The sequence below is a fragment of the Mytilus californianus genome, unplaced genomic scaffold (genome assembly GCF_021869535.1).
Source record: "Mytilus californianus isolate M0D057914Y unplaced genomic scaffold, xbMytCali1.0.p SCAF_6, whole genome shotgun sequence".
Lineage (NCBI taxonomy): Eukaryota > Metazoa > Mollusca > Bivalvia > Mytilida > Mytilidae > Mytilus > Mytilus californianus.
Window position 1 is genome coordinate 58,156,029 of NW_026262712.1, and position 72,089 is coordinate 58,228,117.

At 32.6% G+C, this 72,089-nt stretch overlaps 1 protein-coding gene across 1 annotated transcript; it reads right to left on the reverse strand.

The window, feature by feature from the left end:
• Positions 1-28,202: 28,202 nt before the first annotated feature.
• Positions 28,203-58,519, reverse strand: LOC127706558 (uncharacterized). Its single transcript, XM_052211213.1, has 8 exons — positions 58,453-58,519; positions 50,823-51,250; positions 50,225-50,278; positions 49,602-49,740; positions 42,100-42,215; positions 41,425-41,503; positions 33,966-34,288; positions 28,203-29,092 (listed from the first exon to the last, which is right to left on the reverse strand). Exons 1-8 carry the CDS (start codon positions 58,517-58,519, stop codon positions 29,072-29,074), a joined length of 1,227 nt encoding a protein of 408 aa, XP_052067173.1. The 3' UTR covers positions 28,203-29,071.
• Between the last annotated feature and the right edge of the window lie 13,570 nt (positions 58,520-72,089).

The following is a 72,089-nucleotide window of genomic DNA, read 5'->3' on the forward strand; positions in this document are numbered from 1 at the left end:
ATATTGTTACATTTCTCAAAAGATTAAAAATAACACAAATCTTTTAAGGAGTGTTGTTTGTGGGGTTCCACTTTTCATGGATTTTGTAGTTTAAAAAAAGATTGGAATTATATTCCCAATAATTTTGCCTTTAAAAATACGATACTGAAAATTCAATAACATACGAATAAAAACGGTTAATGAACCACATAGTAGGAGTAAAAGTAGAAACGTACACTAAAAGGTGTATACTCTTAATGTTCAACAGTATTTTTTCTTTAACTAACTTCGTTAAATTTCCTCTTTTGGTGTGTTCGGTAATCAAAATTGCTAAATTTCATACACACCATGCAAATCGTTTGCCCTATAAGTCATATATTATTTGCTGCTAAGTTATCTTATATCTTGCATTATTAGTGATCAGCCCCGTGGTTGTCTAAATATTTGAATTGTTTGTATGTTACAAAACATATTTCTTTGCCCTTTATGGCACCGGGTATCCCAATCCGAAATTCGCAGAGGGACCCTTGCCCCAATGAGCAATTATACGAAACCACAACACGTGGGAATCGGATCAAGATTTCACTTACGAATTGCATTAAGGATGTACTTAGGTGAAATTAAAAAAATCTAGAATTTAAAATTGACACTATTAGCCAGGAGAGCATTAGTTAAGGAACAAAATAAGCTAAAAATATTGATAGGTTATGGAGCTCCTTTTCGAGATATTTGATTATCAAAAAATGGCGGGAAAAGGCTGACTCGGACTTCTACCTTATATTTGCATTGGTATTGTTTGGGTCTCAAATCGAAAGATAAGAAATCTAGAAACTGTTTTAATTTTGGTAAATGACCTTTTATGAGTTATTTAAGTCTTCTATGAAAAGAAAAATAGATGTTATGGGGCAAAATATTTTACCCTGTATTAAAGGAAAAAAACCAAGGAGTCCGAACATCTGACACAAATTCCTAAACCTCACCTAAGTACATACATCCTTAAACAAAGTGTTATTGCTACTCGGGATTCGGATCCCTCCACTGATTTCGAATCGGGATATCCGGTGTGTACATGAAGTCTTTCAGATATTTATATTGCACCAAAATCTGTTGCAATCTTCATATATGACATCTAATAAAGAATTTCGATCAAACAAGTGCTAAGAGCCATCTTGAAGCTGCACTAGGGTATGAGGCTTTTCCTCCTGTTGAAGGCCATACTGTTACTTTTCTTTATGAATAACAGCAACAAAACCGCTCTTTCATTGCTTAAGCTGTTGTTAAATTCATTATATCTCTTCGTTTCTGATATAACTGTAAACCAACTATTTGTTTCTATTATTATTGTCCATATTTCAATTTAAAGCCCCAATCATATCGATAGAAATGAATCATATAAGCACAATGTGGCATTTAACTCCATTAAAACAAACATAATCAAGCTCTTCAGAACATTATAAACTTATAAGCATGCAGGTGTAAAGACAGACATTGTTTAAAATCTACATGGTAAACATTGGCAATTTCCCCTCCCCTCATCCTCTCGTGCATAGAAGTTATACATTTTAGGCTTTTTATTGTGTTATATATATATATCATTATACGGTGAGTATCAATTTTACTGCACCAGATGCATATTTCGACAAATAATGTCTCTTCAGAGATTCTCCACGCCGACATATTTGCAAATTCAAAACCTAATTTAAACATTTGATTACAAGTTTACCTGATATTCCCAAAAGGACTAATGGCTTAATCTTACGTATTTTTGAAATTAATAATCACAAGTGCAGGATAAGAAATTGACGAAAATATAAGGTTGTAACTCACTAATGCAAATTTAACCCTAGGTGGTTGAGGCTATTTTAAGTTCATTTTAAAAGTAAATATATTCATAAGGTTTAGTAAGAACGCATCATTTATTCTGTTGACATTCCTTTAAATATGTATGTACTTTTATTGTGTACGAGAACATTTATTATGATGTTTATTTCTGATACATCCAGAGGTTAATGATAATGCAAAATATTTCTATAAACAAAAACAAACTTTAAGGTGTTTTTTATAGTTTCATGTTCACTTTTATCCAGGGCTACTTAATCTAATGGTCCGAATTTTTAACATGCAAGCTAATAAATTTGTAGCAAGGAGGCATTTCATCCAAAACGATCACATTGTGTCAACTCTAAACAAAATCATCTGTGCCCTTAAATGCCACAACGTTTAAACAGAAGTGGCAACACCTGTTTAAAGATCTTTGGTATGACTTGAATTGAGTTAAAACTCAAGACCAAATGATTTTGAGAAGAAAACACTGCCACAAGACTTTTGGGGATATTTTACCCATCATTTTTATATAGCATCATTGTGTAGAGTTATCATTTGAAGACTGTTTTAAATTCATAGATTTAATAAATAAACCAATCTTTTCTATATTAGAAAAACAAGAAATAAAAGACATTTCTGTGACAACAGTTTTTGTTTCATACGGTGAATAATATTATTACACAAAAGTTTTACGATCGCCATGACAGTTTTATCGTTATGAAGGGAGTGCATATTTACCCTATTTGTTCCACGTTCCTGGTATCTATGATGAGTCGATTTACTCCCCGATGGTACGTGTATCACCAGCCCAGTAGTCAGCACTTCTGCATTGACATGAATTATCATTGATATGGTCACAATTGTAAATATACTGTTTACAAAACTTTGAATTTTTCGAAATAAAAAGGAATTTCTACCCCAGGAATAGATTACCTAATTTGTATTTGGCAAAACTTTTCGGAATTTTGGGTTTTCAATGCTCTTCAACTTGGTAATTTATGTAGCATTTTTAAATTTTTTAATTCGAGCGTCACTGATGAGTCTTTTGCAGATGAGCACAAATTATTTTTTTTTAACGTAACAATATCTTTATTGCATATTTGCTGTAACAACTTACTAAGTTTACAGCTTATCACTTAGTATCCCTCATGTTAGTTTACCTAATAGTTTAGGGAAGCACTATTTGGTAAGATATAACTTATTCATAATATTAGTAGATATAGGAAGATGTGGTATGAGTGCCAATGAGACACCTCTCCATCCAAGTTACAATTTATAAAAGTAAACCATTATAGGTCAAGGTACGGCCTTCAACACGGAGCATTGGCTCACACCGAACAGCAAGCTATAAATGGCCCCAAAACATTACTAGTATAAAACCATTCAAACGGAAAAACCAACGATCTAATCTATATAAAAACGAGAAACGAGAAACACGTATGAACTACATAAACAGACGACAACTACTGTTATCAGATTCCTGTCTATAATATAATTAATTCCACAAATATATTTGATAAGTCATTGTGAATACACATACAGATCTTTGTTTTTTTTCTTTCCTTTTTTCATACATAACTTTTCCGGAATCCACTCCGTTATCGATATGATCATATGATCCGTGTTCCATTTAAATTTAGGACACAATGCTGCTTCAGCAAACATGTGCGCTATCGGATGATCTCGAATGTGTCTTCTAAATATTTAACAAATTTAATCTTGGTATCTATTATGAGTTTATTCCTGAAGTTATTTCCATATGTGCTCCATGTTCATGTACTAATATCTCCATGTGCTCCATGTTCATGTACAAATATCTCCATGTGCTCCATGTTCATGTACAAATATCTCTATGTGCTCCATGTTCATGTACAAATATCTCAATGTGCTCCATGTTCATGTACAAATATCTCTATGTGCTCCATGTTCATGTACAAATATCTCAATGTGCTCCATGTTCATGTACAAATATCTCTATGTGCTCCATGTTCATGAACAAATATCTCTATGTGTTCCATGTTCATGTACAAATATCTCTATGTACTCCATGTTCTGGTACATATTTCACTATTTGATCAGTGTTTGTGTACATATATATCTGAATCATTCAAATTTGACTTATAATAACTTACTTTCACCAAAGGAGAATACAGTGATATTTGCATGGCAAGCCTGGAATGTTAACAATATCAGAACGCCTTGTATCACTCCTAGTTTTGATAAGGATGGAACAGGTTTTGCTGATTATAGCTTATGCAATGAAATGCTTTCTTAACCAGCAAGGATTAATTTTGATTAAAAGTATATTTAAATCGGAACTTTAGGGCACTCTAGGAACAACAAAAAACGGTTGCATGCATGTTAAAATATAAGACTTTTTTTAAGAACATATTAAAGTACACACATTAAGCTCTCGGTCGATGTCTATTTGCGCCACACCTTATTTGCGACGATGCTACTTCTGCGCCACTTTATTTTGAAAACATGTTTTTTTTCATTTGCGCCAATTAAACAATCATACAATTACGCCCATTTTATAAATTTATTGATAAGACGGGTTGGGACCGTCACTTTACCGAATGGCAGATTTAAAGTCATTCTAAATATAAAAAAAAAAATACGCTAAAGTGAAAAGTTCACTCATATACATGTATACACAGTTAAAACTATAATATGTCTCTTTTCAACATTAAACCAAAAGCTGGTATTTGTAACTTAAGATAGAAACATATTCCTTTCTGCTTACTTCTCCTCTCACTAGTTTTTGGTACTTTTCTAGATCGAAGTTTTTTTTCCGAGTTGTGTCAATTTCTCGCACCTTCTGAGCCAGCACTTCGGATCTTGATAAGGTGGTGGCCTGAATCTTTGTGAGAGTATCTAAATCACAAACATTGACAGATGTGAAACACAAAATTGTTTGTTGTACTGAGAGTGGAATGCTTCAGGTCTGTTATTTTTTCGTCTAGAATTTGAAGGAATTTCAGCCAATACTGAAGAGAAAACAACGCAATATCCTCTATGTATGTTGATAATACGTAGTCAGTGAAGTTAAAAAATATACAGGTAAATGTGACGCAACTTGATTCGATTCATTTGCACAATTTAAACCATCAGAAAAATAGAGAGTGGCGTTGTCATTATGTTTTCGATCTATGAGTTTGACTGTCCCTCTGGTATCTTTCGTCCCTCTTTTATACCTTTTAATAACTGTAATTGGCGCATATTGATTCTGGCCAAGTTCTCAAGTTAAGTATTTCAGTAAGGTTTGGAAGATTGTTTGTGAAAATATACCTTATATGAAATAACTTCAGGGGGATTTGCCCTTTTAAAGTTAACTCTTTGCACTTTTCGTATTATGATTGCCTTCCTTCTGTCATGTGTCAAAATATGTGTTGCCCGTGTGAATCCAACCATGCATCTCAAAACAACAGATATCTGGCTTTGAGAATGTGGCATTTATTGTTAACTGATGTAGCTGAACTGTTGGTCATTTATACCGTAACAATGTTAGTTTTATTCGAGCATTTCATTTCTAGTCTTTTCACCTCCAAGACATATTATCGCATTTGTGAACTAGCATGTTATAAATCCGACTCAGCATGTCGGTTTAGTACACAGCAGGGTTAATATTCATATCATACTAACTTTTTCTCGTCTTTGATATCAATTTAATTTGCCACTGGACGTCAACAGCCAAACATCATCATCGTTGTTTCCCTTGACTTTCGAATTCATCGTAATGATAGTTCTCGTTTAACAATGACAAATTTTAGTTTAATAGACTCAGCGATTATAACCCACCCAAAAGTACGGATACAAGTAGTTCAGTTTGGAATTATTACAACCACTAAACATTACAGGTTAGTGACAGTTAAAATTTATAGGGAAATATTTCAAATTGGTCTTTGATTTTAGTAAGGAGAATTGGTTTTGCTCATTATTGAAAGCCGTACGGTGACATATATTTGCTTTCATCCACTTTAAACTCTGGTGGATAGTTGCTTCATTGGCAATCATACCACATCTATTTTTTTTATATTCAAGGCACATAATTATGTCTATCATGTTATGATAGGTAAAATGGCACAAATGTCCTTCGCCCGTTATAATAGTGGTATAGCTCGTTATAGTCGTTATATGTAAATTTCCAGGACACTGGTTTTTTCACAAAATATATACAAATAAGTGACCGAATGTATTAACTATCCAGTAAACACTTTTACTCCATTATTAATGTGTATATTAAAATAGCTGTTGATAAATAGTCCTTCATCTAGTCAAATTTGTCAAACTGGACCCCGTTTAACCAGTGACAGTATGCAGTTAATACGGTCAAGTTACGGGTCAGATCCAAACAAATTAAATATATTATCAAAAAGATAAATTTTATACGTGTTCTAACGCCAAACATGTAAAAGTATCTTACATTAGCTGTGCAAATAAGAAGATATTTATATCGACATATAAACAAGACTTCAATTTCAACCCCATTTACCCGTGTATTTTGCTTATTTCGTTAACAAGAGGGGGATGTCACATTGAAGGATTCATTTGTAAATCAATTTCATCTGAACAGCTCTTAAAAGAGCTTAAAGTTATTTAGAAACTAAGGCTTCGACTCCCTCAGGCAAAGTTGACCTTAGATGGATTGGCTATTTTTAGGGACATTTTGGTCGTATAGCTCTTCAACTGTTTTGGTTCTTATACATCTTTGGCTTTCAAATATTTTGCATTGAGAGTTCCTAATGTAGGTAAATCCAGAAAAGCGCTTCGGACGCATGAAATTTATAACGTGTTGTTTTCATTTTGTAGAGTCATCTAGATCTGTTAACTTTGTTTTAAGACTCTTCATTAGTTGTTATTTATCGGTACACACCAATAACATACTGAATTGTCCGAAAACCTACTAAACAGTACTGAATTGACTGTAAGCGAATTGTCTGAAAACAATAAATGGAAAACAATTATGACAAGCAAGCTTTGTTGGCGAACACAAATATGATATTCCATCTGATGTAGAACATTTTGACTCTTCAGACTCATTTGTTAACTTCAATTGGGAAATTCACTTACGACCTAAGCTTATTTTTCTTTAATTCAGTCTTAAATAATTTATTCACATTCATTTTGACAATTCGTAAAATACGCGGAAATTCATACTAAAGATATACCATTAGAAGTTTCTCATAATAATGAAAAGATTACAATATGTAGGCTCGTTAAAACACTCTTGGAAATAACATGCAAATTGTACAGTGCAGGAAATTTGAAGAAAAAGCATGCAATTATCATAACACAACAATCGCACATCTTTTTCACCTTAGGATTTGTTTTCATTAAAAGTTAAGTAAAGGTACACTGCCATACACGTACATATAGATTAGTGCTTATCTTAAATATATGACAGTACGTTTATTTGCAACAGAATACATTTCATATTGATATATGCTACTTATTTATCTTACAATAACTATATATATATATATAGCGATAGGGCAAATAGTTTTACAAATGACAATAAAAATATATTTATATCATGGATAGCTACTATAGCATACTTTGGATATAGTTTTATTATTTCATTTTTGAAATGTCGACTTTTATCTTGGGATTAAAAAAAACATTTTCGGAATAATCGACTTAACTTTCCTATAATCAACTGTAATTTTAAATTATAGACTTAAACCTTATAAATTCCGAATTTAATCTGATATAATCAACTTTAATCTTGGAATCGTCCAATAATACGAAAATTCCGGCTTTGTAAAAAAACTGCACTTTTTTAAACCCAAATATGTATACTGACATTGAAATTAAAACCGACTGATAATTCAAATAAATTGAAGTTAATTCCAATCCAAATCATATTTGCCGCCGAATTTTTGCTCCAATAATATTGTGTTACATGTTTCGGTGTTTCTGTATAGACCCTGTTATAGATTCGAGTTTACCTGTATTCAAGTTAACAGCCAGTTACAATATAGTCACACATTCATCTAAATAAATCTCGGACTTCAAGTTCATTGTACCATTGTATAAGAAACAATACAGGAACAGTCATTTTCTCTCAGTCACGATGCTTCTTTGTCAAAATTAACATTGATGAGATTTCTGATGTCTCGCCCAAGTACACTGATCAAGGTTAACGCAACTCATCTGGGGTGGTGTTCTCGAAAGTATCCTAAGATGTGTCTCGAGGCTATCTCAGACGCATCTTATGTTAAGACGTCCTAAAGATATCTTATGTGCGAAATTTTAAATTGTTAAAGTAATTTTTTGATAAAACAGTTATTAGTGACGAAACCAATTAATAAAATTGTTTACGAATTTTATAATTACATGTATATAATTAAATGCATGATTTCAAAAGTAACTTTAAAATAATATCAAAAAGGATTGTAATTTAAACTGGAAAACAATTTGTTTTGATATGAGAATTGAATTTTTAGTGTCATCGTATCGTGAAATACGAAGTTCAAAGTTTACAATCATACACAAAATTTCTTTATATACGTGTTTATAACCGACGGTGCGTTTCATTTCATGTTCATCTTCACGTAAAGTAATGAGCAAAAAGCGAAATTCAAACTTAACGGAGGCGGAATTAAAATTTCTTTTAGATCAAGCGGAGAGTCAGGAGGGTATTTTATTCAGCAAGCACAGCAATGTAGCCACAAATGCCGCTACAAAAGAAGCATAGGAGGCAATTTGCAGTAAGGTGAATGCTTGCAACTTGAACCATAAACGGACAGCCGAGGAAATCAAAAAGAAATGGTCAACCTACACAAGTACCGTGAAGAAGCAGGCAGCATTTGTTAGACGAGAGGCAAAAAAGACTGGCGGGGGCCCTCCTCCAGATGGATTGAGACACCACTTCAAAAAAAGGTTGTATGGATCATTGGAGATACACCGAATGACGGGAATGCTGGTGGAATCGCCACCTGCCAGGCAGCTGACAGCCCTATGGATCAGAGCAGAGAGGAGCTTGAATCCTTATTCGAAACAGGTCATTTTACATTACATATTCTATATTCACGTACATGTATTCATAACTTATAAGAGGAAGGAGCCACTGTTTGTTTTGTTCCTCTATTACAGTATAGATTTCTAATTCTAATTCTAATTCCTATATTACGGAATATATTTACTATTGTCCGTCTGTCCGACCATACGTCTGTCCCAGTCTTGGTTAAGTGTTTGCGTATAGGTTCATTTCTAATGTACCAGACATGCCGGTTGGTATGGCAACGATACTTATCAGTAAATATAATAGATTGGGTAGTGTAAATGGGTTCATTATCAACAAGTTCGTTTGAGCGACTTAGTTAAGTTCGATATGGTACGAGTATCAATATGTAACATTAAGTCTGTCTGCTATGGTGTTACGAGAATGACAGCAAAACCTTGAACGAGATGGAAGCGAGATACTAATCAAACTTGTTCCTCTTTGAAAAAAGAGAGGAATTTATGATGATTCCAACGAGGTGCAGGTATATTAATATATGGGGTTAAACATTATTTACAAACCATTCTCAAAACTGTAAACTGTCCATTGAAACCTATATTCAATCACATGTATTTTAACACGTGTTGAATGAATATATACATGTTTTATTTTTCAGCCTTACCTTCTGTTAATTGGTGGCACTAGTTCAGCCGGAGAGGATAAAAGTCTGTTCCCGCAAACACAATCATCACCGCACACAGAATCATCCGAAGAAACACTGGTAGAGATTGAAAGGGAAAGATTGGCCGTAGAAAAAGACCGGTTAACGTACATGTACAGTTGAAAAAGAAAGACTAGCAACCGAGAAGCAGAGGCTAGAGATAGAAAGAAAATCCCTTTTCACCAAAGAACAGAAATACCAACTGTATATGACAAAGCTGAACTTAAATTTGCAGCTAATGGGTATTTCCGTGAATAGCGTACATGTAACTCCATCTTTTGACACTTCGTCTATACAATAAAACGATTTTTTTCTGGAAATGTACATTCTGTTTTGGTATAAACATTTTCAAATGAAATTGGCAGTTAATATACAATACATGTAAATGTAAGTGATTGTAAAAAAGAAGATGTGGCATGATTGCCAATGAGACATATCTCCACAAGAGACCAATTGACACAGAAATTAACAGCTATAGGTCACCGTACGGTTTGTTTTCTCTTTGACTCATTCAATTTGGTATTAGGACGGGTTCTATTAGGGAAAAAGAGCAATGAACTGTTACCTTAAAGTGAACTAGGTACTATTTACATGTCACGTTGTACCAATTTTACTGTACGACAACAGTTCAATGTTTTATCCCTTAATGGGACCAGTCTTAATACCAATTTCCGGTGCCAGCTCTACATACTTAATGAATAATCAATCAATCAATCAATCAATCAATCAATCAATCAATCAATACAGAAAACTACATAGAATTCATTATTGCTATCATATGACTTTATTATTAATCAAGTCAAAACCTTCCATTAATCAGTCTTCCACAAGCAATTGCCCCGTCGTTCAAAGGTCCATTATAGGCTGGTCCGGCTATGTGTCCATGGTCAGGAAAATCATTTCTGTCTGGTGGTAAAGTTATTCTGTTATCTATACACAGATTGTGTAAGATAGCAACAGCAACAACAATGTGACAACACATTAAAGCGGAATACAACAAAGTTCCAGCACTAGTATCTATACAGCGGAAACGTGCTTTTAACACATCAAAACTTCGTTCGACAACATTTCTTGTTCTCATGTGTGCCCCGTTGTAACTTTGCTTTCTGGTAGTGAGGTTCAGAACGGGTGTTAATAACGCAATAACCAAGGTCTAACAGGGTACCCTCTATCTCCAAGTAGCCATCCGTCTGATATTGTTCGATACTCGAATAATTCACACACAGTCGAATTCGACCAAATGAAAGCATCGTGGGTTGCTCCTGGCCACTGTGAGACAATGTTCAAAAATTTCAAATTAGAGTCACAAACTTCCTGTACATTAATTGAATGGAAATTTTTGCGATTTACAAAAATATGCTCATCTTCTGATGGAGATTTGATTCGTACATGAGTTCCATCAACGGCGCCTACTACATTAGGAAAGTCTGCAATTTTATAGAACCCACGCTTTACAATTTCTAAACTAGCTGCATCCGTAGGCATAATAATGTGTTGATTGCATACATTGACCAAACACTGCGTTACATCTCGTACACATCTTGAAACACTCGATCGAGATATTCTATGAGCATCAGCATTTACAGCTTTGGTTTTCTATGTTGTGTCATCTGTACTATTATTTGTCTGTTTGTCTTTTTATTTTTGGCCATGGCGTTGTCAGTTTGTTTGATCTATGAGTTTGACTGTCCCTCTGGTATCTTTCGTCCCTCTTTTACAAGCTGAAAACTCCCTGTGGCAAAAAATCGAAGTGCTGGCAGCCATTATCTGCAAAGTAACAGGCAATGCATGGGACCTCATTGTTGGTCTGTGTAAATCATTGTCAAATCTTCTACACAAATCAAGAATCATTGGATGCGACAATCTGTACCTATGTTTGATATCGAAGTCATCTAAGTAGTCCAAATGGTTGTCGTAGTCTCTAATCAGTCTATTTCTACGAATATTCTAGTGCCTTCTTCTCATGTACACAAAAGCCACAGCCATATTTGTTTACAAATTATTGTCTGAGACGTGTCCTAAAGTTAGGATGAAGAAAGGATGATCTTAAGACACATAATTAGGTGTCCTAAAGTGCGATATATCCTAAGTTAAGAGAGCTTCGAGAACTCGACTTAGGACAAAGACGTGTCATAAGTTGGTCTTAGGACACGTCCTAATCCTAAGATAGCTTCTAGTACACCCTAATCTACTAAAAAGGTTCCTAGGAAGAATAAATCAGACATATCACCTTCTTAGACGTCTGTTTTCGTGTCGTTTTTGGTTGACCGAAATGAAACAATGATGTTAATCGAAAATGGAAAAAGGAAATGCAATGGACTTTGAAAATTCCCGTTTCAAGTCATAACAAAAAAAAACGGAACATAGTCAGACCGTTTCCGTATCACTTAAAGTTACAAAATATGATAAAATTTATGTTATACGTAAAAATACAACCAAAGTTTTGTGATGCGTAAAACATGTGCAACCGGAAAATGAATATCACACGGCTTTTTTTTTCTAATAGTTAAACTGGACACTGCAGACTACCTACTCTCTGGACGTATTCTCTCATAAGATCATTTCTATTGGTCAAACCCGGCCATAGAAAAACAATATAAATGATTGGACATCTTAATAAAACGTTCACACAAACATACATTAGCACCCTTTGATATATAGAACATATATATATACATTGTCTAAAAATGACATTTATTTGTACATGGCTTAGAAACTAGAAAATGCGAGACTCAGGTTTGCAGAGCATTTCTATCCCGAGTACAGGTACATTTTAAATTTTGTGATATTGTCACTTCAGACTGCAACTGTTACAATTGTTTTAACTTAAATATTTGTTTTTGGTAAAAACCATCAATTGTTTATTGAAGCGGGCGATGTAAAATTCCGCGAACTTGAATCTTTATTGACTTCATAAATAAAATCCTCTACGAAAACACAAACAAGGCGATATACGGTCTGTGGCTGTATATCAGAAGTGAATATACGGTCAATGTAACTAAAGGAAGTTCGGGGGTTTAAATTTTCGTACCGTCTGCGCAGGAGGTTGCGCAATGATATCGTAAGTCAATCCAAAAAGTCATGCTTATTATCGTAATATGCCATAACGATAAAATTTAATTATTAAAATTATCTATTTTATTTAAATACATCGAGGAAGAGTTGAATAATTGAAAACTGTAATTTTATAACTTTATAAAGTTATTGTTGCAATTTTCATTGTTACAAATGTACTTCAGATCTGGAAATATGGAGCATGTTCTTAACGTCGGTGAAGAGAGAAAAACAAGATAATTCATAATAATTGAACACGTGAACTGCTTTTCATTAATACTGTAATGCAGATCGAAAATTATTGATAACGATCTTTATTTTGGTAGCTTATGATGCAGTGTCACCCTTGTTTTACACTACTAGTCACTAGAAAAGGTCCTGCAAATATGCGGAAGATGGATGTAAACAAAACATGAAGGGGAAAAACTGTAAAGTAAGTATTTTAAATCGTCTTCTAATGAATTGAATACAAGTGCTCAAAGAGCGATTCATGACCCCTGAAAAATCATTTGCAAGCGTAAAATTAGCTGAAATGATTTAACAGCAAAATCCGTGAACAACAAAACAATGACACCCCCTCCCTTTGAGTCTTAAATATACATGTAACCATATAGATCATGGTACTTCACTCTTGTTATCTATTTGATAATTTGTGACCTTAGAGTTCAGATGTGTTTACATCTCCATAGGAGGACTATTTGGATTTCTAGGAGAAAAGGTCATGAAATTAGGAGAATTTTTGCAAACAGAATTTTCTTTATTTCATGTTGGAAACCTGGAATATTCGAAAGCGGGTGATTTTGCCCCGATTCCAGTTGTCACATGGATTTGTTTCGCAAATAATGTTGTTTTTTGCACCAATTCCTGTTTACTGGTCATTTCACAGAGATTTTATATAATGAAATTAAAAATGTATGTTAATTGCCAAAGAACATGAATTTGTTAGAATACATTTTATAGAAACACCATTTAGTCCAGCCATTTTTGGTTAAGCATGCACACTGTTAAAGTTTAGAACATTTCCCTATATAGGCTGTATAAATTATTTTTAAAAATGAATCATTTCACAAAACTACCTTTCCTATCTGATGATCTGGATGGAGGGTCCTTCATTTCTTTCTTCTCTTATCTTTTATATCATTTTTCTCTTTTCTCTATTTTGATTTTTCCATTTTTCTGTATTTCTTATAATTTAACATCCCATTAATTATTCTTTATTGTTTTGTCTGTTTGTCTATTTTCTTTATTTATTGTGCACTTTACATGCATATTTCTCTATTCTTTAAAACTTACCTAGACCCTCCTATTTGATGCTGCAGAATCTTCATGAGGGAAAAACAAAACTGTCTTACTTCCAATCAGGAAAACCTGTGATGTCATAAAATAATGTTTAATTTTTAAAGATTATTTGGCCGCTTTTAATGATTTTGCTGTTGACTGGTCTTCATTTGGTTATAACCCTGGGAAACATGAATAAAGTCACATTTAATATACAAGTATACTCTTTTGGAGAATTTAACATCTGAGATATTACTGATGCACATATTTCTATGGCAAAGATTGTTAAGACTTAAAAATGAGGTAAATGTACTTAATATTTAGAAATGAGAAATGTCTATCATTCATTTCTTCCTAAAAATATGATCGGGTAGAGAAAAAGGAGTAATTGCCCCTCTATATCATAACAAAAGAAGCTAAAAAATGATTTTTTCTGGAGTTAATAATGGCCGGTAACGGTAACCTCCAACTTTTTTTGGATATTTTTTTCGATGAACGTATTGTTGGAATCAACTGTGCAAAGTTTAAGAAAAATCTATCATCTTTATTTACACCCCATACAATTTTGGAGGTATGATAACTATTTTTCAATCTTTTCAATTTTCAACCCAGATGCAACCGTCTATCCATGCAAGACAAACTATTGTCAATGTGCACAAAATAGAAACGAAATTTATGGAGACTGCCTTCCCAGATTATGGTAATCAAAGGCGGAATCACTATAATTAATAATTAAAAAAATAAGTGAATTTCTATAGAAGCTGCATATAGGAGATTATGTGAATTAGACAAATTAGACAAATTACAATTGTTGAAATGGTTTCGTCCATGCTTTACCATGCAAACTATGAAATCTTTTTCATATATGTTTTTGGAAGGCTCTATGGGGTGGGGAGGGGAGGTGTCTTATTTGTAATGAGTTGTACGGAGGAGTCTGTGGAATTTGTAATATTTCAAGTTTGATGACTTGTCAAAACATTTAGATAAAATGTTAGATTACGTTGTTGATTATATGATAAGTATCTGAAAATAATCAGACTTCGTATTTCTCAAAGATGAGAATAAAACCACTGTGTGAATGCATCATGATCAGATATGCATGTATGTCAAATATATTTATCTCTCTAGGAAATAACATTTTCATATTTTGAGGCAAAAAATATAGATAGGGTATGTTTTTTTTTAAATAATCAAAATATATGAAAATGGTAGAAAACTGGATGTCGCGGCTGCTTATCCCTACCAAAAATGACTAAAGTGACCCGTCCCCCACCCACACACAAACAAAATTGGAAGGTAGTTATCCTTGTGGTAGTAAGAACCATCACAGCCTAACTGCTGAACTGGATAATCAAATGCTTACAATAATCTATGCCCGTTCCATGTACTAAATGTCTTATTTACACCATATTTCATGGTGGTACTCCTCAAAAGGAGATATATATATAGAGAGTACACATAAATAGCTGTCCTTGTTTTACCATAAAAGACCATAAAGTCAGTTTGGTAAATAAAAAAATAAATTACTCTTATGCTGTTTGCATATCTACAAATGATACTCAAAATCATCCTTTAAAGTTTTAATTAATTCTTACTAATGGAAATTGCAAGCGACATGTTGATGACATTTGAAATGGAGTAATGGCTAAGTCCATGTTTTACCATGGGAAACCCCTAAAATCAACTTTTGCTTCTGTAAATAGAACCTAATTACCCTGCCAAATTTTATTGAATTCCCATGGACACTTTTAAAGATATTTTGATATCAAACTTCTCCATTCATAAAAATTGCTTTTTTCTGAATTGCTACTTTTAGTCGTTTCCGTGGTAACCCAGTCATAAAAAATAAATTATTTTTCTTATATTGCCGGTGACCCCCAAATTTTATTCCAATTTTATAAAACAGAGACATCAAGCTTTTCAGTATAAAAAAATGAGCAACTTCTGTATTTTTTCAATAACCATGCAACAAAGTTTAAGTCAAAAGTATAATAAAATTCTGTAATTTTTTTTTCTATACCCCCCGAACTACCTTAACTGCGCAAATAACACAATTGCAGTTTAAAAAGCGATTTAATACCAGGCATCTGTATTTTTGCTACCACTGGTTTTGCTCAACAAACTGAACTTTAATGTGTTTCATTATAGGATGTAGAAAATAAAAATGTTATGAAATATAGTTTTCTTAAAATGTTACACTATTTAGAAATTTATTGAAATCATTTTAGATTTAGTATGAAATAAATTCTTTGTACGTCATAAACTGTCAAAACTTCTTTAATATTTAAAACGAAGGTTTTATATTTTCATTTATTTTAAAGTTAGTTTTCTGACCTTATAGATAAGTTATTTTTGGTTTGGTTTAAATCAAGCCCACACTTTTGTAACCTTATGATGTGTTATGGTGTGATTAATCCTGGTGGGCTATTTGACAATTTGACTCATACGGACGTTACACTCCAAACTGATGTTTTATTATCTTAGGCTGCAAGCGTGTCCTTTAACTTATTGTACACTGTTATACAAGCTTCAGGGTTTGGTAAATATTCAGTTTATAATAAGATATGGTTGAAAACTACAGGACAAGTCATTTTTGTTAGATTTGAAATTTCATTTTTGACCTTGATTACAATTGCTTTCATTGTTAAACCGGGTTCTGAATCTTTTTCCTCGTAATGCACTTTTCTGTCAATTTGACGTTTTCCCTTTATGTTTAAATCTAGACTATCTTTATTGGTCACCGTTGAAAAGTGTACTCTCATTTATTTTCAAAATATGTCCATTTACAAATAAATATATATCAAATTGTCTGGTCTGAAAAGTAAACATTTGTTAATCCATAAAGAGGCAAATACAATTGGTGTAAACATTTGTTAATCCATAAAGAGGCAAATACAATTGGTGTAAACATTTGTTAATCCATAAAGAGGCAAATACAATTGGTGTAAACATTTGTTAATCCATAAAGAGGCAAACACAATTGGTGTAAACATTTGTTAATCCATAAAGAGGCAAACACAATTGGTGTAAACATTTGTTAATCCATAAAGAGGCAAACACAATTGGTGTAAACATTTGTTAATCCATAAAGAGGCAAATACAATTGGTGTAAACATTTGTTAATCCATAAAGAGGCAAATACAATTGGTGTAAACATTTGTTAATCCATAAAGAGGCAAATACAATCGGTGTAAACATCTGACAACATTTTAAAGAAAGTGAGGTAACAACCTTTGCCTTTTCTGGATGGAAATGCCAAAGACAATTATAAGAGTTATAAAAACATCGAAGACATAGACTAAGTGACATTACTGCTTTCCAGTTTTATACACCGATTTTTCGCTTTCAGTTATTCTTCCTTCAGATTTATTTATCGTTTTGTTAAATAATCAGTTTGATTTGCATTTAATTAACTATTCTGGAGGAAAGTGCATCGATGGGACAAAAAAAGCGGAAGGGTGTAACCATTTATCAAATCATAAATTAAAGTATAGATTGTTCAAATGTGTCTAGGACCATAAATCAAATTGTCTTATGATTCATGCTATAATTGAATGTTTATTTATTTGTTTTATATCTTTATTGTGATAAACATTTTAGGGGACACATAATATACATGATTGATAATTATGCAGAGATATTTGATGGAAATTGCAAATATTATGAAGCGATAAACCCCCCGAATATAATATGTTAGTAATAATGGAAATAAAAAATAACTTAATGCAAACTGCAAGAATTAACTTATGTTTGACGAAGATGCTTCTTTCTATAAATCTATTAAGGATGTAGTCATGTCAGGTTTAGGTATTTTTATCAGATGTTCGTACTCCGTTTTTTCCTACGATACAATGTAAAATATATTTCCCCATATCACCCACTTTTCTTTTCATTGAAGACTTAAATAGCTCATAAAAGACCATTACTAAATTTAAGCAGATTCTAGATTTCTTTTCTTATGATTTGAGACCCAGATAATGCCAATGTTAAATATAAGGAAAAATTCCGAGTCAGCCTTTTCCCGTCATTTTAAAAAAATCAAATATCTCGAAAATGAGTTCCAAAACCTATCAATATTTTTAACTCATCTTGTTCCTCAACTAATACCCTTCTGATTTATAGTATCAATTTTAAATATCAGATTTTTGAAATTTGTCCTGACTGCATACTTAAGTCAAAATGAACCACAGACGAAGGCCTTTTATTTGCTGGGTAAATAGTTTGATACAATATTTATCATAAAACCCGGATGTGAAATACCAAAATAAGAAAAAAGGATTTTTGCAACGGAATGATACTTCTACAAAGCGGGCATGTATATTTGATAAATGTCTTTAAAATGTTTGCAAAACAATATTTGTACATGTGATCCCTTTTTTCACAAGAAATATTATCTTTGTTGAAATTTGAGACATCACTGCAAACACAGACATGACAATATTTTCTGATTGCACTGTAATTGTAATAGTACGTTACACTTTTCCTTACTTATCATATGTATCAATAAAATGAGATGTAGACGTATTGGCAATGAAAGAGCAATCCAAAGACAGAATAAAATCAAAATAAATTATTAAAATTCTGAAGAAAGATTAAAAAACGATTCCCTCGGCCCAGATTAACCCTATATTAGGTTATTCCTTGTAAGTTCCGTTATAAAGCAATTGAAACATTTAAATATTCAAATTTATAATACATCCTTGAAATTAAAAATTTTAGAATATAGCGTTCCTCGTGAAGGTAAATCCATAAAAGCGCTTTAGTGCATCACATGTATAAAAGTTTATTTTCATTTTCGAGTACTCGGTCCATACCTCTGCTGGATACATGATGGATCGCTAGTCACCGAGGGTATCATTTAAATGAATACAAAGGTCAACGATTCGATACTGACATGATTTATGATATACATTTCTTAAATTCCTATAAAATACTTCTCAATATATATATTTGGGCAGTAGCATAAGTTTCTGAAAGAATCCACTATGTAACGTGATTTATTTTGGTTCCGTTTATACTAAATACAATCATTCGACATAATATTATATATGACAACTCTACCCCACAGTTTCCCTTAGATAACCTATAGTCACATGGGACTAACACAACACTGTAAAAATGGTGTTTAGATCCTAAACACAATTCTAAGCGCATCTTTTGTGCACTTTTTTTTTACATGTTTTGGTCTAAACGTGTCTCAGTACAATTTGTTTAGGATTGTGTTTAGAATCGTGTTTAGCTTAGAAATACGTGTTTCATTCTAAAACACATTTAAAAGTGTTTAAATTCAAGACATGTTTTCATTTTATGTGCTTACTGATAAATGTATTTAGAAATTAAACACAATCCTAAACACGTTTAGAACTAAACATGTAATACAAGTGTTTAATTTCTAAGCTCGTCTTGAATATGCATGAAATATTTGCCACTGGACGTTAAGCAACCAACAACCAATCTAAGCACGATTTTTACAGTGCACATATTACGCATAATTCGTCTGAAACTTAGTCGAACAATGTTGGTTCGGCAGAGTTGCGGTAGCAAATGTTTTTTCTTCCCTCAGCCATAGTTCTGTAACATTGAGACAAACGCGACATCACTATGTCGGCGACCTTTACCACATGGTTATATATATAGGCTATTATATAAAGATATAGCCTTCGTTTGTCGTGTGATGTCTCCTCTTCTCTCTATATCCTAGGATCGTGACATAGTACATGATTTATGATGGCATGTAGATTGAATACCTTGCACATTAGTTTTCTTACTTTTCAATCGTTAAGGTTTATAAATACTTACAACGTAGTCCCATCTATATGTCTAAATATATATACAACATTCTCCGTCCAATAACCTAGGGTTATGTGGGGAACACACCACATATTACATATACTTCATCTAAAAATTTAGGCAAACATGTTAGATTTGCAAATTTGCGGTAGCACATTTATTCCTATGTTAACTAATGATCCTATGACATGGTCGCAACGCTACCTACATTGTACTAAGCGCACTAGACCACTCGGACAAATGTGTTTTTATGAATCTATCTCATTGACTTCATAGACTTATTGATAACGGTTTCAATTGTTCTACTGTTGTTCAATACGTTTCAAATTTTTTTATATTTTTCAATACGCTAATTTGTAGTTTGATGCAATACTAAAACGTTTCTTCTGTTTTTCTGTATAGCTTGTTTTGTGTATTGCACAAAATCATTTATTCCTTTTTACACAAAGAACATTCGCGAATTGTGATTTGATTGCTTCATTGATATCTATTAAAACGTTATGCAACTGGTATAGACTCAGGACGACTTATTGAACAACAACCTGTATATAACTGGCTAGCTAGGTGACTGTTGGATTATTTCAGTAGTTCAGTTGCTGTTTCATAGACGAAAACCTAACACCTCCATCTCCATACTACTACAGTTATTGAGTAAAAAGTATGTATTTCAACCCTGGATTATGCAGGTGAGGAATTAGTGGGCGAATTTGTTCAGAGCACTGTATATATACCATTTGATTTTTGGTGGTTTGGAGGGGGGATTTGATAGCTGCATTCCATTGGGGGAAGGGGGGTCTTTAAAATAAATAACTTGGCGAGGTTCGAACTGAAAATAAATAACTTTGCACAAGACATGATGAACATGAATATTCTGCGATACAAAATGCAGGAAAGAATTGTGTACAAAAGTGAAAATCAATAATGTATGCATCAGTTGGTCTCTGGTGGAGAGTTGTCTCCTTGTCAATTTATTTTTAAATAGCAAAAATTAATATTCAATCCAGAAAAAATATCCACCTTCCCCCACCCCACCCCACCCCGAATATCAAATGGTCGTCCTCTAACGTTAACATTTTATATATTCGCAAAACGTGTTGTATATGATAAAATGAATCTATTAATAAAAAATATTATAATTATCCAGTCATAATTTTGTTCGTAAGTAATACTGCAATTAATCGATCCGAAAATACGTGGGTTATACCTAGGCTATAACACTTTAAACTAAACATGTCTTAGCCATTCCGTCAAATCGGTACCGTCAGAGCAAATATTTTCGTCTGCAAGACTGTGATTTACAAAGTTGCAAAACCGACTGTCCCCAATAATGGTTGACAAGAAAATGTTTCTAAATAATATATATTTGTTGAATCTCTGGTGACCCTGAGTGAATAGTTGAACTTCTAATCCTTACGCCTTTGTAAACAGTAAATGTGTTTTCTTAACGATTACCAAATACTATTGTTTGATATGGGTTTTCCTTGTTATAATTTTCAAATAGGTGTTCATTAAATTATATTGATTGGATTATTGTTTTTTATTTAACTACTACTTGTAGGTAATGAGCTATTAATTATGGTGTGTAATTCCTTGTCTCAGATACTTATATAGATGGGTTTTCGTCCGTTGAACAACAAACCACAGAAAGTAAAATACGTAATTTTTGTGTTTCCGTGTTGTAGATATATTCACGAGCGAGTACTCGAGTATCGCTCGATCAAACCAACGAGTACTCGATTAGTAATTGTTCACCGAGTTGACATCTCTAGTTTGAACGAATAAAAGAAAATGAAGGCAAATAAATAAATAGATAAATAGATAAAGAAAAAACAAGCAAACAAACAAATATAGAAATAAATAAAGAATACATAAAGAATAAAGAAATAAGAATAAATTAAAAAAAATATACACAGTTCTCTATAACCTTGAATACTTGAAAGAACATTCGTCATACTCATAGAAAGTTCTAACAGAAATATATTCTATAAACAATGGACCATTTATTTCTTTAAGGTGACTTTAAGACAAAAGACTTTCATAAAAATACACGTTTGGCATTTCCAACAACCTTTTCGTTACATGATTCATTGAAGACCATTGACAAGCTAGTCCAAATGTTGACAGTGATTAACATGCAGTAAAAATATATATCCATTGTATAAGTCAAAGATGAAAATAATGGACACTAAATAATTTGATCACACTCAAAATACCGAATCTAATACTCAAGACATCAATGTAAACTAGTAAATTGAGATATAATTCTTGTGCAAACATAAACCTTATTTACTACGAAAGCGTATCAGGGACATAGAGAGAAAAAACAAAAAAATTAACATAGAACTTCGAAATAAAATTGAGATTTGAATTTCATCTTTTTCAAATCTTGAAATTTTGACTTTAACTGGAAATTTTTATTTTTTTTAATCTCGGAATTTCGAAATTTCAAGATTTGAAAAGCAAAATTCTCGTGTATATGTCGACATTTGTCGATTTTAAATGTCAAAAGTTTAAGTTTGAATAAGAAGTTCAATGATTTTCTTTTTTTCTATGTCCTTGATAAAGCTTCCGTTGTTTATGCGGGCGTGGATGGGGGTTACAGAATAGAGAATAATGGGCAAAAAATATAAAAAATAGAGAAAATTGGACCAAAAAAAAAAAAAAGATAGAGAATAATCAGGTGCTAGAATATGAAGATTAGAGAATAATGGACAAAAAAGTATAATTACTTAGAGAAAATGGCATAAAAAATTAAAGAATACAAAAATGAAGGACCCAAACAAGACCCTCGTTTATAGAGGTTCCAAACAAGACCCTCGTTTATAGAGGTTCCAAACAAGACCCTCGTTTATAGAGGTTCATCAATAAAAAATATAAAGGAGAACGTGAGATAATTATTTGGACCTTAGAATTTGAAAATGAGAAAACTATTTTTCATTTGCTCACTATTTATAAGTATGTCAGATATCAGAATTTATATAATATTTTTATCTACTTATTTGCTTTCAGTTTTCGAACAAGATGCATTTTAGTAAATTAAAGTGCATAAACTGTCAAAATAACCTTTATTTTGAAATCTTGCCATTGATATAAAAAAAGGCAGAAGTTACCAAAGAGACAATACAAAACCAGAGGTCGAAGAGTCACATGCAACACATTGACAAAAAACAAAAAAGAAAAGAAGAAAAGACAAACATCTGGAAAACTAAAGATTGTGAAACATAACTGTTATAATCTACCAGAAACTGGGGGATAGTGCGTTTGAGTATGAGAAACAAACAGCATTACAAACACATTTTTTGGAACGAGATGCATGTCTTCAACGTAAATCGTATGTGCTTTAAAAAAACACTACATGTAGTCCTTTTTATTTTAACAAATTCAAACCACAACCTATCTCAAATCCAGCCGTTTTCGGATTTGTTTATTTCTATACAGGTGTGGAAACATTGGTAATTAACAGAAGTATGATTTATTCATTGCATCAGTTTCTAGATGTATTTGTATTTACATCATGATTTCAAATATATGAGCTTTTCCTACACGATCAAGGTTTATCTAGAAAATTGCCTTCATAGCAACAAAGAAGACATGCTGCCATGAGATTGAAGACATTACAGATAATCATTATCCCTATACTTATATATACAATTAGTTTTTTAATTGTTTTTGTATCTAAACAAAATTTAACGGCAATGCTAGTGCATTTTTGTACCAAATATCTAATATTCCTATTCATACAGTCATTATTATAGTGGAATAGAAGTTACTTTTTATAATAATAGTATGAGTTCTTGTAAGAAATTTTCAGGAATAAGATTTCCAAAGGAAAAATATTTGTTCCTGGCGGAATAAAGGTTATAGAAAATCAATATTTGCTTTTAACATAGATTCCAGAGAAATTGATTATACCTGTTGCTTGTGTTATTGAACGGAAAAGCAATGTAGGTCGATCTATGTTAAAGTGATCACTTTCGATAGATGAGATCAGCTAGAGAAGAAATGGTTGATCTAACCATTGACAGTTAATGCCTAGCTTTGTTCAGCAATGTATATTTTTGATCAACACTGATGCAGTGTTCTCTCGGCAATCTCTTTCTTCAAATGGAATTGAGAATGGAAACAGGGAATTTCTCAAAAAGACAAAAACTCGACCAAAAAGCAGAAAACAGTCCAAGGCCACCAATTGGTCTTCAACGCAGCGAGAATATCCCGCATCCGGAGGCAGGCTTCAGCTGGCCCCTGAAAACAATGTAGACTAGTTCTGCGAAATAGACGCTCAACTACACACCGAAACATATAAATTAACCAAAATTTAAAAAGCACACAAGACTAACAAAAGCTAGAGGTTCCAGATTTGGGACAGCGCACACAATTTAATTGCGGCGGGGTCAACATATTTTGTTAGATCTCAATCCTCCCCTTACACCTTTAGCCAATGTGGAGTATATACTAGTAAACAAACACACAGCAATACGCACAGTAAAACTCAGTTTAAAAGAAGTCCGAGTCCGATGCTAGAATAGGTAACAGACGAAATTGAGAAAAATTACAATGACAAGCAAGAATTAACAAAGGACTACTAGCAGTTAGAGACATGCCAGCTCCAGACCTCATTTAAACAGTTTCAAAGATTGTGTCTTCATCATATTAAAATCAAACACAATCCCTCCCTTTAGGGGTTTAGTATCATGCCATCATAAGTTACACGAGAAGAACATAATCCGTATCATGCGAACAACTAATTTTAGAATACATGTGTTTATTTTCGATAAGTGAATCAATGTTAATTCCCACAAATGCCATCTTTAATGACTTGACAAGAGTATCGGAAGTATATCCCTTCTGAATAAGTCTGTTTAAAGGTTTGGTTAGCTTTTGTGGTGAATGACGACATTTTTGTACTTTGAATAGAACATTACCATAAAAGATGGGATGTGAAATACCTGAACGTATAAGATGTCTGCACGTTGATTTATATTTACGAAAGATGTCCTTGTACCAATTACAAAATTTGGTCAAAGTTTTGACAAGTTTGTGATATCGAAAACTTTGTTGCAGATTTTGCTTCCATCGGGTATGGGCTATGTCATTTCAAATCAGAATAATTACATTAGATGTATGTTTCATTATAATACGTTATTCTGATTGGCTAACTGCAATCTCGCGTTATTCCTTAATCAACTTCATTACACAATGAAATTTATCATTCATGATGACACGAGGTCCCACAATAAAGTGCACAGGTAAATTAAATAAAAACTTGATAAAAATCGTGTTTTCATGATCCTAGCTAAAAAAATGCAATTATAAGTATTGAATGCTTGTTTTTGTAACTTCAAAGGGTTGTAAAAGCGTTGACCGTGCGCACATTTTTAGAATGAAGCGCTTCCGCGCTTCATACAAAATGTACTTCGGTCAACGCTTTTACACCCCAATGAAGTTACAAAAAGAAGCATTCAATTCTTAAATGAATACTTCATTTCACGCAGTACTTTTCCCAAGTTATACCATGATAACTTTTCTGGGGGTCTGGATGGTGTTTACAGAATACATACAATGGACACAAAGTGCAGAACAAATGGCTAAAAAATAAAAAGTAGAGAAAAAAATGGACCAAAAAAAAAAGTTAAGAAAAGAGAAGAATGGGTGCTAAAGTATAAAGAATATAGAAAGATGGGCTAAAAATATAAAGAAAAGAGAAAAATGGGCTAGAAAAAAGAATACAGAAATGAAGTACCCCCAATACACTCCCTCATTTGTACTTAAGATGCTAAAAATAGAGGGTTGACCTACTGAACGAGATTGGGAGATATCAAATCGAAATAAAATTAGGGAAATAATTACGCCAAATATGAATAAATATGGTATAATAACAATTAAAACAACAAATGTTTATAGCAAGATCTGTCAACATACGGACGAGAATTAATGAGAAAACGGATCTTATCTGCTGTCGAGTGAATATTAATTGGAAAGAATGCACAAAGGTTAGCACTTATTTCTGAAAAGGAAGTTTTACGACACATCTCCATATCCAAGATTTCCTTATTACTTCCTCTTGAGTATCATAAATAAAAATATTGATATGTAAAATTTATCTGACAATTTCATGTGTTCATACTTCTTTGTTTCTGGTGCTGTCTCACGACGTTAGTGATGTGTGTCCACATGAACATGACCATTTTTGGATTGATGGATAATATAATACAAAATGGAACCAATTTGGTGAATCATTAATAAACCAAAAAAAAAAAAAAAAAAAAAAAAAACGAAATAACAAAGCAGAAAAAAAAATTGTTTTTTTTTAACTTAAACAATTCTTCATTTAAATAATCTAAATGAACTGTAAACAATCACTCAACAATGAGTTTTAATTTTAAACCAAGATGAAATGCTACATGTATACTTTAACAAATTCCTATGTCGCGTTTTTTTTTTTACTTTACTAGCTCAAATAATTAAATTTTAATTATATCAATCAATGTGCATTGTGTCAACCGGTACTAATACTCTGTCAATCAATGTAGGTCTATACGGCAATTTTGTTCTGCATCAAATGTGTTGTTTGGTCGTTGTATCGAATACGTTTATGTCACATCTCGTTAAATCTCATATACGCATTGTTGTATTTGTTTAATGTTTGACTGCAGTCGACGGTGTATTTGCATGATAGAATTAAAATTAACCCCGCCAAATTCTTTATATACCTGTCTCAAGTCAAATGCCTGTATTCAGTGGTTGTCATTGGATGTTGTCCGTTTTTTTTTCTTTGATTGTTTTGTCATAATGGTTCACATGTTTTCATGTCGCCGTACCTTGACTGACAATACGGTATGGGTTTTGCTTATTGTTGAAGGCCGTACGGTGACATATTATTGCTTAAATCTAAGTTATTCTGACTCTGTTGGTTAGTTTTCTCATTGGTAATAACTCCGCATATCTCCTTATTTTATAAGGACGTTCCATAGGATGAAACTGTTTAATTCAACTTGGTATGAATCACACTGTGACACGTACAAGATATTCATTTTAAATGAAAAAATTTAGATGATAAAATTGAGAATGGAAATGGGGAATGTGTCAAAGAGTCAACAACACGACTAAAGAGCAGAAAACAGCCCAAGGCCACCAATGGGTCTTCGACACAGCGAGAAAATCCCGCACCCAGAGGCGGGCTTCAGCTGGCCCCTAAACTAAAATGTGTACTAGTTCAGTGAAAATGGACGTCACACTAAACTCCAAAACATATAAATGAACTAAAATTAAAAAAAACATACAAGACTTACAAAGGCCAGAGGCTCCTGACTTGGGATAGGCGCAAAAATGCGGCGGGGTTAAACATGTTTTGTGACATCTCAACCCTCCCCCGTGTACACATTATGAAAGTGTGGACACAGGAAACTAAATAATTAGACGTATCGAACGTTACAACTACGTGATTAAAGCAACAAGACAATCTAAATATGATTTACCATCTGGTTAAAAAAAACATAATGCCATTTTTGTTCTATTTTGACAAATGTTTCCATTTGGCTGTGCTGGACGAGTTCGTACATAGCCAAACCCGTATAACCTTACAAATACACTGTCAGTCTAAAAGGTACACTTTTGAATGAAACTGAAATGTTTGACATAAATGTTGGAGGTTTTGTGCATTACAGAACCTAGTTTAACCAACAACTTTAATTTGAAATGTTTGTTCGAAGTCATACATTTACCGTCATTCGTCAAATGTTCCCATGAATATTGTTTATCCCCACAACTAGCAGGTATAAGAACACCGATTTTCTACATTGTTTATACATGCATTAATTTTTCTTATGAGTATTGTTTGTTTATTCAGTATGTTAGTTTTTTGTACTTCATTTACAATAAACGTTTGCTTTATGAACACCTTATGGACACATTATGGAAATATAGTTAAATATGGATATATACCAAACGTGCTGCCTTTAAAGTAGTTTTGACCAGATTATTCTTCATTTGGTACGTCCAGGACTAATAGTTTGAAATGAATAAGATATACAGATACATGGTGATCTTTTTATCGTCTAACTCAGATATAAATAAAGAAAACATAAAAGTTTACCTGTTATTAATATAGCATTTATATTTTTAGATCATCATGTGTGTTTTTAAAGCTTCATTTGTCGAATTGAAAGATTTGAAAAGCAAAAGAAAACAACAGATTCTTCAATGAACTCAAATTTATAAATTTATTAACAATAACATCCCCCCCCCCCCCCCCAAAAAAAAAAAAAAAAATATTACAGTAAAATTTAACTACTTTTTTTTTACTGATATTATGTTTTGGTTTTGTTTTTTCATTAATTTAAGCTATGAATGTTATTTTATTTTAAAAAAGACATAATTCAAAAGGACGATGCAAAGCCAGTTGCTTGACAAAGATGCTTGGGTATACCTTATAATATTGCATAACACTGGAAAAACATCTGGTGGAGGACAGTAACATATAACGGACGATAACTCTTGTTTTTGAAAAAAAAACACTGGACTGTAGTGGAAATACCAAACCGGTCAATTGTTCAAAGCAAGCTAAATTATCAATGAAAGTGAGCTAAAATTGACGTTTTTATTCCAAACACCCACAATAACGACAAAACACATTGGGATATATTAGTTCTGGGCTTTTACAGACTTTGTGTGGCGTCTAATGGTTGAGTATAGGTGTGGCTAATCAGTACGGTGTAGACGTTTATGATGTCAAGGGCAAACAAAAATATTCAGAGGAAAATGCGTTGTTGTTTATAGTTTAATTTAGACACAATTAAGCACAAAGATGAGTATTTTGACAAACTGTCGGAAAACACCTTAAACAATCCAGGATCGTTTTATATGATCACTAGTAACTTACAATAACTATTAAAAAATGCTTGAAAAGTGGTAAATATAAAAAGCTATAATAGTAAAAAAATTAATGATACTGCATAAAGTGGCACGTGCAGAAAACATTCAAGTAGGACAAGGCAATTAGGTTTTCGTCGAAGCGTTGAGCAATTTCAAGTTGTCTTAAAGTTAACAGCATCGTCTAAAAACAAACGGAAACAAATACGTACATGATGATATCATCGTTGTCTTCAAACTTAAAACAAAGCTTTTGTTTTATTTGATGATTTACGAGGCATTTAATTATCAACAGTTGTTGTAATAAGTTATCGTTATGGAATTTGCTGGTTATAATTTTTCATATGAGTACTACTGAACTGGAGTTGTTTCAGTCATTTCCTTGTACATATATATATACATCATGCACTTGTAAAATCCTACACAAACATCAAATATTCAATACATATATAAATGATTCTAACAATTACAATTATGTTAGGGATTTTCTTCAATGTATATAATTATAAGTTCGAACTGTCAACAAATAGTGAAACGAATATCTTCTTATATTTTTCGCCGGGTTTCAGCCGTCGAGCGAGGAAATAAACATAAACATGTACTTTGTACATTTACAGCTTCGTGTGAATCCCCTGCAAAAAACAAAAGGTATAATTATATGTCTTTGATTATTATGAGTGCAAATAAAGCAGTTATGCCCAGTTTTTAAAAAATGGATACAAGTAGCACACGTTGATGTCATTTGTCGCGTTAAATTTCATTCCATATCTATTCAGAACATTGCAGTCAGCATTTTTCTTTTAATCATTAAGGAAACACATTTAACTTCTTTACCCCAAGCCGTTGTTGTCATTTTAATGCATGATGCTTAATCACTTGCTATAATTTATCAACATACTTTATAGGAGTAACACGACGGGTGTCACATCGGAAGCAGAACATGCTTAACTTCTAGAGCATTTGAGATCACCCCGGGATTTGGTGCTGTTCGTGCGTCTCTTTGTTGTGTTCTATAAACTGTCGTTTTCTTTTTGTAGCTTTTCTTTTTTGACATGACGTTACCAGTTTGTCTTAGACTTTTCAGTTTGAATATCCTTTTGGTATTTTCCGCCCTTTTTATTAAACACTCATGAGTGGATACATATCTTAATCTACGAAGTGGTCTGGTAGAAAAAAGTAAAATCACAAAAATACTGAACTCCGAGGAAAATTCAAAAAGGAAAGTCCCTAATCAAATGGCAAAATCAAAAGCTGAAACATGAAACACATCAAACGAATGGATAACAACTGTCATATTCCTGACTTGGTACAGGCATTTTCTTATGTAGAAAATGGTGAATTGAACCTGGTTATACAGCTAGCTAAACCTCTCACTTGTATGACAGTCGCATCAAATTCCTTTATATTGACAACGATGCGTGAACAAAACAAACAGACACAATAGGTAAAAATGTTAAAAATAGGGGTACAGCAGTCAACATTGTGTAATCATCTTAGTCACTATAAAAACAAACAAATGTAACGAAGAAGCACAAAAAGGCATACATCAAATTTAACATCCTCATTTTGTTTTTTTATTATACGATTTTATTTATCTATGTAAAATCCACCCATAAAGGATGGAAGGTTTTAAGTACTGGCGTAAAATCGCGCGTTTGAAATTCAAACAGGTAGACATAAAATAATTTTGTCGTTCAAAGTATGACGGGATACATAAGTACAGAGTCACGTCAAATGGATATCGCAAAAAACAGACTTAACAGTAAAAGTAATATTAATAAATAAAATAATAATGTCGTTCAAAGTATGACGGGATACATAAGTACAGAGTCACGTCAAATGGATATCTCAAAAAAACAGACTGTATTCTGTATTATTCATTACAATATATTCTGTATTCATAGATATATAGATGTGTATTTATAGAACAGAAAGATAATATATTATGTAGATAGAAAAAGATGTGGTATGAGTGCCAATGAGACAACTCTCCATCCAAGTCAAAATTTATAAAAGTAAACAATTATAGGTCAAAGTACGGGGTTCAACACGAAGCCTAGGCTCACACCGAACAGCAACCTATAAAGGGCCCCAAAAATTACTTGTGTAAAACCACTCAAACGGGAAAAAACAACGGTCTAATCTATATAAAAAAGAGAAACGAGAAACACTTATGAACCACATCAACAAACGACAACTACTGAACATCAGATTCCTGACTTAGGACAGGTGCAAACAATTGCAGCGGATTTAAACGTTTTAATGGTACCAAACCTTCACCCTCATCTAAAACAATAGTGTAACATCACAACATAGAAAGACTCACCATAAAATATCAACTGAAATGGCTTAACTCAATCAAAAGACATATTAACACCCGTGAACATACACAGAACAAATAAATTTGATCTATGATACAATGTAAATACGTAGCTACATCTGTTCTATAAATCTGTATATTTTCTGTCTCTTTCTATAGAACTACTTGAAATTATGCAAGATTATCGGCTATGCGTGGCATTCGATCGTCATTAAATACTTCACATTGTAGCCCTGTCTTTGTTGATTTCCCTAAGGATATTTCAAGGCTTTGTACTACATTTGTAATTGAGAATTGGGGGGATCAATACACCAATGAGAGATCAACCCAAGAAGTCTTTTGCAGAAGGATTAGTTACTTTTCCGTCAAAGTCTATAGAAATTGTATGTCAAATTTCTAAGTAATAATTATTCGATGGTGTATTTGACTGGCAAAGTTTGCCTGTTTAGTTGTCGTCCACATTCATTTTTTCACGTTGACAACGATAAATGTGCAGGAACAAACAGGTTTTTGTAACAATTTTCAATTTGCATGAAAATTGAAAAATGAAACGAACGTTAGATTTTACTGGCAGAAAATAAGTGTGAGAGAATCACAATATTGAGAAGGGCCGCCCATAAAGAGGTTCAAAATTTGCTAGTTAGGTAAAACATCGCTTGCCTTTTAAAGAAATCTTAGTCTAGTTGATATGAATGTTTGTTTGATCATGATTCGCCAACGGTCGAAGATTTACTACTATAAATGTACATACTAATTGTTTTGTTATAAATTAGGCCGTTAGTTTTCTAGTTTGAAATTTTTTCATGTCGGGGCCTTTTTTAGCCGACTAAACGGTATGGTTTTTTTTCTTCTCATTGTTGAAAGCTGTACGGTTGCCTATAATTGCTTACATCCACTTTGAAATTTGGTGGATACTTGTCTCAATGACAATCACACCACATCTTCTTGTTATATTACGCATTTAATGTTGTAATGTTTCATGATGCAAAATCGTTTATTTAAAACGTAAAATATCAGGACACGTTTCATTCTATAAACATTAACTGACACGTGCTTGACCCAATTGCAATGTCAAAATCTAATAACATCGAGCATGTGACAGATATAGACAAGTTTGACGAAACAAAATATATAAAACGAAGTTACAAAAATCGAACGTAAAAGTCACTAATTAACCATGTGTAAATTATTTAAGCAAACCCAATTGCAATGTCAAATTCTTATGACCTTGAGGAATTTATCTCATACTAGTTACAAAATAAAGAAATAAAAAATGACATATTTATAATTGACCTGATACTAAAACGAGGCCCGGCATGCGATATATAGTGACAAGTTTGACGAACCAAATTTATAATATAACACGAAGTTCCAAAAATCGAACGTAAAAGTCACCAATTTATCACGTGTTAATTATTTAAGCGAACCAGAAAATAATACGTTCCTTTAGACAAAATAAAGGCTCTTTCATGTTGAACATACAGAATTGTGTCCTAAGAATACTGATCGTCTTTACAACTTTGTTTTCGAACTAAGAAGACTGTTGATTTTCAGGCTTGACAATTACAGTTTTAATTGATTTATTTATTCCATATAGTTTTTGAAGTTTCCAATTGTTGTCTGGAAATCAAAAATGTTTTTGTGCACAATAACAACCTTGATATAACCAATTTCTACATTCGGACCTTTAAAAAAAAATAAATTGCATTGATAAAAACTCCAGTAGGTGATATTTGTCGGAAAACTTGCTGAATGACTATAATTTGCTAATCATTTTAATATAATATGTTTTCCTAGTGCAATGTATTTAACAAATCTGGAACGTTGATATGCAGTTTAATCAGCAATTTGTACATTTTTCCTTTGATCTTACTGTCTAATATGTTTCAAGATCATTGTCAGGACTTGGTACTCGAAAATATTAGGCAATGACTACACGTGTCAATGCAGCAACGTCGCGCGTTCATGTCCAGCCACGTGAATTTATCAATGAAACAAACGCGACTACATCCATACAACCGTACAATTTCATAACGTGTTGTACGCGTAAAAATAGTTTTACTAACTTTTTTCATTTTATTTCATATTCTGAACAAAAAGAAATACCATATTATTAATACAAATTGCTGATAAAAAGAATAATGACATTTCTTTTTTAATACTGAGATTTTAAGTATAGAACTTATCATGATTCGCCAGCGGTCGAGATTAACTTCTACAAAAGTGTATTACATATTTAATAATGTAATGATTTATAATACAAAATCGTTTATTTAAAACGTAAAATATCAGGACTCTGACACGTGCTTGACCCAATTGCAAGGTCAAAATCTAATGACCTTGGGGAAGTTATCTCAATAGTCGTACTAGTTACACAATAAAGAAATAAAACAATGACACATTTATGATTGACCTGATACTAAAACGAGGCCCGGCACGTGACATATATTGACAAGTTTGAAGAGACAAATTAAAAGAAGTTCCAAAAATCGAACGTTAAAGTCACTAATTAACCATGTGATAATTATTCAAACGAACCAGACAACAATGAGTTCTTTTAAATGAAATAAATGCTCTTTCACATTGTACATACAGAAAAGTTGTCCTAAGAATACTGATATAGTTTACATCTTTGTTTTCGAACTATGAAGAGTGTTGATTTTCAGACTTGACAATTAAATTTTAAGTTAATTTATTTATACAATATAATTTTTTAGGTTTCCAGGTGTGTCTGGCAATTTAGAATGTTTTTGCCTACAGTAACAACCTTGATATAGCCGATTTCTAAATTCGTCCCTTTCAAAAAAATTAAATTGCAACGATGTAACCTAAAGACAATCCCAGTAGGTGACACTTTTCGGGGAATTCTTTGAATGCCTATAACTTGATAAAAATTTTTATTAATATGTTTTCCTAATGCAATGTATTCAACAAATATGGAACGTTGATATGCAATAATTCTTCAAAATATCGAATATTTTCTTCAAAAAAGTCTCATTTTACATGGCAGTTGTACTCTACTCTTTTTATGCAGGTACTACTACTGGCTCTCTAAAATACAATGTCAGACACTCGCGTTCTTCTACACATATAGCATTAAACTGGTATGTGTTGACTTATAATATATTAAATGTAAATGTTTTTGTGTTTGCTTTATGACGTTAGAATACACTATTTGTACCCACCGTCTTTAACTGCTTAGTGGTGATGGCTTCGTCAAAATTAAACACAATTCCGTTTGATGTATTGTCCATAGGGTCAGGGGATAAAGACAGTGTTACTGGAGAATTAATAGCAGTCGACATTCCACTATCGACTGAAACTGAACGTAGAATATGGTCCGCTTTCTTTTCCAACTCTGAATTATCTAATCCAAGGTCTTCGTCCTCTTCGTCAGAACTCTCGCGTGCCACATGCAAATCAGGTAGACTCGATACTGCTCCAATCATAGCAAGTGATGCAAAACTGTTCATTGCTGAGAAAACAGAGCTGATTTTTCTTTTTTTTCCTGCGTGAAAAAAAAAAATGGACGATACGATTAATTGTTTGATAATAACTTTAGTAACTTGTACCACATTTATTACTATAAACTTTTGAAAGAAGACATGTCAAGATTTTAAAGCTTTATAAAGGCAATGTACTTGATCAAAAATTCAATTTTAGGTTGAACAGTTTCAGCGTCCTCCTTGGTTACGTCTTTACCTATCCGAACGTACAAAACGTGTTCCTTTTACCAAATACCATTTGAATTGGTCGAATTTAATGATGAACTTTTGCATCCAAGTAACTTGAGTGGTAAACAAACTGTTCCTTCTTTCTGCAGTTTCTGACTGTTTTCATGTTTTTATACATTCTTCCCACTTATTTTCAAGGTAGAATTTAACAAGTTTGCTTTGTTCGGAAAAATAGCAGATGCAGATTCCATGCGAACTCGAGGTCATTAAAACATCAGTTAAATGTTTAAAGTAACGAATCCTTATATGTGTATACAATTACATGTTGTGGTTACACACGTACAGCAAGATCCCGAAAAGAGAAAATATACAGTGTTGTTTTTCTATTTTTAATTTTATTATTAAAACTTATAACTTAGAACTTATTATATATATAATTGCAATTTTGTTTTAAATAGTGTCAGTCATTTGACTGTTTGGGTCTTGTTGAAAGAGTAAACAAACCACATCTTCTTATTTATATTAAATAAAACCTCTTGAATTGCTTTGATATTTTCTTTCGCTCTGTTTCTCATAATGCACGGTTCATGTCGTGGTTACAGGCCTGTCTAGAAGGTCATTTCCAAAACAACTCGTTTGACCTTTAACTACTATTTGATACATTTTTTTCATGTAATATATTTTTATTAAATCATGAACTTTTAAAAATTTCTAGCTTTTAACATATTTCTAACCAAACCCCATTTCAAAGTTTGAAACAGTTGTTAATTGAAGTGACAAGCAATTTATATCTACGTTTGAACATTGTTCTCCCTAGCATGCAGCGAACCAGTCATACGTGCTTGAAATACGAATAACTTGTAATAAATTAGCATTTGATATTATGGCAAATTCAGGCTTTCGAACACATGCACTTGTCTCTGAAAAAAAAGTTACCTAGTATATATATACTTTATATCAAAGTATATACGTATTTTTTTCAGAGGCAAGTGCCTGTGTTTCGGAATTCTGTATATTTGTAAGCTTTTACCTCGTTTTTTGAAAATATCTATAAAGTGATCATTATTGATTTATAGCAAAAATATACAAGTGAGGCATATATATTAGTTGTCCAAATTCTAGTTTGTTTTAATTATGACATTTCATATAGTAATTACGTAGATGTAAACAGGATATCATGACACATCAAATATAGATGGAATTTTTTGACAGTATTTTTCTGCTGTCAAACTTCAATACAAATTAATAAAACTATAATAAAAATGTCTATTTTTGAACTAGAGTTGAGGTTTCATTACTGAAAGAAATGAATAGACCTGTTTGTATCTTATATGAGTACAAACTTAATCTTGGTTATTTTTTTTCGTACATGTACGTATCATTTGATGACAATGTTTTTTTGCTGTCAAACATAACGAAAAAATAATAAAAATATAATCAAACTATCTATGTTGAACTACATTTGAGGTTTTATCAATAAAATAAATGAACAGATCTGTTTGTAATTACTTAATCCAGAATCATTTTGATTCATACATGTGCGTGTTCTCTGTCATATCGTTCATTAAACTTGAGAATGATGAAATTAATAAAAAATATAATCAAAATTGTCTATTTTGAACTCCAATTGAGGTTTCATTAATGCAAGAGATACATAAATCTGTTTGTATCTTGTTTAGGTACAAACTTTACCGCGAATCATTCTGTTTATACGCGTACGTGTTCTCTGGCAAATCGTTCATAAAACTTGGGAAGGGAGCTTTTAGTCCACGTTTAAAAACGGAATTCTTAACTTAAATTATGTAGAAACAAGAACGTGTCCATAGTATACGGATGCCCCACTCGCACTATCATTTTCTATGTTCAGTGGACCGTGAAATTGGGGGTCAAAACTCTAATTTGGCATTGAAATTAGAAAGATTATAATTATCATAGGGAACATGTGTACTAAGTTTCAAGTTGATTGGACTTCAACTTCATCAAAAACTTCCTTGACCAAACACTTTAACCTGAAGCGGGACATACGGACGAACGGACGGACGGACAAACGAACAGACACAGACCGAAAAACAATATGCCCCTCTACTATCGTAGGTGGGGCATAAACAACCGTTACACATTTGCTATAATTATTGTTTTTAAAATATCCCAAAAGCACAAGTAAATAAAATCATATGTACATGTATTGAAATCGTAAAAATAGAAGATCAAAAGTGAAAATTTAGCCGTGAAAAATGAATGTATCTAAGTGTGTAGCGGATAAGTTATGTCTATGCAATCAAAGTGTTCACTCATTTAAAAAATGATTATTATGAAGACGGTCACATGTAATCGTTTATAAAGAAAAGTGGCGAAGAAGTTAGCATTACACAGTTAAATAGAGTGCAGGAAAAGTTGCATCAGATGCTTACATGCATGTGATGCAATGATGAGTGGATCATTGGGCCATATATATGTCAACCATTAGCGAAAGGACTGAGATATTGTACATACACCGGTATCTGAAATCTGCGGATTGATCCGAATCCCGAGGAGAAATTACAAGAAAAATATACAAACGGTGGGTAAGTTAAATCTGGATCCGATTCCCACGGAGGATTACCGATTCTCATGAGGATTACCGATTCTCATGGAGGATTACCGATTCTCATGGAGGATTACCGATTCCCATGGAGCATAATCCTCCGTCGGAATCGGTTCCAGATTTTACTTACGAATTGCACTAAACAAAGTGTAATTGCTTCTCGGGATTCGGATCTCTCCGCGGATTTTTGATCGGGATGCCTGGTGTGGTACAGACGTTTTACAGTTTTAGATGCTGAGCATATTTTGAATAGACTACTTTACCAATGTCTGGAAAGGACAAATTTGCACCACGCCTTTGATCGGGCCGTGCGTGTATAATAAAGGACCTTCTTATTTATTTTGTTTACTAGTATTAAACAAAAACTCAGATATAGTTATTCAATATGTTCAACATCACCGATGAACTTCCCCAACCAAAAACATTATTGTTTTTCTCTAAGACAACAAAAAGATTTCGTTTCGACAAAATTGAAATTGTCTTTTAATTCTATTTATTTGGAATAATGGTTCATAAGTGCCAAGAATTTCTCACACTTGCAATTTTGAGCCGTCTTTATGAATACTACAATTTGATTTAATGTTACGAAATATGAAATAATGTCATTAAGTATTTATTAAATTCCTCCAAACTGACTAGTTGGTGAGCAAATTATTCCAAATAAATCGTATCACTTTTATCGTCATTTTTTTTACTTCAATTTCCTATCTTAAAATGAAAATGAATGAAGAAAGACGCTAGTTTCTGTCGAATTATATGACTATCTGTGGTGATATGACCTTTAATCTCTCGTCTGATCGATATTGATGTGACATTTATTGTTTAAAAAAGAGGTTTAACGACAACTGCTCATGATTTTTACTGCCATAAAACATAAAAAGGTCAACATGAGACATTCAATCGGTCATTACTATCGACGTATGTTACCGTAGATATTGTAAAAAGGCTATTTTGAAACTTTGATGTATTCATTGTTTGGAAGCACTTTGAGTTTGCAATTATATTGCAAATTATATTGCAAATTACGTGCCTAAAAATTGAATATCTACAGCAATATTTTAAAATCAAACGAAAAAAACTTCATTGACTTCTGGTCTCTGTGTTCATATATAGCCAACGAAACAAGGTAACAAGAAATAGAGGTAGGTACTCGTTCCCACAGTTTTGAAACTGTTTTTCTTATCCTCATCTTCAAGCAAAACGACCCTTTTGGTATCATCTCGCGTATTATAATACTTCAAAATGTAATACGTGTACATAACATCTACAAGGCTGTGAAATCTTTAGTTTTGAGCGTTCCTAATGAAAGTAAATCTAGATGACGCTTCATGTGCACCAACTTGATACAATGTTATATTCATTTTGAAGAGGGACGAAAGATACCAGAGGGACAGTCAAACTCATAGATCGAAAACAAACTGACAACGCCATGGCCAAAAATAAAAAGACAAACAGACAAATAATAGTACAGATGACACAACATAGAAAACTAAAGACTAAGCAACAAGAACCCCACCAAAAACTGGGGGTGATCTCAGGTGCTCCGGAAGGGTAAGCAGATCCTGCTCCACATGTGGCACCCGTCGTGTCGCTTATGTTATTACAAATCCGGTAAATAGTCTAATTCGGTAAGTCACATTCGTGAAAAGGGAAGGGTATTGTAGTTATGACATAAGGAACATATCCGATATCATCTGTGAAACGGTTATTCCATAACGGTCAACCAACTCGTGATGGCGTCCGTAAAATTTACGAAGGGATGATTTCAACTTCACCATTTGGAACTCTTGGCTTAATAGCTTCCTTGTGAGCAGCAATCCTCTATCAAGGAAATCATGATAGGAAACACAAGCCCGGGAATATCGTATCAATTGGGAGATAAATACTTCGTATGCAGGCGCTGCTGGAATGTTGCTACATAGAAATGGAAAGTTCACAATTGGGAAGCTGAAATCATCTCTTTTGTCGTAAAGTTTTGTTTTCAACCGACCCTCATTGTCAATTTCTAGATGTAAGTCAAGATATGAGGCAGACTTAACTGTATCTGTAGTATCCTTTATCTCTAGTTCGATGGGATAGATTCGTTCAACATAGTCACAACATTTTGTATTATTTAGTGAGAGAACATCATCTTTATAGCGGAACGTAGAGTTAAAGGATATTGCTAACTTCTTATCTTTCTCCCTAAGAAGTTCCTGTATGAAGTCAGCCTCATAATAATAAAGAAACAAGTCGGCAAGAAGAGGGGCACAATTGGTTCCCATTGGAATTCCGACAGTCTGTTGAAAAACACGTCCTCCAAACGTAACAAATATGTTGTCAATCAAGAAATCAAGCATCTTGATAATGTCAGTTTCAGAGAATTTTTTGTTTGAATCAGAGTGATTCTTTACAAAGTAGGATTTATCCCTCCCTAAGTCAAGATACTTGTATCTACGTTCGCCATTCTTTTTAATGAAACAAAGTAATACCAACTCTTTCAATTTGTCTTTTAGTTTGGAATGGGGAATACTTGTGTAAAGTGTAGAAAAGTCAAATGTTTTAATACTATTGCAAGATGAGAGAGTCTTAGATTGTATGTACTCTAAAAGATCTTTGGAATTTTTTAGTATCCACATCTGATTCACGCCACCTCTAGAATAGGCAGTTTCACAATAACTTTGGAGCCCGGCTTTGATTGCTGATTGTCTTATCCCGATACTTACCTTTTTTGGTCTATTTAGGTGTTGCACTACTAGTTGTTGGACTAATTGGGTATTAGACTAAAGATTGTTGGCATATCGGTGCGACTACCTTAGGTTCGTGTGTTTTCTATATTAAAAACCTCTGTATATTCCATGGAAAAGCGGAAAGGACATATTTTGGTAAATGAATTGACAGAACTAATATTAACTGAAAATTGCTTGGAATGTTTAAAGTCAAGAAATAAATTGCGCTCCACCTACGTAAAAAAGGGCATTTATGATCCTGAAGGTAATATCTGAACTAGGCAATACATGTACAAAAACAATGAAGCTGGTATACGGACTATCACGAAAAGACATGTACGAAAAGTTTTACAATGTTATGATATGCATAGACTGTATCAGTTGCTTGCAGGGTAAGCGCATTCGAAGACTACATCGCTAAACAGGCCACAGGGTCATTACCGATTAATATAAGTAAATGGCGTCATGAGTACTTAAATTATTAAATAAATGGGTTAACTACCGTAATACATAATGCCATGTCAGAACAACACTGTTTCTGTCAAATTATATCATATTTGTACATTTTCTTACATACTGTTATACAGAAAACAGCTGAAACCTTGTAATTGTTTTGTGTTTTTTATATGTTTTATTTAGTTTTTTTCATATTAATGGTGACACATTAGTAAGTGGATTTGATAATGACAGAAAAAATCTGACACAGATTTGAGGTGAATTCACTTACACAATCATGACTAGTTAAGAGAAATATTCAGCAAAAAATATGCATTCTTTGTTATGATCTCGAAAAAAATAAATAAATCAATTAATTATTGGAACTGACGAAGTTCCTGAACTTGGACGGAACGGAACGGATGAAAATGTAAATTCTCTTTTGTTCCGACGTTGGAAAGTTCCGGGCGGAAAGAACTAACTAGCCGCAAAGTTCCGGAGGAACTTATTAACTAGTTACTTTGTTCTTCCTCTGGTTTAAAAGTTCCACCGGAACAAAGTGACTAGTTGAAAAGTTCCAACGGAACATATCAACTAGTTAGAAAGTTCCTTTTTGCCAAATTAGTCAAAACCGGAACTTACAAACTAGCCCAAAAGTTCCAACGGAACTTATCAACCAGTCACAAAGAATTGATGCAAAGAACCACATGAGGAGGGGGATATTCTTCCATCTCTTGAGGGTACTATGAATACTAAATTTGCATGATAATGCAACTTATTCCGTTTTATGTGTGAAATACAACTTAAATTTTGCATATTTGTCCCCAAAGAAACCCCTTTCAGTGCGTTGGGTATTCCTGTAAATTAATGATTTGCTCTTATATATACTGATACTCATTCTTCCCCCTCTTTCTACAAAAAGGACGAAATATGGTATATTCGGAACGATGTAACTAGTTGTTCTGTTCCGACAGAATTATTCAACTAGCTACATTGTTCCGGGACTTTTCAACTAGCTACTTTTTTCCGGAACTTTTCGACTGCACTCGGAATAAAACAACTAGTTTGAAAGTTCCATCGGAACGAAATAACTAGTTGAAAAGTTCCGCCGGAACAAAGTAACTGACGGAACATAGTGGCTGTTACAAAAACTGTTATTAGAAAGAAAACAAAATCACCCCTTTACACTCTTAAGCAAGACAAAACAAGACGATACGAAACGTACATAGGATAAAAACCTTACCAAAGGGAGCACATGACTGTATTTCTGTTTCGTTTGCTCCATATTTTATACACAATCCTTGTAACTGTCTTGTTTCTGTCTGCAAATATAACAACATTTATTTAGTTTAAATCAATACTCAGTCGGTCGTCTTGAACATGCATGAAATACTTGCCACTGGTCGTAAACAATCAATAATAAAGCAATATTTAGCATCGGTAAACATGTCGGATAATAACTTGATATCATATTACTACTGATGAAAGAAAAGTGCATGACGTCAAAAGTTTCATAAGTTTCAAATTTATTGACAAAGTTTGGTTTATATCGTGGAATAATGATTAGTAATCGCTCCGACAAAATATAAAGAACTGTTTCTATATTGTTTTGCCCTTAAAAAAGATATTTAATAACAACTTAAAAACATTGATGAATTAGGGAGCTACCATTTGATTTTTATGGGGGAGGGCTAGGATGAAATTTGAAAAAAAGGCAGGACAGGAGTTTTGAGAAAAAAAAAGGCAATGTATGTAAAAAAAAGTCAGGATAAACTAATAAAAAATAGGCAGGACCGTATAGAGTGAAAAATAAAAAGGAAGGAGAGAGATTACAACTTAAAAAAAAATGCAGGACAAATATTTCATCCCCTTGCCCCCCCCCCTCCCTCCCATAAAAATCAAATGGTAGCTCCCTTACCCTGTAACCGTCTGTTTTAATCTTCATTTCGTTTGCTCTTTTCACTGTTCGTCTGTATTGCTGTTTGACTATTTTAAGTTGTACCAAATCTTTTTCTTGTATTACTAAGACAAAGCCTAAAAGCAAATGAAACTTCTTTTTAAAACACGTGTCTAAATACATGTACATTCTCTTACTCGAATAGACTCACTAAGATGCAACATATCATAAAAGGCTGACATCTTCACTATGACAAAACCTTTATTGCCGGAAATTCTTAACTTTCTATTTTGAATTAAAAAAAATGCCTTTTTTTTCTTTTTTTTTTTATAATTTCACATGTTTTTAAGTCCGTTTTACACCAAATTGGACAATATCTTTAACCGCAATCCCTCCTAATTTCAAGTCATGACAGTATGACTTTTGACCTACAATGTTCTTTAATCATGATTGAAATAATTCGTCCTCGGTAAAGATTGAATGTAAGTCAAAATTGTTTGTACCTGAAAATATATCGCATACAATCACGTACTATATACCTTTCACAACAGTGTTGTAAGGGGATAATTAATTTGTGATAGTAAGCATAATTTTTCATATAAAATGATATATAGCCTGTTGTTTAACTACTTTAATTTTCCATTTTCTCTGTCTCTATTAAATAAAGAGTCCCATCTGAGACAATCAGCGCGCGAATAATGGACAATTTTTTTCATTTAAACGACATAATAGTGTAAGATTTTAGGTATACATGTGTAACATTTGTTTATACCATTGGCGGTACTGCAATTTATGTAAATTCCTTACGTCTACTTCGGAATATTAACGGCACGGCACAGTTATTAAGAACTTAACTTACTTTTGCAAATAAGAATAGAAAAAAAAAATGATTTTTTTTAATTTTTTTTTAATTTTTTCGCAAATTTCGGAATATTTGATTAAACTTTACAGCTGCTATTAAAAAAAGTATACGACTACCATACACATATATGTTGTATCATGCTTTTAAAAAAATACTTTGATGATTTTACATAAATAAAAATGCTGATTGAAATTTAAATACAGTGTCGACTGTTGTTATTTTACTAGTAGAAAAAAAACCACTGCGAATGTCTTTTGAGATATTGGAAATGCTTGTCCTTCTGGAGCACATGAGTTCACCGACAGTTTTAAAAGAGCTTCTTGTTGCTTCGTCGTTAGTTTTCTGTGTAATTTTTGTGCACTGTATGTTCCTCTTTCTATTTTGACCATGGCGTTGTTTGTCTTTTTTGATTTTATGTTTTTGATTGACCTCGTATCATCGTCCTTTCTTTGCATAACAGTTCCAGCATTCTAGGCTTACACGTACAAGTCAATCGTTTTATGGATTCTTTACGTCTAGTTTACACATGTAGTGCAAAATTATTTTTGTATAACAGTCTTGAGATTTTTTCGAAGTAGTATTGTTTTCAAGTTTGAATCTTTTAGAGTACATATTGATTTACTAGTTAAATTCATAATTCTGTTAAAAGAAGAGAGTATTTACACTACCTTGGATGTGAAGACTTTATAAGCAACATTAGATGCCTAAACGCTAAGTAATTGGTGTGGTCAGACTAAACAACGATTAAAAATTACTCTTATATATATAAACGATATTTTTTATTGTCAAAATCTTATTTCGGGTCCGATTTTAATGAGATTTCTACTATTAAACTCATCAAAATGTGGTTATTTTGAAATATTTTTAAATGATATGTCATTGCTGAAAAATCATCAGGCATATATTAATATTGAAAATAAGTGTAATATTTTTCCTAAATAGCAATTTATCTTATTTTTCGTGCAGAAATTCGAATTTGTCTTTAAACAGTTATTTTTCTAAAAGTATGTGTCATAACAATACTTGGTTTCAGCGGTTGTCGTTTGTTGATGTGGTTCTTAAGTGTTTTTCGTTTCTCGTTTTTTATATAGATTAGACCGTTGGTTTTTCCTGTTTCACTATTCATTTTGGGGCCCTTTATAGCTTGCTGTTTGGTGTGAGCCAAGACTCCGTGTTGAAGGCCGTACTTTGACCTATAATTGTTTACTTTTTACACATTGTGACTTGGATGGAGAGTTGTCTCATTGGCACTCATACCACATATTCTTATTTCTATTGGTAACTACTGTAAGAAATTGAAGTAATTTCTGAGTGTAATGGTAAAATTGAATTCAAATCGGACAAGAAATAACTTGAGGAATTTCTGTTTGAAATGTTTTTTTTTTTATATGAAATATATACCGGAATGATCAAGTTGAAACACTTTTGACCATTGACTGTATATAGTGAATACGTGATATTTCTGTAACATATTTAAGAAACTTTGTGGTCAAAAAAGCAAGGGTGAAATTTGGATGTATAATCATTTGTAAAAAAATAATTAATTAGCTGCAAAAAATTGCCAGATTGCATTTTTCATTGTTTAATTAGTCAAATAAACGAATCAACTCCGGAAATCGGTTGAATTTTTTATTTTCTATTTTCATTTAACAGTATATTTTTTTGACACTTGACGAAAACAAACTGTTGAAATGCTGAAAAGGATGTATAATGCTAGCTACTATAAACATTACGCTAAATTAATATTTTGTGTTGCTTATATGATATACTACTAATTATTAATTTCCCACAAATATGACACTTGAGGCAGACTTGTGTCTATGTTACGTTATAATTGCATGTTAATGTGTTCTTTACTGTCAAGCATATGAAATGTTAACAAAATATAAATAATGAAAAATGAACTTTTGGTCTGCGGATCGGATGTTTGACCTCAAAACGACGAAATTTGACGCGTACCAGAAAACAACCGGTGGAACATGTTAAAGAGATCAGCATTCATTAAATTAAAGTATGAATTTGACAAATTACAAGTAAACATTGAATTGATTCATATATTTGCTTGAATAGCCACTATCAGCCCCAAAACTGTATATTAAATAAAAGTATTTTCATGTTCATATTGAGCAAAGAGAACGACGATCTTATTGCACTGTACTGTATAACTGCATTTAAGTATATCATTGACCTCGATTCAAGCTGATTGATCTAATATATGTCGAGTATTTAGTCACGAAGTATAGAAACAATGGCTAAAAGTACAAAGTTTAACTAGTTTGTGAAATTGTAATGCTATATATTAATGCAGTCTATTAGTTTATGGCAATTGTGAATAAAGAGTAAAATAACAAAAATACCGAACTACAAGGAAAATTCAAATCGGAAAGTCCCTTATCAAATAGCAAAATCAAAAGCTCAAGCATATCATACGAATGGAAAACAACTGTCCTATTCTTGACTTGGTACAAGCATTTCCTTATGCAGAAAATGGTGGATTAAACCTTGTTTTATAGCTAGCTAAACCTCTCACTTGTATGACAGTCGCATAAAATTTCAATATATTGACAACAATGTGTGAACAAAACAAACAGACATAATAGGTAAAAATAAGAGGAAGGTTAAATAATGTGTTTTGGATATACTTTTTTTTGCATTAAAACATATCAACTTTTGAAATTTTATTTGCGATTTGAATGCTTCTCTTTGTAAATCATTGGGGGTGTAAAATCGTTGACAGAAGCATATTTTTTATGACGCTAAAAATGTGCGCACGATCAACGTGTTTACAACCCTATGAAATTACAAAAAGAAGCATTCAATTTTTATAATTATATTTGTATGCTACAAAGTACGAGTTATAGCAATCTTTTATTTGTTTTCCTAAAAGTTGCATTGTTGAGAAGAACGTGTTGTCACGAATGTTGAAGTTTATTGAGAAATACAATTTGATATTGAAATGCCTCGCGATTGCCTTCAACCAATCAAAAGTACGATTTCTTATAAAACATACATGTCATGTAATTATTTAAGAATTGAATGCTTCTTTTCATAATTTTATTAGGGTGCAAAAGCGTTGACCGAAGCATATTTTGTTTCCGCGCTTCATTCTAATATTATGAGCACGATCAACGTTTTAACAACCCTATAAAATTTTAAAAACTTATGATAATTACATTGTTATGCCACAACTATGAAACTATAAGAGTTATATCAAGATCTTTGTTCCTTTTTTTCTATGATTTTTTTTAACATTGTCACGGATAGCACGTGCAGTCATAGCTGTTGTATATTTCATACGGAAATAAAGTATGAAATTGGAATGCCTCGCAATTGTGGTCAGCCAATCAAAGTAAATGATTCAAAGGAAACATACATGTAATGTATTTATTTACATTTGTTTAATTTACATTTTGTTTATGCCTTTCTCGTGTAACCACTACTTTATTCCTCATGACTGTCGTACAAAGCACAAAGTATAAAGGAACTGCCTTGGGTTAGTACATTCAATTTCTTCCTAATTGCTTTGCAGATATTGGATGTTCGTTGAGTATTTCCAGTACGAGATATAATTTTAAATTTTACTGTATCTGCACTACATAGTACATTATTTGTACGGCATGGTGCAATCGTAATGATATGGTTAGCTCATCATATACTATATAAACGGCAATATAACACGTCGTTTTGTTCCAATTAAGATTCAAATGTAAACAAGCTTTTTGAATAACAGGAAATGTAAACTATATTTCAAATACCAAGCAAACAATAGAATTAAACTAAAAAAATAAAAAGGTTTGATTTATCAGATCGACGCATTGGCGATCATACCACATCCTCTTATTTTTATAAATTGTACCGCATTGGTGACCTCCTGCTAGAGTGTTTGTCTCGAGTGCGGGAGGTTGTGGGTTCGAACCCCGGCGGGTCAAACCAAAGCCTTTAAAATTCGTATTTGTTGCTTCTCTGTTCAACACGCGACATTAAGGAGTAAGAGTAAACTTTAAAACTGGTCAGCTCGAAGTCAGAATAATGTATCTCCGGGTATAAGGTGACATGTCTTCTTGCAGACTGTTACCTGGTGCCCAACCCTCCCCTAATCTATGACAGTGGCGTAACAGTACAACATAAGATCATTACATTTTTATGACACAACCATGAAACTAAGAGTTATATCAAGATCTTTGTTCCTTTTTTCTATGCATTTTTTAACATTGTCACGGATAGCACGTGCAGTCACAGCTGTTGTATTTCATACGGAAATAAAGTATGAAATTGGAATGCCTTGCAGTTGTGGTCAGCCAATCAAAGTAAATGATTCAAAGGAAACATACATGTAGTGTAATTATTAACATTTGTTTAATTTACATTTGTATATGTCTTTCTCATTCAACCAATACTATATTCCTCATGACTGTCGTACAAAGCACAAAGTATAAAGGAACTGCCTTGGGTTAGTACATTCAATTTCTTCCTCGTTGTTTTGCAGATATTGGATGTTGGTTGAGTATTTCCAGTACGAGATATAATTTTAAATTTTACTGGATCTGCACTACATAGTAAATTGTTTGTACGGCATGGTACAATCGTAATGATATGGTTAGCTCATCATATACTACTATATACTAGTAAACGGCAAAATAACACGTCGTTGTGTTTCAATTAGGATTCAAATATAAACAAGCTTTTTGAATAACAGGAAATGTAAACTATATTTCAGATAACAAACAAACAATAGAATTAAACTAAAAAAATCAAAGTACTGAAGTACTGAACATCGGATGACCACAAGTTCTTGAGGATGGTCAAAAGCACTTGTCTCAGAAATAAAACAACTATCTCTTTACCTAAAACTGAGGTTAATGTACAGAGATATATTTTTTTCTGAGACAAGTTCGTGCGTGGATGATGAATAAATGACAGGAAATTCAACTTCACCGTAATAACTATTATATTGTAGTGATACAAATCAGTATACACTGAGTTGTTGTTTATATTATATTAAAATAACAGTTACATATATATATGATTTGAGTCCATTTGTATATCATTCTATTCTACTATTCTAAAAATAGTGCAATGCAAGTGCATGGTGGACACTTTTCTGTAAAAATTCGATTTTTCTAAGATTGGATACGAGTAGGCATTCATATTTTCCCGCAAAATCAATTACAGAGTTACCGGTCCTTGACGGTATTTTCACAAAACGTTCTTTGAGATATTCTTCCGCATGCTTAAACACAATTTTTCGGTACGTGTGCATTGATATTATCAATGATTTTTTACTTATATATATATATCTAACCACAAAACATTTTCATATTATTAATTTATGTTGTAAACAAAAATATTTTTATCAGTATTCATTGAAGAGATGTATTTATATCAAACGATAAGGAATGTTATTTTGCACTCGTTTATGTGCGCGTATTTTTCATGTTTATAGATCGGTTACAAACCCAAAACTAATTTACATAATGGAAATCTAGGCGATAGCAATACATCGGGATGACCTCAAGGTCATCGCGATGTAATAAAAAGGTTTGATTTATCAGATCGACGCATTGGCGATCATACCACATCACATTTTTATAAATTGTACCGCATAGGTGATCTCCTCCTAGAGTGTTTGTCTCGAGTGCGGTAGGTTGTGGGTTCGAAACCCGGCGGGTCAAACCAAAGCCTTTAACATTCGTATTTGTTGCTTCTCTGTCCAATACGCGGCATTAAGGAGTAAGAGCAAATTTTAAAACTGGTCGGCTCGAAGTCAGAATATTGTGTCTCCGGGTATAAGGTGACATGTTTCGTGCAGACTGTTACCTTGTGAGCAATCCTCCCCTAATCTAGGACAGTGGTGTAACAGTACAACATAAGAATTAACTATATAGATCAGTTGAAATAAGCTTGACTCATTATATTGACACAAAGCGCACAAGAACAACTACAATTCAAGATAAAGATTTAAGACACAAAGTACCGATCTTTTATCCAGGAAAGTCAATAACAATCTCTGAATATTTTAATGTATCTATCGTTCACCTCTCTTAGACTATATTTCATCTTATGGCATGTGTTTACGTTAATCATTGATTTAAAACAAATTGTTTTGTGAAAGTGTTTGAAACTTAGTTTAACTTAACAGTTTATAAAGTACTATGCAAATTCGTAGCATCTTTCGTTTGTTGTCTTGATTACTAGTAGTATCTTAAGTAGATTGCTTCTTATTTTTAAAATTTTCTTGTCTAGTATCCTATTATGTTATCAAAACATGTAACCGATGACGCTCATAGATAGGAGTATCTAAAACATCGTATTATAAACATATTTAAGTTCTTTAAGATACGAGCAAAAATCGAAATTATACAATCCTAGTCGGTTATAAATTTCGTATTTTTAGAAGATTTAAGCTTCCTGCGGCAAAGAAATTACATATATAGCTTCGGATTTTCTATTTTAGATCTTCGTTATGATGTTGCCCTGAAGATTTGTTTCATGATGTTCTGAGACTATCCAGATATTACTGCTGGGGTTTATCTAGAAAAGCGATGCAACTGCTAAATGATATATTGGTATGATTGACACAGTATAGATAACATCATTCTACTATAATTTCTTAAAACATCTATTAGAAAAACAGTTTAGTTTGTTTCTTTTAAGTACTTACTATTTACAATCCTGATGACTCTCCATGGTAAGATAAATATAAGGATAGTGGCTGCTTCTGTTCCAGGTTTAGCCCAAATACCATCATAAAATGCTATATCTAAACACCACGACACTGTCACAACAAAGGCATCAAACACCTACGGTCATTAAAATTCATTAATTCTATTTTGTCAAAAGTTAATATAGCATTTGTTAAATAGTCAATTGGTTGCTTCGATGAACTTTAGTTCATCGTTGGTATTTGGTGAGATTCGGGATGCTAAATCTTTAGCTTTCTGTATAATGTTTTGTGGATATATTTTTCCGGTTTTTCTTTTGGCTATGTTATCTGTCCCTCAACATACCATTTTGATTTCGCCTAGTCTCATTTTTGTTGGCATGGCAACATAAAGAACTGAAAGACACCCAGACATGTCGATTTTGAATACTACATTGCACGATAATAGTTTGAATGCATGCTATATTTTGTACTATTTTGTTTACTTAAATGTCAGGCGATTTTATAAAATTATACCTACATTTTAAGAAGATGGACGAAAGACACATTTTGCAATCTTTATTAACTCACCTTCGAACAGAGCGGTACACTTATTTTAAAACTAGTTGTAAAAGTATACTTACTTCTAACCTGTGATGTAAAAATTTCTCTCCCATTACAAACATTTTGGTGAAAGTCTGAAAAAGATGTTTAAATTTTACATTTTTATTTTAAAAGAAACAAAGTAAAAGTTTAAATGTCTTATTTCAGCTTGTTTGCTAAGAGTCACATACATGTATGTATACTATGACGGAGGCTTAACATGTAGGAATCATGTGGTTAGTGCGAATATACTATCTCGTTTGCAGCAAAGCACTATTTTGAATGTTCATAATGAGTTTTTGCTAGGGCAAGATATTAATCATAATAAAAGTCTATGATACAGCAAACTAACGACACACATAAAAACAGACAAATGTGAAACATCTGAGATGCCACTAGATCCGTCTTAATATACAACAATTAAACAAACATTGTCAAGACTTCATTTATATTTAAGTTAAAAATTAAAAAAAAGATATTAAATAAAAATGACCGGAATCTTCATAATGGCACGCATTGTACGTTTTTATCGTAAATATAGACATTTCTTGAGGTATTTATGCAAGATTTTCCTTGCTTTAAATAAAACGAAACATTTTATTACTCCACTATACATGTAATGCTATATGTTGTTAGTACCTCAACCACGAGTATTGAAAGAATAACCATACTCCCTAAATGAAACACGTGTGTAAGTTCCTCCAAGAGTGTGTGCTCGTGGTGGTCATGATCACTTCCTCCTGCGGATGCTCTTTTTACCCGCCGATGGTGTTTATTCATACTTAAAATTCTCCGTTGAAAGAATGAGCCTGTACCTTCCGGTAAAATGTGTTTCCATTGTATAGCCTCGCTTTCGACATCCCTTAAACCATGAGTATTGCTATGAATGTCATAGTGATGGTCATTAAAATCGGCAGGTGGAGAACTATTACAATCATCAATCGTTTTTAAAATGTCTACAATTGATTTAAGCGATTTGGTTGTGTCTGTCCCATTCAAAGCTGGGCATGCACTGATAAATGTTGTTGTTGCTTCCGTTTCTAATACTTCGCTATTGTGAATTTTTTCTAAAATGAAATATATTATATATTTATTACATATATGATATATGATTATATGATTTACCTTTATCAGGAACGCTCAATGTCGGATATTTGAAAGTCAAGGAGGTATAAGAACCGAAACAATTTAGATACTAAATAATGACCAAAAAGAAAATAAAAATTATAGCCAAATTCATCTAAGGTCAACTTTACCTGAGGGCAAAATTCCATATAAAAATTACTTGGATTGCAAAGTTAAATGATATACATGTATATATATGTATGATTTATTATTAGCATACTATTTTGACTGGATGAATAATACACGCGTACGCACCTGTCATTATGAGTATATCACAGATGATCTGACCAAGGACACACGAAGCATCTAATGCGCTGAGTACGCAAACGGTTATAAGAGCAACGTGGGTATGCAACAATTGGGATACCCGTCGACGACATCTGAAAACAAAAATGAGTAGATATTTAATTGATTACATGAAGTTTACAATTTTAATTCTGAAAGCATGAAAAAAAAAAACTAAACAAGAATCAAACATCCCTTCCCCGAGTTAATAAATAAAAACGCAGATTATAAGATGCGTAGAAATATCTAATGGACAAGAATGAACAATCACCACTTACAAGACCTAGCCACCATGATATAGCCACTGTCGCTGAAAGTGGCGTTTGACACCAACAAGCAAACAAACAACACATAACTAACAACGAAACGGGTTGTTACAGTAGATGGTAGTGCTGCTATGGAAAGAGACCCTCGGTGGTCGAGTTGTCTAAGTAGTTCATCTATTGCAATCATATGCCTGTCATCACTGAAATTTTGAGTTTGAACCACGTGCGTTTGATTTCGATCTTGATTGACAAGGTTTGCCAGTTTCCCTGAGGTAGGTCGATGGTTCTCTACGAGCACTCCGCCATCCATCAATAATAATAACTAGCCATCACGATATAGCCAAGAGTGCTGAAAATGGCGTTTAAACACCAGCAAGCAGTCGTTCAGTCTGAGTATGTTATCTGTTCTCTGCTTCTTCCAATTATGTCGTCCTCTTATCGATTTTATAAGGGTAAATACTTGTACTTCGCTGTGAAAATTCAAAACCAAGGGTCATGGAAACAAAAAAATCCTCTTGTAATTCAATACATTAGATAGGTATGAACGGTTTATCAGATTTTCTTTACAGAAGTCCTAAACAAATATTGCATCTTTCATAAATAATATGTTTTTATCTAATGTATATAATTGATAAGTCTATACTGTATTTGTGAAAATTTCAAATCATTTACCATATTTGACAAGCTGATTTATATAACTTTTTTATTTGAAATATAATTTTCAATCTTGATGATTTAAATTTAATGGGAATGAAATATTTCTTAATTTTTAAGACCACGTTTAAGTAGCTTGTCCAAAATTGAGTACAACTATTGGTTTGAAGTACGGTCAAATGCACTTTGAAGAAGGTGGATGACCCTGGTTTTGTTCTGTTTAACTATAAACATACATTTTTTAGCATACATGTGCGTCACAGGAAATATACTACTATACAATTCAATATATATTAATGAAAGAGAGTCATGTCTTAAGATATGGACAATTTTTCTTATAAATAATGGGCGGTAATATCTTTAAACAACACTTCAAAGATATAAATGACACCAATAACTGTTCCCTTTGCAAAAATATACATCACGCCCGTCAGATGCTTGCACCTTTTTTATATTATTTTTTTTATTCTTCTAAAATTAAATCGTACTCTGATTTTATAGCAAAACTATGTCATTAACAGCTTTTTGAAATTTATAATTTGTAAAAAGTGTATTTCTAAAATTTTATTATACTTTATGAATGAAATAATTAAGTGTGTATTTTAAAGAATTGGGCGTAGCAGCGGAAATACATTATGCAACAACTTTCAAGTTATAAATTAATCAACAATAATATTTTTACAGTTCATTTCGTGTTGAGATTTTAAATTAATAAAAAGTGTCAAGGCGAAATTCGTTTTAAAAGAAGTTTGCGAAAAACAGGAAATTTAAATCTCGAACTCACAGCTATGTTGACAACTACTCGGTACTATTATCTGACTGAATTATATTAATATAATACCATTACCTTTGACGCGTAATCATATTGTTTTAATTATTCTGGTGATATTATAATGTCCTCTTCTCTGTTCATCGTGTATAGGTGTCGTGCAAATTGCACGGTCGTTGCCCACCTAAACTAGGGAGAGGGTGGGGGTTCGGTCAATCAGCTGGACACCGTTTAAGCAATCGGAATAAATTGGTTGGTATTTTTATTATTTCATTAGTCCCACCTTATTAAGTTCTTATGTTACCAAAGATGTTTTGAAAGTTTTATTGAAATTCAGTGACCGGTCTAAGAAGAATTGGTACATACGCAAAGTGCAGAGGAACAACTAACCTGGTCAACAAAGGACACAACATCCACCAACACCCACAGACATCACAACATAACACAATGGCCTTATTTCAATGAAATTTCATAAAATCTATCTAACAGACACATACTGTCATTATGCACCAACAATACATTTTTTTTTCAAAACCGGATGAATTATTATTTGGGGTTTTCTGCAACAAAGCATGGACTTATATCATATTTATACAAATGGCGAGAGCGGGGTTTTGAATTTGTCAGCTCTTCATGCAGTTTTTCTCTGTTTACCTACTGTTTTGTCAAATAATGCGAAATGTTTAACAAAAGGTCTATAATATGTGACGGAGTCAATATTTTGTAGTTTTACCTTCTATCAGATGAATATTTTGGTGAATTTTAGTAACTCCTTTTAACGTTTAAAGTAAACAGCATTATGATAAACTGCATAAAAATACCATAAAAATTTTAAATTACGAAATACGGTTATGTTGACCAGATAGTCAAGGATAGATAAATGAAATAAGATGGAATTTCAAATTAGTAGACAAAATAAAATTACAGATGCAATTAAAATTCAAGCAACGTTTTTGTAAAGAATTAAACATACCTTTGCAATTATATAATTAATATTATGTAACAAAATGACAGAAAATAATTATAGTGCGTCCAACAACAAAAATAGGTTAGCTACGGTAACGGTACCTCAAACGAATAATCTCTATCATTTGACGTGACAGACTTTTTCAATGCTCATGACGCTAGATAACACTTTAAAATCTATAAAAATGACAGTAACTATGATTATAAAAATAAAAAGATGTGGTATAATTGCTAATGAGAAAGCTTCCCATACATAGTACATACATAATGTGGTGGGGTTAAACATGCTTGCGGGCTCTCAACACTCCCCTGACCTGGGATAATGGTGTAACAGCACAACATAAGAACAAACTATAAAAAATCATTTAAAAAATCATTTGGATGATATATTGGCTCTCAATAATGACGACTTCAGTATGTATACTAAAGAAATTTATCCTGTTGAACTTACTTTAAATAAAGCTAATACTAACAATGACCACTGTCCAAACGTTTCCTCGATCTTGATATCTATATCATTAACGGGAAGCTTAATACTAAAATTTATGATAAAAGAGATGATTTTTCATTTCCTATCGTTAATTATCCATTTTTAGATGGTGACGTTCCCTTGTCACCATCTTATGGTGTTTATATATCTCAACTTGTACGATTCGCTCGTGTATGTAACAACGTATTAGATTTTAGCGAAAGAAATTTATGTATTACTGAAAAATTATTACACCAGGGTTTTCGATATCATAAACTAGTCAAAACATTTACTAAATTTTATCATCGGTATAAGGACATCATTCGTAAATATAACTCAACATGCAGACATCTTATACGTTCGGGTATTTCACATCCAATCTTTTATGGTAATATTCTTTACAAAGCACAAAAATGTCAGTATTCACCTCAAAAGCTAACAAAACCTTTAAACAGACTTATTAAGAAGGGATATAGTTACGATACTGTTGTCAGGTCATTAAAGATTGCATATTTTGGCTTTAATATTGATTCACTTATAGGGTCTTTGCATCGGAATTAAACATATTTATTCTAAAACCAGTTGTTGGCATGACACGGGTTATGTTTTTCTCATATATTATATGAAGGTATAATACTAAACCCCTAACAGGAGGGATTGTGCCTGATATTCATATGATGAAGACATAATCTTTCAATCAGTTTAATTGAGGTCTGGAGCTGGCATGTCAGTAACTGCTAGTAGTCTGTTGTTATTTATGTATTATTGTCATTTTGTTTATTTTCTTTTGTTTCCTATTCTGACATCGGACTCGGACTTCTCTTGAACTGAGTTTTACTGTGCGTACTGTTGTACGTTTGTTTTTTCTACATTGGCTAGAGGTATAAGGGGAGGGTTGAGATCTCAAAAACATGTTTAACCCCGCCGCATTTTTGCGCCTGTCCCAAGTCAGGAGCCTCTGGTCTTTGTTAGTCTTGTATCATTTTTAATTTTAGTTTCTTGTGTATAATTTGGAGTTTAGTATGGCGTCCATTATCACTGAACTAGTATACATATTTGTTTAGGGGCCAGCTGAAGGACGCCTCCGGGTGCGGGAGTTTCTCGCTGCATTGAAGACCCATTGGTGGCCTTCGGCTGTTGTCTGATCTATGGTCGGGTTGTTGTCTCTTTGGCACATTCCCCATTTCCATTCTCAATTTTATTATACCGGTTTCGATTGACAAAACGTATATATATTTCTAAAATGACCTCCATCAAATACGCTCGAGGTCTAAACGACATAAGATATACTCGAGGTCTAAAGATCATCAGATACGCTGAAGGCCTGAAGGTCATCAGATACACTCAAGGTCTGAAGGACATCAGATACGCTCAAGATTTGAAGGTCATCAGATACGCTCAAGGTCTAAAGGTCATCAGATACGCTCAAGGTCTAAAGGTTATGATATACGTCTGAAGTCCTAAAGTCATCAGATACGCTCAAGGTTTAAAGGTATCATGTAAAAAGTACAACAAGATAGAAAGTAAACGGTTTTTATATTTGATGCATACACGTTTGATACCATTAAAAGTTTTTCGAAGAACAGTTTTTATTTATTCTTAATGCACGAAGTCTAAGGAAATTATATAGGAACGCATGTAGAAATAGAGAAAAGGCACTTTTTAGGCGGCAAAATTAGCTCTCAATATGATTAGTGTTTTCCCCAATCATTTCTCCAATTTTTGAATTGAAAATGTAATTATATAAAACATAATCGCTAGTTTAGTTTAAAATAGTCATACAGCATGAAACTGACTGTGAACTCATTAAATTGTCTGATGAACACAAAATATCGATCTTTTCATGAAAAGTTACACAATATATTGGCCAGGAATCAAACATACCCTTCACACACGCAGATATTATACACATAAGTGCGTTCACTGATTATCTATTCGATGACAAAATATGTTGGGGTCGCTTGTGCTATATTTTTATCAAACCATGCAGTACGTGTCTGAAATTGGTCTCGTCTTGACTAAAATCTGGGAAATCTTTCTTATGAGGTCACTACAATGACGCAATTAAAAGCACACAGATCTTCATATTTACTGATATTCACAAGGAAAGTATTCATTGAATATCTTCACAATTTAAATGTTTGCAAAATTGTTTCGTTAAGTACTTTTAGCAGGAAATGTACACAGTATATTTGTAAGGAACGAAGTGATGACAAAAAAGAAAAACGAACTACCAATAATGTTTAAGGATTTGTGAAAACTGGATATTCCCCTTATTTTCCCCCTAGAGTCATTTTAAATGAAAAAGCCTTTGAAACTCTACTGAAATTCATTGTATCAGAGTTTTCTACAACGAATAATTATGGATTCAAATGTAAATGTCTGAAGATAGTTACAAACTTTTATGGATTTGCCATTTTTGTATTTTTTTTAATATAGATATGATAATTTAAGGTTTTGTCAGATACACTCATATTAATTCAATGTAGTTACAAAATATATTTCGGTGATTTTTATTTTCCAAAAATAAGTAAAATGAATTTTGCATTATCAGAATTGTCTTCAGCAACACTTTTTACCACTGAATAACGTTTTGAATGTATGGCTTGAAAAATCTTGCTTTCTCAATTTAGTTCAAGTTTGATTAACTTTCTGATGTTGTCAGTAAGAGTGAAATAAAATAGGTTCAGTTAAGTAAGGATCTTCGCTACTCTGTTTCATAATAACAAACTTTTTTAAAGACTTTTATGAAATGAGAGTATTATGAAAACAGAACTTAAAATGCAAAAAAAAAAAAAAAAAAAAAAAAAATTCAAGATGCGTGTTCTTGTTTTTGAGATATAAGCCATTGAAAAATTTGGCGGGAAATCAATCTTTCTAGATTTTTCAAACATTTAACATTGACAGGTTTTTTTTTAAACTCTGAAAAATAACAAGAATTTTATAAGATTTTCAAAAAGGGGTTTAAAACTATATGTTATAAAGTGGTGAACAGAAAAGTAGGGGTTAGCGGGCAAAATATGCAATGGCACCACATGGATAAAACCAGAGGATACCGAATATCTAACAAAAAGTCAAAAACAAGAGCAGCGAACACCCTTAAGCAGCAACTGGTTTTGACAGTGTTTTTTTCTTATGTTTGACTGTTACATCGTTTTTCCAGGTTGGAGAGGGTTGAGGCATATTTATTTAACTCCGTCACATGTGTTATGTGCCTGTCCAAGCCAGGAGCATGTGGTTAAGTGGGTATCGATCTGCCATGTTTGATTATGTTTATAGTTTACATCTGGCCATTGGTTTGCTCTTTTGTATTGATCCACATTTTGTCAATTTGGGGTCTTTAATAGTTTACACTTTAGGGTTTAGAGTTCGCTGATTATTTAATGATGTTTGGTGACATAAAGTTGTTGTCATCTAAGTCCTTTGATCTTTTATGGATACATATACATATACATGTAGTTGCCTTAACTATATAGGGAACTAATTCATTCCTCCTTAAAGCATTGCGATGCAGAATCATTGATCTTATAATGTTTTATACATTATAAATTAACCTTTAAATGCATAGATGATTATGCATGAGAAAAATTTAGGAGAATATTTCATGCCCTATATTTCATATCTGACAGCGAAATGAGCACTTCTCTGTCAATAATTGAATAAACATGCGTTACATGTGACATTTACATTAACATTCTCAATCTCTAAACAATAGCATTTTGCATATTTATATACTTAAGATTCGTTCTGGGTTTTCAAAAAATAACCTCATGGCTTGTCCTAAAGAGAATTCTTTCCTCATTCCTTATGTATATGTAAGAGTCTAGGTAATTAGCCTATAATTAGATTTTTATAGTTATTAATGACCTAAATTTTGTACTTGAGGACACTGGTATTTTTTCGACTGGGTTCATTCACGTGACATTTGCGATAGAAAATAAAAAAAAACTATTGCGTTTGCATGAAATTTGATACATAAGTATAATTTTTTGTTTTTTCGTGTAAATGGGTCAGATATATATTTGTAACACAACGGTCATGGTGTGTTGATTAGTGAAAAAAAATCGGTCATATATATATAACAAAATGTAGGATGTTTGGATTTAGATCTCATTAAATTTCATATTTGCCATAGAAATAAAGTCTATTATAAATAATTGGGTAATAAAACAGGCACCACTGTTGCCTTGGTACCCCAAGCCCACATATCTGGAGTGGGGATCCCTACCTGATCGTACTTCCGGAGCCCTATCAGTGGAGCCCAGGGCCATATTCTCGGAGCACGGAGCCCAAAAGCATTGCTTCGTATTCCAGAGCCCAGCATGTGAAACCTGGAGTATAACGATGAAATGGGTAAAATGCCGGGAATCCATATAGCCTTCGTCATCTAATCAAAACAAAATCTAATTGAAAAAGCTTTCTTGTAAATAAAAACATATTACATCCAAGTTGGCACATACATAAAACAGGAACAAAAGGACACAATTATCAAACCATTTGTAAACCAATAAATACATCTTACAGCTTTTAATCACAACACCACTTATAAGCAGCTGGAATACTCCAATGTAAGTTCATCATTGGATTTAGGATTCAGGATCACAGAAAACAACATTGGTTTTTTTTGCAACTATTTTCCATGATTGTATCTTAGCAAATGAAAAATAGATTTTCGGTATCACTTGCACATTGCTTGTATGTTATCGTGTTTTTTTTTTGGTGATTAATGCGGGTCCCAGCATCAGGACGACTATTTTTCACTGGTGGATTCAAGTCCATACTTTTGAAACCTTGTTTTCATAACGGACAAATGAAAAATAGATTTTCGGTATCACTTGCACATTGCTTGTATGTTTTTGTGTTTTTTTTTGTGATTAATGCGGGTCCCAGCATCAGGACGACTATTTTTCACTGGTGGATTCAAGTCCATACTTTTGAAACCTTGTTTTCATAACGGACATGATCGCCTAAAGAGGATGTGTTGTCAATAGCATTGGAATTTTACCACCGGTGTCATGAAAACACCTCGTGCGACATGAAAAACCTCATGCATAAAATACAGTTATCGTTTGCTATGTAATAAATTTAATAAAATCTGAGAATTTCAATGATCTTTTGATTAATTATACAAAATCATCACAGGATATTGTGCAAACAAAGCTTAAGGCAACTCATCAATCTTGCAAATGCTATAATGTTGTTGTTTATTTAGAGTAAGATCAAAATAAACAAATGATTTCTAGACGTACTTCGTTTGATATTATTTATACTTTGTTTTATTCAAAATAAATAACAGATAATTATAAACAAGGTGTAAATGAACTGCTGAAAGGTTAAGGTCACAACAGAGTTCGTATGCTCAGTACTTTGTCATTATATGTGTAAAACTTCATTTGTATATCTTTTTAATTTCTTGATTGATGCGTGTTTGTACTTCTAACAGTTGCATGTTATAACACCACCAGATAATGACTCATGTTATTTTTTTCATTTCTTGGTGTATGCAGGTATGCAACTATGGTAGTTGAGATACTCATGAATAAGATTGCAGTGTCCAACGTAAAGGTCAATGTCATGTAAGGTCAAAATGCAATCTTCAAGGCAAGCAATGGACTAATGCAAAAACTTTTAGTCCATCGAAGGAAAAAACAAATAAAGGATTCGCTCGACCTTATTATCTACAGGCTATTCCTGACTATGATTGAACTGTAAGGCATTGGTCATAAGCTCAGGTCATGTAATTGAGGGTCTGAATAAGGGTTCTTCATTTCTTTATTTCTTAACTTTTTATACAATGTTTCTCTATTCTTTATTTATGTTGACCTTTAGTCTCTATTGTTTATAACTTGGCACCCCATTATCCTCTGTTCTTTATGTTTAAGCATCCCATTATTCTCTATTTCTCTATTCTTTATAGTTTTTGGCTTTTTTCCTGCACTTTTTGCCCAGACTCTTCTACTTGTTCGAGTCTGTCACGGAATGATGACCAATTTCTAATCAATATCCTCTGTGATGTTTTTGTAATTAGAATCGACTTTGGTATGCATTATAAACGACGTTCGTATTGAAATGAATATTAAAATGAAATCTGAATAAACGGAGAGTTGGTGTATGCGCCAGGTACTCCCCCACTCCTTAAAAAAAAAAGAATAGAAAAAGAAAAAAACAGAATAGAATAAAAAAACAGAAATACAGGTAAAAACTGGTCTTACATTATTAAACATTATCAAACTATGCAAGAAAGAAAGATCTTTGCATTTCCTTTCAAAGCAGCTTCTGTTTCTTATAAACTTTAACACATACAATAACTTTTTAGAAATGAAAGAGTTTTCATTTGTCTGGAAAAATATCTTTAGTCTAATAAAGTAAAAAAAAAAAATGAATGGAGTATTACGTTTCCCAATAAAAAGTTAAATACCATAAATACCGAACTCCAAGGAAAATTCAAAACGGAAAGCCCTTTATAAAATGTAAAAATCAAAAGCTCAAACACATCAAACTAATGGAAAACAACTGTCATATTCCTGACTTGGTACAGGCATTTACTCATGTAGAAAATGGTGGATTAAACCTGGTTTTATAACTTGCTAAACCTGTCACTTGTATGACAGTCGCACAAAATTCCATTAATAAACGTAACTAAATACATTTTACTTCATGAAGCACAAGGTCAAGAGAAAATATCAAATTAGGTCAATTCAAGAACTTAATCATAAATTGCAATTTATAACATATCTCATCGTTACGACTTAGCTTTTTCTGTCTTGTTCTGTGTCTTGTAAATGTTTTGTTTTCATGTATTACACAACAGACCATTTTCATGACAACACTTAAAGGTTAAAAGTTGAAGGTTAACGGTTGATAAACAAGTGAAATTCTAATGCAGTTCTTGCTGTACACTGTATTCATACTGCAAAAACTGTTAAACTTTGCCATGGGCATAACTTCTGACTTAGTTTTTCAACGATGGCTGTACATCGAATTGTAAATAAAACATTCATGTAAATTATAGCATTATCCCCAAAAGTGTTATATTTACTAAACAGGAAAATGTCATTTTTGATATCATGCATCCAGGTTTTGAGATTGAATTCAGTTTGAACCAGGTTTTGAGATTGAATTCAGTTTGAGCCAGGTTTTACAATGGATTCAGCTTGAACCAGGTTTTGAGATTGAATTCAGTTTGAGCCAGATTTTGAGATTGAATTCAGATTGAGCCAGGTTTTGTGATTGAATTCAGTTTGAGCCAGGTTTTGAGATTGAATTCAATTTGAGCCAGGTTTTGAAATTGAATTCAGTTTAAGCCAGGTTTTGAGATTGAATTCACTTTGAGCCAGATTTTGAGATTGAATTCAGTCTCAACCCCTGTATAAATGATACCAACAAATTTTAACATGCTTCGAAATAAAAAGAACCAACCCTCTTTAAATCTGTGGAAATATGATTTATTCATTAACTGCGATTAAACGTAGATCGGTACTTTGTGTGCCGTTTCTTTTTTAGCTGTTTTTTTTTTAATTATGTGCCGACCTAATAATTCAAGCCTTTCAACTATCTTTTTTACAGTTTGTTCTCATGTTGTGCAGTTACACTATTGGTTAAACATTATAAAGAGGTTTCAGCGCTCACAAATACGTTCAATTCCGCCAATATCTCTTTTTGTCTGTCTCGAATTAGGAGCCCGTGATTCAATGGTTGTCTTTTTTTTTTGCTGTAGCAGTATATCGATTCACATTTGCCTACCGTTTATTGTTTTGTACATAAATCAGACCGTTTCTCTTTTAGGTTAAATGTTTATTTAACATTTCGTCAAGGCATGGCATTTCATAGTTAATTATACTAAAATTGAGAATGGAAATGGGGAATGTGTCAAAGAGACAACAACCCGACCATAGAGCAGAAAACAGCCGAAGGCCACTAATGGGTCTTCAACATAACGAGAAAATCCCGCACCCGGAGGCGGGCTTCAGATTGCCCCTAAACAAAAATGTGTACTAGTTCAATGAAAATGGACGTCCCACTAAACTCCAAAACATATAAATGAACTAAAGTTAAAAAACATACAAGACTAACAAATGCCAGAGGCTCATGACTTTGGACAGGCGCAAAAATTCTGTATGAGTTTTGCTCATCGTTGAAGGCGTATGCTTACATCAACGTCCTTTGGTGATTATTTATCTCATTGGCAATCAGACCACATCTATTGATTTTTATACTTGCAATATTGTGTTTGTGTCCTTAATTGAGTTTATTTGAGGACAGGGAACGAGTATATAGTTATTCAAATTGATCAAAAATGTCGAAGTTAAAGTGTAAATCATTTATCCAACAAATAGTTGTAAGGAAATATAATGTATTACTCTATATCTTCGTGGGAGAGACATTCTAATTAAGAACACATTTTCAAGGATATTAAATACAATGGCATTTATTCAAACAATAAATCTTCTTTAATTAATATTTTGTTGAACGTTTATATAAGTCAATGAACAGTAAGGGGTTTTTGTTTTACATGAAACTTTCTTAATCATGACTAAACTTTGCAAACACCGAAACAGTGGCGACATTACTTTTCTTAACTTGCGTAGCAAAAAGATGACGTTACCACTGTTTCGGAGTTTGTAAACATTGTATAAAAAGAAAATGAAGATTACATGCCTCTTGTGTTTTAGCTACGGGTTATATAAAGTTTTCTTTTTTATTTGATTATACAGAGCCAATACACATTTAAGTAAATTGACAGAATAGCATGCTATTGTAATTTGAAATAACATTTGAAAATATAGGTTTTGGTTAGCATTTTTGAAAAAAAAGGAAAATTGGGAATTATTCTTATTGCTTCCAACTCACAATTAAAGGTAAAATCAAATCGGAATTATTAATTAATTTTGTAAATATTAAAATATCTAACTTTTTACATCATAAATATTTTAAACTTCAATAGATCAGAGATCTTTCTTATTTAATGAAATGACATTAATATGTTTTAGGAACATTATGCCCACAAATTACATTGAATTTCTTGTATAAAAGAAAATGAGAACCCAGCATTTGCGTTGATAATGCTAAGAACATGTATGAATAAGGGCCATCATACCCTCCCCCCCCCCCCTCCGATTTTTTAACAATAACAAAGCAGTGCAGAAGTGTCTTTACAAGCAGTGTAGTAGTGCCTATACAATAAGTATAGTAGTGTCTATACAAGCTCGTAACAAATCGCCTTGTTTGTTGTAAAATTGTGAATTGATTCGACAGAGACTATTATATTAAAGAATTGACGTCAAACTAAACTAAATTTCTAAGACAAAAGACAAAAGACAACTACTGACAAGGTTCCTGGTTTCAGACAGGCACGTAAACATATGACGGGATTTTCCCCATTGTTCTCAAAGGTCAATATGTCTGAACACTGCGAAAATAACTACAGCATCATTGTGATGAACTCATCTTTATGAGTAATTGATAGAAGATAAATAAAAAAAATAAATATAACTTCATATACTTGGGAATTTTTAACTACATGTGTATGCTAAAGGTCAGCAAAGCATGCCCAAGGTTAACGGAATTAGATAAATGTTAGTCAATAATATGTATACACGTATGTTTTTCTTATATTACCATGAACAAACTTGTGAGTCCATCTTACAAAGAGTCAACAACAAAAAAATCGACAGAAAACATGCAAAGGGCGACAATTCAGATAAAAAATTAAAAAAAAAACAATTAAAGTATAATTTGACTGCAATAGGGTTTGGGACATTGTAATTAACAGCAAGAACATTCTCCGAATAACGGCATCCCTCCCAGCCTGGGCCTTTTTCGAGATCGAACAAAATATCGAATAAAAAAGTGTCCACATGTTAATCAATGTGCTTGATATTTTTCCGCAGAACAACACTAAGCGTGGGAAAATACAATGAATTTCCCATACATCCAGATTTTTTAAAAAAGATTATTCAAAAGCCAAGAAACACTAAGACATCCTATTTAGATGATGTTTCTGTCTTAATCTGATACACAGTTTGTTCTATACAAATTTTTTTAAGTCTGATTGCAAAGGGTTATTTTCATGAATCAAAGCTTCATTTTTTAGATCTACCATTCTGTAGCTCTGTATCGCTTTAAACAAACAAACTAATTATTTGTGTTAAAAAAAGTCAAATTGACAATAATTTATTAAAATTATATACAAAAGCCAGATGGTATGACTTTTAGATTAGTGAAATTTAAAAAAAATCATTAAAGTACATATATATGTATATATATATTATTCTCAGATTAACATTCGATTCCCAGGTTCTAAATCACACTGCCGCTGAACCACATACCGGTGAAAATGAATCCATTCAAAATTTGTTATCTTAAATCAAAATAAAATATTTCAATGCGTTCAGCCGTTTTATGTGAATCAGATAATAAACATATATAGAAACTATTTGGTAGATAGATGTTCATGAATATCATTTGATTGACGCATATATTGAAGCATGCGACTCATTTATGATCGAATATAAATAATAATGTGTATATATATATCACATGCATTCATGTGTTGATGGATATTTACGTAGGTGTAATTTATTAGCAAAATCAATTGCATGCTTCCATTAATTACCCCTTTGATTATCGGAAAAATTTACATATTTTGAATTAATATGACATGACACCACTGCCCGATATCCCCTTCCTAAAAAAATAATTTTGAAGAACTTTTCTTTTGGTTAAATGTGGACTCCACCGCATGCTAGAACTATAAATAATGCTTAATCAACTAGTTTAATATTTACGAGGGCTGAAAATACTGTTTTAACCAACAACTTCTGTGATGTTCATTATTCTACACGTTTCTATTAACGATAATTAATGCAAAGTAATTAGTAAATCTTAAAGACTCATCTATTTATGTTTGACCTTGCACAATTAGAGTGATGGCACTTTCATTCACACTGGACATATATTACAATTTTGACAAATGAATATAAAACTAAATTGTATTTAATAATGTGTTTAAGACTTTGATTGACATGAAAAATGAGTCATTTTTGACAATTTGCTTCATGTATATATTTTAAAACTGGACTATGAACTGTGTCGTATTCGCTCTTGACCTTTGTGTACTGAATAGTTTAAACGGTTTGATAAGCTATGAGACTCAAACTGCAATTCAATGTATGCCAGTATATGCACATTTTTATTGTAGATCTTTGGTAAAGTAAACATATACTGTTACACTACTATCCCAGGTTAGGGGGATGGTTGGTGCGCCTTCAAACTAGTTTAACCTTGCCACATTCTGTATGTGCCTGTCCCAAGTCAGGAGCCTGTAGTTCAGTGGTTGTCGTTTGTTGCTGTATATCATATTTGTTTTTCGTTCATTATTTTGTACATAAATGAAGCCGTTAGTTTTCTCGTTTGAATTGTTTTACATTTGTCATTTCGGGGCCTTTTATAGCTGACTATGCGGTATGGGTTTTACTCATCGTTGAAGGCCGTATGGTGACCTATAGTTGTTAATTTCTGTGTCTTTTGGTCTCTTGTGGAGAGTTGTTTCATTGGCAATCATACCACATCTTCTTATTTTTATATATACAAGTAAACGGAAATGTGATTAAAACGTCGTAGAGACAGCAACATAAAAAGACACAAACAGACATCTGAGACATACATATGTTACATACGATAGAGACCATCTTTATAAAAAAGACAGCATTTTGATCTCTATGTGTCTCTTTTGTATCCTTTGGTTGAACCAAGGATATCCTTCTTAATTTTTTTTTTTATATAAATAGTACCAACAATTTTGAAATGTATTTTAAGGAATGTCAGTAAATTTGAAAACCGATCTTTTATTATTTCTTGTTTACTAAAAAAATATTCTTGTTTTCTCGTTTTTTGTTATTGTCTAATAATGAATGTATTTTATCAGGTGCAGTCAAGTTTGACAACAACAGACTTTTCACAGCCATCTTGGCAATGCTAGGATTCAACTATTGCTTTATAAGACAAGAATGGCAGTATTAAATATACAAGCGATCTTAGAAATGGAGTGGGCCTTGTAGTTCTTGATTAAATCGTCTTGAAAATTCCCACTTCAGTGCTTTAGTATCAATCCGGACATTTATAAAAAAAAACTACTGAGTTTTAAAGTTACCCCCAGTTTCCAATCTCACTGGAGTTATAGATTTCGCAAACCAATTCGAGCCATATAGATTTACTATGGAAATTACAAACATTTGATGAGATTTTTGACAAACTGCAAATACCCGTGGTAAAATCAAGAGGTATTCAAGCCCCATGAATTAATTCTTAAATATAATGCATACCCATTTTAAATGAGCAAAGAGCATGAAATGAAAGGGTAATATCTTAAAAAAATAGCCAAAATATTAAAACAAAATTTGATTATATAGAAGAATACGCATACATGCATGATAAAACATACCCTGTCTGCTCATTCATTTGTATGCAGGTACAGAAACTAAAAGTGCAAATGTGGTTGAATTTTTTTGGATATTTTAATTAAACAACCTTTATGAAATCCTAGTAGGTGGACTGATGCAAAATGAAGTATGCAAAGTAAACAACATATTTTTGCATATGTACTTTTTTTTTAACATTTGTATCTGTCATCTCTGATAATGAGGATCTGGATGAGGGGGCCCCCATTTCTTTATTTTTCTATATCATTCTTCTTTATTCATTTTGCCCATTATTCTCTATTCTTTAGCACCCCATTATTCTCTAGTCATGATTTTTTGCGTATTGTTTTCTATTCTTTATTTTCTTTCTCTTTATTCCTCATGTTTTGCCCATTATTATCCTCTATTGTGTTAACCCCATCCAGAGCCTCTGATATGCCCACACTTTTAGGGGCATATACTGTCGTTCGTTGACTCACTTGTGATAAGTTACATGTATATATATGTACATGTACTTTACATATCGGTAAATGCTGGAAGGTCTGGATTAGGGGGGGGGGGGGGGGGGGGGTCCTTTATTTCTGTATAAATTATTTATTTAGGCCATTTTTCTCTATTCTTTATATTTTTGGCCCATTTTTCTCTATTCTTTACATTTTATCACCCGTTATTATATTCTCTATTCTTTATTTTTTGATGCATTATTCTCCCTTCTGTTAACCCATCCAAACCGCCGAGAAAAAAAATAGAACAGTAGTAAATTACCTTCAGATTAACGTAAAAAGTCAATAAAAGAAATTCTTTAAAAAATGTGATAGTTAAGATATATAATTTTATGTGCTTACTATCTTACGTTCAATGTCTACCAAAAAAATATGCATTTTATGATTGTTGCCATGAATTACAAAAATTGTGCATGGTGATGAAATGTAAACTAAGAAAACATTAAATTATTTCCATGTCCAGTTAGTCTCAAGAATAAAAATATATATAAAATAAAATATACACGCTATTAATTTGGAAGTGATATATTAGATAACTTTTTGTATAAGAATCTCCAATATTATCGTATCATAATAACCACTCATTTCCTTCTTTATTAACAAGAACGTCCATTTGGGATTTTTGTATCATATGCTTTATTCATTTAGCGTTTATATGGGCAACCCATATCATGACAGATGGTTATATTCATCTTGTGCGAAGGCCGGAATTAATATCATTCCCAGCTAATGACGTCACAACAACTTCAGGTTTATATTACGACGAGATTGGTTGATTGTTGGTTGCTTAACGTCCAGTGGCAAATATTTCATGACGATATTACGTCGAGATAATGTGCCCATGCTCCTAACACATTTTTTCTCATTGATTTATTTAGAGAGGGAAATAATACATGTCTGTTGAAAATCTTTTGCATGTGTAATGATATTTTCAAAGATCATTTTAAATAGAGACCGGCACTAATATATATATTGATTTATATAAATGAATTTGTTTAAAAAACATAGTTGATAAAATAGTTCAATACAGATTACAGTCCACGCGGAATTCTGGAATAAACTTCATAAGGTCCACACAAAATTTAAATGTTGTAGGCTTAGATACAAAAAACTTCGGAGTCACCGACAACTTAATACAGGCTACATGCACACTAAAATATTATATTTCAGTACGTTTAACTCTAGAGGCGTTTTTGGTTATTTGTATTGTTTTGATATATTATCCAACAACTCCATTTACATATGTATGTACTGGGTTGTTATAAATATTTCTTTGGGGATATTTAAAAAAAATAGTGAATACTTTCTAAGGTGATTTTAGCTTTAGGTAGTTGCAAACAAACTATTCACTTGCGAGAATTACAAGATTTACGAACTGGCAACCGAAGTACTATCCCTGAAGTTGTAATGTATACATGTACATGTAAATACAAGTGAAATGATAGTAAGATACGATACTGGCTCACTGCGAACAGCGATTGTTTCTAAGGTACGATACCAACGCACTGCGAACAATACGTGTTTCTAAGGTACGATACCGACTCACTGCGAACGGCTCGTGTTTCAAATTAGTTACGATACAGACTCATTGCGAACAACTCGTGTTTCTAAGGTACGATACAGACTCACTGCGAACAGCACGTGTTTCTAAGGTACGATACCAACGAACTGCGAACAAAACTTGTTTCTAAGGTACGATACCGACTTACTGCGAACAGCACGTGTTTCTAATGTACAATACCGACTCACTGTGAACACTGAGGTCGTTTTTCTAAGGTGCGATACAGACTCGCTGCGAACAGCTCGTGTTTCTAAGGTACGATACCAACGCACTGCAAACAGCATCTGTTTCTAAGGTGCGATACCGACTAACTGCGAACAGCACGTGTTTCTAATGTACAATACCGACTTACTGCGAACAGCTCGTGTTTCTAAGGTGCGATACTGACAACTTATGTGTTTTCCTATCTCAGGGTAAAGGTAGTAAAATTGTTGACTAAACATTCTGATCATGCAGTAAACATATAATATTATTTAAAGAAATTTCTATAACATCAATGTTTTGAATGCGTAAAATTATATTCTAAATGGTTAAAATTAATATGTAACAGTCAAAAAGCCTGGATCATCTGATAGCAACATACATGTTATATAGAAGTGGTCATCATGCAAGTTACGGTAAACACAAGCTATCAATTGTTGGATTTACAGGGTTTTTCGACTTATAAAAACCCGTCACCAGAGCGTATGTTGACCATTATATGTCATTGTGATGTATAATGTTGTTGGGTTGCTGTTTCATTAGCATATATGTATAAAAGGAGAATTGGGGTAAACGTCAGAACAATGCTAAAAAATATCAAAAAGACATTTAGAGGACAACATACAGGTATTCAAGTCAACATCTCCTTTTATCATGTGATCAAGTATGACATTTGTGGTGTAAAACATATGGCATGCAACAGTTATAATATTTGCCTTTGTTATTATAATATTATCTTAGTTTCTTAAACGAACACGGAAACTTCATTATCATTTAATTAATTTCATGTTCATTTTCTTTCATCTAAAATTGTTATTGCTTACAAATCTTTTTGAAAAAGTTTAAATATAAAATTGAATAATTAATTATGGCTGATAAATGACATGTTATGTAAAATTTTAGATAGTTATGTATGTTTGGTGGTCACCAGAGTTAAAATGTAGGTCTTCTGATTCAACGCATGTCAAAGTGTATCACCTGCAAAAAGTATAATATATGACATGCGGTAAATATCAATTGAACGAAAAACGGGATATTGTGGTGCATCTTTTCCATTGAGTGACAAATAAAAGTGCATACATGTAATATTGAATACTAAAGGTTAACTTAAAAAATTGTTTAATCCCACCACATAGAAATATGGTCATCTGGAGTTCTCCTGTAGCAGTACCAAGCATAAGAGGGGCGTCCGTTTGACTGTGCGGGATGTATAAAACACAGTACGGTCAGAAATGGGGACATTAATACATCTTATACATTTGTACCTCGTGTTAGTAAGCCTACGCTCAGTGTACGTTAAAGAAATCTTGTAACATGTCTATGATAGTTCCATTGGTAACTTGCTGCAATGCAATATTTTCGAATTTACAAATGTATCTAAAATATATAACCACCAAATGTTATCTCTGTCTGTTTTTCATTAGAGTTGACCCACTTAAATGAACCTTTTTATAAGTCTTATTGATAATTTGTTTCATCTTGTGTATGAAATATTTGCCACTGGACGGTAAGTTAACAATCAATCACATATTTTATTCATATTCTATATGTCTTTCCGGTTTTTGTCTATGATGTTGGGTGCATTTTTTCATGATGTATACCAACATTATTATTCATCCATGTAGTAAAGTCATTTAATACCTTTTTCAAGTAACAATGCTGTAATAGATATTCAGAAGTCATGAAAGATTGTTTGTTGATTGCTTAAGGTGGTATATAACACTACAGGGAAATAACTTTTTAAAAATCAGCTGAACGTTTTAATCACGTTCTATTATTAAGGAAATATTAGGCTTCTCAATGATCAAAATTAGTGTTAAAAAAACTTTGTCAAAATGCTATATATCCAATGAAATTTTTCCGATAAAGTGTTTCAAGTTTTTTGATTTTTTTTATATTTTTGTCAAAGGGTCAAAGTAAATATTTTGTCAACATTTTATAAAAAGTAAACGAGCCAAATTAATTTTAGTCAATGTGTTTGGTACCACCTTAACGTCCAGTGGAAAATGTTTCGTGTAGGGTTAGAACGCGAACAGATTAAGTATTAGATACAATACAAAGGTAACAAAGAAACAGGCCGGTAACAAGCGTTGCCGGATAGTTTTTCTGCACGAGTAGTCAGGTCAAGGTCCGAGGCGATAGCCGAGGACCTTAACCTGACTACAAGTGCAGAAAAACTATACGGCAGTTTGTTTCCGGCCTGTTTTTTGTTACCTTTGTTTTGTATCTGACTTGTACGACGTTTCAAGAAAGAAGTAGTACATTTTGCATTTAGAAGAGGTAGCAAAATTAAACAGATTAGAGACTTAAATGACCATATACAAGTTAATGTAAGTTACAGTTTAAACAAACTTTTTTTTTAATTTCCTTCAGCCGAGAGTTTTTTTATTCTCAAGAAATTCAAAAATCTAATAATTTTATAAAAAATAACCATATCAAGTAAAAGATGAATGTCGTACACATTTGAGACTTTTTTTAAATGCAACTTCGCAAGTAAGTAATGTAGGAAAAAGATTTAAGAGGTAAGCAAGCTAACATTTAATTTTTATTTGGGGAAAAACGGAAAAGGGGGGGGGGGGGGTTAAACATTTAAAATAACAGGCTTGATCCTTTTTTGTTGAAAAAATGCAGGATGTGCCATTCCATTCCCCATTAAAAAAATAATAAAAATCGTCCGTTTGCTCCCAA

Bases quoted from the DNA above. Each gene is read 5' to 3' on its own strand.
- LOC127706558 (XM_052211213.1), bottom strand. From the start codon at position 58,519: ATGAGGAAAGAATTCTCTTTAGGACAAGCCATGAGGTTATTTTTTGAA. The intron at 50,279-50,822 runs GTACTAACAACA...CATCTTTTTCAG, and splicing joins TTTCAATACTCGTGGTTGAG to ACTTTCACCAAAATGTTTGT. The intron at 42,216-49,601 runs GTAAGTACTTAA...ATTTGCTTTTAG, and splicing joins AGTCATCAGGATTGTAAATA to GCTTTGTCTTAGTAATACAA.